At 43.1% G+C, this 71,787-nt stretch overlaps 3 protein-coding genes across 3 annotated transcripts in view; 2 read left to right on the forward strand and 1 right to left on the reverse strand.

The window, feature by feature from the left end:
* Positions 1–5,399: 5,399 nt before the first annotated feature.
* PDCL3 (phosducin like 3) lies at positions 5,400–12,707 on the reverse strand. Its single transcript, XM_054382728.1, has 6 exons — positions 12,309–12,707; positions 10,974–11,103; positions 10,211–10,301; positions 9,483–9,626; positions 7,958–8,166; positions 5,400–5,732 (listed from the first exon to the last, which is right to left on the reverse strand). The coding sequence occupies exons 1-6, from the start codon at positions 12,705–12,707 to the stop codon at positions 5,590–5,592; spliced, it is 1,116 nt and encodes a 371-aa protein (XP_054238703.1). The 3' UTR covers positions 5,400–5,589.
* A 4,028-nt stretch (positions 12,708–16,735) lies between these two features.
* LOC128969342 (histone H2A, sperm-like) lies at positions 16,736–17,155 on the forward strand. The gene has a single exon (XM_054384164.1). The coding sequence runs from the start codon at positions 16,736–16,738 to the stop codon at positions 17,153–17,155; it is 420 nt and encodes a 139-aa protein (XP_054240139.1).
* A 42,353-nt stretch (positions 17,156–59,508) lies between these two features.
* Positions 59,509–71,787, forward strand: part of CHST10 (carbohydrate sulfotransferase 10) — a 19,001-nt gene continuing 6,722 nt past the window's right edge. The window contains exons 1-4 of the mRNA XM_054381897.1: positions 59,509–59,541; positions 65,385–65,519; positions 68,471–68,568; positions 71,264–71,498. Of these exons, the coding sequence (XP_054237872.1) occupies positions 65,420–65,519; positions 68,471–68,568; positions 71,264–71,498 (433 nt within the window). The 5' untranslated portion in view covers positions 59,509–59,541; positions 65,385–65,419. The remainder of the gene's footprint in view (positions 59,542–65,384; positions 65,520–68,470; positions 68,569–71,263; positions 71,499–71,787) is intronic.

Consider the following 71,787-nt stretch of genomic DNA (forward strand, 5'->3'; position numbering starts at 1 on the left):
CCAATTATTATCTCCCATTCTATTGCCTCATTCTGCTATGTATATTAATTGGCTGGCTTGGTTTGCTATTTAACAGCCAACTTGCTTTTAAGCTAAAGCTCAGCCTCCTCTATATGCTTCCATAGTTTCTGCTCTGCCAAAAGGTTAAACAGATCTCATTATCCATTTCCCACAGAGACCTAATTTCTACAAAAGGCCTGAAGCAGGGTGATATTATTGGTAATAAAAAGATTACAAGAAGCTGTTTTCACACTTAGCCAAATACCAAGAAGAGCATATACCCTTTGAAATGATGCTCTGCATGGGTCTCAGCAGCTGGGCAGAACATTTAACCTCTTCTGGTCTGTGATTATTCTTGCATCTGCCACTTCCTCTGAGCCCTGGATAGGTGTGTTACCTTGAGTAAAAAAATCAGGTAGACATGCCAGGATGAGCATGGATGAGCAAGGAGCTTCTGAAGGAAATCTCAGGGAAGAAAGATACAGCTCATGGAACAAAGGACTTGTCACTTGGGAGAACTACAGAGCAGCTGCCAGGGCACGTAGGAAGGCAACAAGGAAGACCAAAGCCCTCTTGGAACTAAAACTGGCAAAGGAAGTTAAAGAGAACAAGAAGGCCTTCTTCAAATATATCACTAGGAAGAGGAAGAACAGGGAAGGTGTGGGCCAAGTGATGAGTAAGGAGGCAGCCCTGATAACTGAGGATACAGAGTAGACAGAGTTGCTGAATGCCTTCTTTGCTTCAGTATTTACTCCTAAGACTGAACTCCCCTATGAATTCCAGACCCTGGATGAAGGAGAAGACTGGAGGAAGGAAGACTCCCCACTAGTCAATGAAGACTGGGTTAGCAATCAGATACATAAATTGAATATTCATAAGTCCATGGGACCTGATGAGATGCACCCGAGAGTATTGAGAGAGCTGCCTGATGTTGTCACTCTACCACTCTCCATCATTTTTGCAAAATCCTGGCAGACAGGAGAGGAAAGCCAATGTCACTGTAGTCTTCAAAAAGGGCAAGAAAGAGGTTCCAGGAAATTACAGACCAGTGAGCCTCACCTCCATCACCTGGAAATGATGGAGTGACTCATTCTGGAAGTCATCTCTAGGCACTTGGAAGAGAAGATCAGGAGCAGTCAGCACGGATTTACCAAGAGGAAATCCTGCTTGACTAATCTGATAGCCTTCTATGATGTCCTAACTGAATGGGTAGATGCAGGGAGACCAGTGGATGTAGTCTACCTTGACCTTAGCAAGGCTTTTGACACTGCCTCCCACACCATCCTTGTGACTAAGCTCAGATGGAAGAGCAGACAGTGAGATGGATTAGGAACTGGTTACAATAGAGTCCAAAGAGCAGTGATCAATGGTTCCAAGTCCAGCTGGAGAGCTGTAACTAGTGGAGTCCCCAGGGATCAGTGCTGGGTCTGGTGCTGTTCAACCTCTTCATCAATGACATTGATGAGGGGACAAAGAGTCTGCTCAGCAAGTTTGCTGATGATACCAAACTGGGAGGCTTGGCTGATACACCTGAAGGCTGTGTGGCCGTTCAGCGAGACCTGGACAGGCTGAGAGCTGGGCAGAGAGGAACCAAATGAGGTTCAACAAGGATAAGTGCAGAGTCCTGCACCTGGGAAGGAATAATAAACTGCACCAGTACAGGCTGGGAGGTGATCTGCTGGAGAGCAGCCCTGTGGAGAAAGACCTGGGAGTCCTGGTGGAGTAGAAGTTATCCACGGGACAGCAATGTGCCCTTGTGGCAGAGAAGGCCAGCGGTATCCTGGGGTGCATTAAGAGGAGTGTGTCCAGCAGATCGAGGGAGGTTCTCCTCCCCCTCTACTCTGCCCTGGTGAGACCTCACTTGGAATATTGCATCCAGTTTTGGGCTCCCCAGTTCAAGAGAGACAGGGATCTACTGGAGAGAGTCCAATGGATGGCTACAAGGATAATTAAGGGACTGGAGCACATGTCCTATGAGGAGAGGCTAAGAGACCTGCAGCTTTTTAGTCTGGAGAAGACTGAGATGGAATTTAATAAATATTTATAAACATCAGAGGGCTGGGTATCAAGAGAGAGGGGACAAGTTCTTCTCCATTGCACCCTGTGATAGGACAAGGGGTAATGGATATAAACTACAGTACAGGAGGTTCGACCTCAACATGAGGAGGAACTTGTTCACTGTGTCACAGAGCACTGGAACAGGTTCCCCAGAGAGGTTGTGGAGTCTCCTCTGGAGCCATCTGGATGTGTTCCTGTGTCACCTGCAACAGATTCTATGGCCCTGCTCTGGCAGGGGGGGTGGACTTGATCTCCTGAGGTCCCTTCCAACCCCTAACATCCTGTTATCCTGTGCCCCTTCCAGCACAGCATCCTCAAATGGCAGCCCTCTAACATGTCAACATTTAAGCAACTCAGAATAAAAGACTACACAAATGAAACTGCCAGCAGTTCTCCAGAATTGTCATAAGTTCCTTAATACCATCTATTAAAATTGCAAGGCAGCTTCTGCTGTAGTCCTGACAGCAAGGACCAGGCCAGAAGAGAAGGCTACCTCCCTGTACATAGTCTCACGGATAAATCCCATCAGCAGGCCTGGTTTGCTTCTTGTAGAAGAGACGTAACAACTACCCAGGTTGTGCCATAAGTGTCATTCTCAGGCACAAGGTATCTGGCTCACCAGAGCTGAGCAGCTTGGAGCAACCAGTAGCTCATACACAATCCCAGTCTTTTTCAGCTCAGTCCCCTTGGTGGTCCCAGAGCTCACAAAACCCATTAGACTATGTATGAAAGGGGAAAGCAACTGCCGTTTTCTTTTAAGACCCTGCTAGGTGAGAAAACTGTGATGAAACAGCCCAAAGTTCCACCTTTCCTTTTTCTCTTTCCAAGGGTTTATCACACCAAGGACATCAGCAATTCAGTTCAGTTCTCACTTCTGCCTGAGGGGCTCAAACTAGCACCAAAGCAGTGCCTCAGTCAGGCCCTTCTGGTGAGAGGACACCATCCCATCTAAGGCAGCTTACTTTGCAGATTGAGGAACAAGAATCACTGTGCCAGGGTGGACAGGAGCAAGCAGGGGGCTTTTTGCAGGGCTTGAGTATCTCCCTGCCAGAAAGGGGTTCAGACTACATACTCTAATCTGGGAGCCGCTGGCTAAATTTTTTGCAAGCTTGTATGTTCCAGTCAGAAGATACACTGTCCATCAACTCTCCCTGTGGATTGGCTCTAGCAGGTCTATGGTTAGCATGCTATGGTTGTCTGGTTTTGAAAGACCAGTTCTCCTGATTGCTTTTCAGAGTGTAATCCAAAGCTTGTTTTTCAGACTCCTCTCTGTTGTTCTGGCTCAAGGTCTTGCTTCCCAGCTGTCCTGTGCAGGATGCCAAGAAGAGAGGGCTGCCCTGGAGGAAATCAAGCACTGGGACAATTTGAAGAGTCTTCACACCTGAACACTTCAAAGATTCCACAGGCTCTCAACAACTTCATGCAAATGCAGTGCTAATCCTGCTTTGAGCTCCACAAACCATTGATTGTCTAGAAGACAGTGAAAGGGCAGCTGCAACATAATTGCTACTCTGCCCTCACAGAGTGGAAGACAATGAGAGAAAGAATAATAGAAGTAAAAAAATATCCAATTAATTGTCTGCTTTAAAAATTAGATTTCAAATTGAAGTTGTCACAGCAATGATACAAAATGGATTGCAGATTCTACCTTCCCTTCCTAGGAGGTCTGATAAACTTTAAATTAAAAACAAGTCAAGAAGAGTACGGCAGCTGTGTCTGCATTGGGAATTCAGACAGCTCAAGTACAGATCTGGAAGAAGAGGCTGGGAATGTGACATCCACTCTACACAGATTTCAGAGGGTCTTATTTCAGGTTAGTTTTAGCCAAGCTCTTTAGACTGACTTTCCATTTGGGGGCTGCTCCTCTAGATAGTTTCCTCCAAAAAGAACCTAATCCATGTGCTCAGACGTCATTTCAAAGCACAGTTAAATGAGGACAAGTGAAAGGTAGCAGAACATGGGCTTCTACAGGGAAAATATTGTTACAATCTAGGAAGAGGACAAGAAGTTGAAGATAAGTACAGAAAAGAATCAGGTTCGACAGTATTTTGGAAATTCCAGTGTCAAGAGAAGTATGGTATGATGTACAACAACAATATTCAGGGCTTACTGACTTGTATTCTGCTGCATTTGGCTCACCTGCACAATGTTTTAGCCATTTTGCCAAAAAAAAAAAAAAAAAACACAAAAGAGAGAAAGAAAGAGACTTGACACACAAACCACGGTTCAGATCTCAAAGAGGAAGTCTCCACCAGGATCGTACAACTTTCTGAAGTTTAAGCAACAGATATTTGTTGCTTGAACTACACACCGATTTGACGAGGAAGACAGTGCAGATAACATGCTTAAAACTCACTATGAACTAATACAAAACTAAAAAAAACCCACAACTGCCACTTATCGAGTGTTGCATTCTGTAACCATCCACCCACAGAATCCATCAGCAATGTAATAAAACGTCCCTGGAGCAGCCTTGTTAGCAAAAGTTCCTGGACGTTGTCAGCCCAAGTCTAGACAAATTCAAAGTGTAGGTGGACGTTAAGCCCAACACAAAATAAGTAAGAAGCTCCAAGTATCAGCAGATCTGTAACTAAGGTGGTATTTCAGTTTACCCTCTTCTGCTGCCTCAATTTTACTGCTGTACCTAGAAGCCTTTCATACAGAAAGATGTCAAGTCTTCAAGCATCATTCTCCTTACCATTTGGCAATGGCAATACTGTAGTAACGCATCAGACATCTGATTTTGTGCAAGAAATCAGCAGTGTCACACTTGAACACCACTCACCATTTTCAGTACTCTTTCCCAATTAGCAGATAAGACGGTACAGGAAGCTCAGCCTCTGCAAAGGACAAAATACTGCTGCTAAATGAAAGGAGATTCAGGACTGAGCAGATCCCAGGAGATGCTGACAGTCGCTAAGGCCTCTCTCAAGATGTCTGGTGTCCCAACTCACAGCCTCGTGCTGGCCAGCCAGCCAGCACACCTCTGCAGAGGACCAACATGCCACCTCCAGGAGCACCCACATCATGGGCCACCTTCCCTAGCGCTGCACAAAGTCCAGGCTGTTAGAACATCTATGTGCAATGGGCTAAGAGAAGGCCCAAATAAGTGCTCCTATAACCTGTTTAATGCCAACTATTTATGTGATTTATACAAGTCAAGCTTGTCGAAAACAGTGCACATAAGGTCACTTCGGATTTTAGATTTAAGTAGTCAACAATTTACTAAGAAAATAATTACAAAAGACCTCTGTTTCTATTAATGTCTGTATTTTAAAGCTTTGAGTAAGACTTACTCAGCCTTCATAATATAAAATGTCTTTCAGGATCTTCAGTGGAGCCACAATAAGTTGATTTTAAAAATACACCAAAAACGAAAAACCAAAACCACCACCAACTTTTTTAGTTTCTGAAAGTTTCTAGGTAATAGCTGTCTTGGGGCTCAGTGAGATCTTGACAAGCATCTCCAGTGCTATAGGTGGGAACACTGGCTACAAGAGTACTGTATCAATCTCAATGCCTTTGCAGGACTTAGTCATCCTCTGAGTCACTCTCCTCCCTGGCTGAGACACACGCCCTGATTGAAGACATGAGCTGATCCTGGATCTGCTTCCTGGGATTCTCCTCCAGGTCTGTCTTGATGGCACCCGACTCTGAAATCTTCCACTCCAATTCTGTGCAGAGCAAAACAAGAGAGCCATGAATACAGGGAAGCAAACTGAAAAAAACCAAAACCCACCCTTGCTTTCTCAGCTGACTTATCATTTCTGTTGCCAGCACCACTGAGAACATGGCCCTGATCTATTCCTCCTCTTTCACCCCCAGGTCTCAGACCCTGCCCTATCTCCTGCACACACTTCAGCCAAGCCCTCCCTTTCATAGTCACTAGTGGTGACACAGGGCTCAGGGTACTGCTCTGCAGCCCACCACTGGCATTTCCAATGCCTCCCTGCTCCCTTTACAACCAGAAGGGCAAAAAAAGAGACTGAAACCCAGCAGCAGCTTTAGAGGCAACTCTCCTGGTGAAAACAAATTCCACCTCCTTCTAACCACGTAAGAGCAGAAAACAAGTTTGCACATCTATTGTCAGTGCAGGAATACTGCTCATGTATTACATCACATACCAAGTTCATCACAATCAGAAGACAGGAATAGATTTGCTGTGGGGCAATAAAGTTGTAACAATTCCATTTACACATCTGAATTATAGGTATTATTCAGGGATGTACCCTGCAAACCCAATTCACCCCTTTCCCACTACATCTCATACCAATTATTAGCTTGTTAGCAAGACAGTAGGAGAGACTCTACCATCAGTAGTGGCCCTATTACTATGCAGGCCCAAACTGGACTGCTTCCCATAACTGAAATCATTTCTCCAGCCCTGCTGGGAAGGCTATCATTAAATCTGATTTCCTTCAGACATTACAGAGTAATGAATGCAACATCACACTTTCTTTAATCTCCAGTGGAAGGCACCTGGGCTTAGGGGACAAGGAAGAAATGAAGTGCAGAAATTCAGTGCTCAGCTTTCTGTGATGACTGAATTAAGTTGGCTCAATTACTTCTGGATCACTCCAAAATCAACTATTTATGTGCTAAAAATGTGAGAAAGGTAATGGGTTCTGCTACCACCTCTCATTTCAGTGCATAATTAGGCAGCCACTGTAGTTAAAGTTAGCTGTTCTCAAATCAGTGATCTCACGGGTGAGCTTTTCCCCTTCTGACAGCTTAAGGCAGGAGAGTGTTCTCTACAGCATAGACTCAAAACATCCTGTAAACTTCAAGGGTTTAGAAAAGAAAAAAAAACAAAAAAAAAACAATAAAACTTGGCATCCTACCCCAGCACAGGCAGCAACATCATTCAGCATGGACCTTGAAATGCTACTTAAACGTGGTTCATTTCAGATACCTTCATTTCATACCCTTTAAATCTGACCTTGAAAAAGCCTGAAAGCATCTGGGCCAATATGCCTACTCAGAAAGCCGGTGAGTAACCTTTTAAGCGACATAAAATCCACTAGGTTACATCCCAGTTGCATCTGCTTTCCAAGAGCCTTTTTCACTGCTGACCTCAGTCTTCAAGCATTGCCAGTAGGATACTGTCTCAAACCAACCACCTCCAAGCAGCAGCTCTTACTGAAGGGCCGATAGCACTCTGCAAGAACCGCATCTCCTGAAGCATATCATGCTGATGATGCTGCACAATCCAACCTGCCTCCAGGCTGCTGAGGTGGTCACAGAGAGAAACTCTAGGGCAAACTGCAACCTCCAGGAAAGGTAACAGCCTTTCCCTGCGGACCCCTGTTCCCCCTGAACCACTGAGGCAGGAGCTTAACATGCTGCCATCTCTGGGGGATGGCAAGAGGAAAAGGAAGCAGCCCAATTTCAGGCTGGCAACCTCATTTAGACAAAGAGACAGGCTTTCTTTAAAGGTTCATGAAGAGTGAAGCCTGCATGTCAAGAAGGTAAACCAGATAAATACATGCCATTGGCTTGAAAATGAAACAACCCTACAGTGGCACAGGAAAGCACTAGTTATCAAGTGCACACATTATCAAGTAACTGAGGGCAAGGTTAGTCATTCAGGTAGAAGAGCCCTGAAGAATGTACTATTTACCCTTTTATATATTGAGGAAAAGTTGTTACACTCAACACAGGGTGTTAATACTTGCACACACTTAAAATTAATATCTGTATGTTGACCTACTCAGCCACTGACTGCTTTTAGGAGATAGCCTTAATGCCATGTTGTTGAGCCATAAGGGTGCACAAAGTAAAAAAAAAACAACCAAACAAATCTGATTTTTAGTACTTCCCTTCTCCTCCTAAGCCTCACTTCATTCTTAACAAAGCAGTTTTGCTTTTCTTTTGCAAGACTAGAGATGCAGACACTCACCGTCCCTTGTCAGGTTCATGCCACCAAACACCAAAGGCCCAATGAACTGAGCTTTGATGTCTCCCTCCAGGTACACGAATATCGTGGGCAGGTTCTTATCAGGATAGTTGGGAATGCAGGTGGTAGAGATTGCTTTGATGAATTTCACATCTCTGAACTTTCTTGCAAGGCTGCTCATATGTTGATTTATTAAGGCACAGAGTGGAATCCTATGAAGAACAGCAAGAGACATGCATAAGGAAGAAATAAAAGGCAAACTAGGCATTAATCTGCTTTTGCAGAAGAGTCAGAAATATCATCTTGATGAGTAGCATTTATGGAAAGACAAATTGTCATGATTTCCTCCCCTTTGGTGGGTTGGGAAGACAGAACTGAGGGAGGCACAGACTGAAGTAAAACTCATGAGGTGAGATAAAAAAGCTTAATAGAACACAAAAAGAAACAACAACATACCTAAGTGATGCACAAGGCAATAGTTCAGCAACTGCTGACTGATGCCCAGCCAGTCCCCAAGCCGCAGCATCCCCAGCCAACGCCCTCCAATTTATATATACTGGGCAGGATATCATATGATACAGAATATCCCTTTAGCTCACCTGGGTCACCTGTCTTCACTGTTTCCCCTCCCAGCTTCTTGTACAGGCCAGCTTCTGCTGGCAGGGCTGTACAAGAAGCCTAAATATCACTGACTTATTGCTAAGCTGTGTTTATACTATCTAAAACATCAGTGTGTTACCAAAAATATTCTCATCCTAAACCCAAAGCACAGCACTCTAACAGTTACTAGGAAGAAAATTAACTCTACTCCAGTTGCTATCAGGACACAAACGTACCAGAACCATTTTCTGAATATGTTTGCTGTCCAGCATTCCAAGGAAATGAGCATCACTGGAGGTTTTGGTGAGTGGTAGATCTTTTTGTTTCAAGGTCAGCAATACAACCTTCCCCCTGTTATACAGAGAAACTGACTAATGATATTTAGAAATTGCATTAGGAAGGGCAAAGCAGGAAGAAAAGCAGCTCCTGTAAGAAAGTATGCAAGTAACAATGAACACCTATGAAGCTGTCAGCTACAGTGAACAAAACCAAGTATTTCCATCCCTTTCCAGAAAATTGTAGCAATTTATCAGACCTTTTGGACAACTTTTTCCATCATGCTGATAGGACTGGAAACCTCGTTCACTCCATTTTATGTTTCTGGAAACCAGGTTAAAGACAAGCAGGGATCCTTCTAACACACAGCCCCTTGCACTTTATCCAGAATCATTTCCAAGGCCTGGGTATTTCTGTGGCAGCAGTTACCTCTATGGCAGCTGCATAGTACAAGTCACACCATGCTGCACAGATGTAAAGCCATTTTAGAGCTAAAGTTCAGCAGTCTTAAGTCAACAGTAATTGAATTACTAATTCATTTATTACAACTCCAGAATCAGTTCTTTAATTTCCACAATAACTACACATTTGTCTAGAGTACTTTCAGCTACTGACAGAGAAAGATTTAAAGGTTAAAACACCAAATTCTTACCCTTGTTTGTAGAGGTGCAGGACTACCCATATACCTTTTCCAGCTTTTGTAACCTCTTGAACATAATCTTTTCCTGAAATCTCCAGAACTTCCCCAAATTTATTCTTCATTTGAGCTGCTTTCATTTCTTTTAGCCGTTGCTGCCTGAAGAGCAAGAAATGGGAAAGAGATCTTGAGAATAAATGCATTTTTGACAGAACAACACTTAAAGGAGCTGCTTGAAACCTAGACTTCAGAGGCACATTACAAACTTCTTTAAAGCTCAAACCAGTGAAAGCAAGTTGACATAGTCAGTAGATTCTCTTATACTTAGATCACAAGTTAAAACAGCCAACATGCAAGAAGTACAACTATGTTTCCCAATATTTTTCTTGTTTCTGCCCTCTGCAGATACTACACTACCAATCTAAATTACAGAAAACATGAGATGGTAGACAAAGAGATAAGGGAAAACCAACACTGTAATTATGTAAAACTGTATCACCTTCAACTCATTCAAGCACAAACTGAGCAATCTTGAAGGTGATTTTCAAAGCTTTCCGAATCCCCAGCTATGCCCTCAGCACACTATGTTTGCAAAATGAGGTTGCAAAGTGTGATGGTTTGAAACTGAGATTAGAAACACAAGCCATTTTTTCTATCATCAGGCCTAACAACATCCTTCCTCTCTTCAGCAATATCTAACAGTATATGAAAGAAAAAAGCCATATCCTGCATGCTGCTCTGACCTGTACATTTCAATAGCTTTCTCATCTTCCTCATTAAATTCATCTTCATTCTCTTCTAGCTCTTCCAGAGTCATGTCCTCATAAGTTTTCACTAGAATGGAAGAAAGATCAGATCAGCAAAAATCCTATTCCAGAATTAAAACTCACAGTTTTTACCAGTCCAAGAGAATTTATTTACTTTAAAGACAGATTAACTATGGGGAAAATGGCTTACCTGAAGTATGTTTGTTACTGGACTTTTAGAAAATATAGATGGAAAGACAATGATGTAGAAGACTGAGCTGAAGCATGCCTAGACTACCAGACAGGTACCTTACACTAGTTTTCAAGTTTGGTGGCTGCAGCAAAGACCTAACGAACACACACACACAAGACAGCCAGGACACCTGAACAGAGGAAGGAGGAAGCAAATGACAGGTAATGTCATGAACTACTTTTACTTGCACACTCACATGTCAGACTCCCTTCACACTGTTTTTATCTCAGTTTTCAAGCATTTACTTCCATAAAAAATGTGGACCTCACAACAAGAACAAAGTTTTTCTGTGCTGTAAGAATGCATGAGTTCAGGAAAGTATCTATTTCAAACTGTTAGTAGATGAACATCCTATATGAGAAGCAGCTTTGGTATCCCTTGCAGGCCTGGAAAAGACATCGTGTCTCAGTATTTAAATATTACTGTTGGCCATTTCCTGGTACAGTCCTCTCCCAGCAGTCATTCTGAGGCTTGTCCTGCTGTTGCATGAGTTGGCTGGTCACTTACCAAGAGACTTCTGAAGGATGGCAAGTTGCTCCTCTTCCTTTGCACGCTCCTGTTCCTCCAAGTTTTCCTTTGGAGGAAGGATACCTTTCTTGCGCAGGATGTCATTCCACTCTGTGTCTTTATTTGGGTCCTAGAACAGAACAAAAAAAAAAAAAAAAAAAAAGATGATGTGTATTCAAGATGTACTTTATCACTTTGAGAACTTAACACATACAAGTTTTTTCCACAATGCACAGCACCTTGATAAACTGCTAACTGACTGGATGGCACCAGAAAGTCACAGTGTGCATCCTCTTGAGGCTTCTTTGCAGCCCTACATCAGTGCCCTGAAGAAAGGCATTGTTTTATTTCACCCCACTTCCACACATATAGGAGGTTCTGGTAGGGTACAAAAGTTTGAAGGACTATAACCATCACTGCAGCTCTCACAAAGTGAAAGGAAGGGAAGAAATCAGCTGGGTGACAAGAAAGCATGCTGGCCACAGCACTCACGTATAAAGCCTCAGCAACAGCAGTCACTGCATTGGAAAGTGCTGGTGAGAAGATGCACAGGCACCAGCCTTGCAGACAACCCTGGATTCTCCTTGTTAAATTCAAGTCTATGAGACTACACAAGTACTTAGCCAGAAGCTAGCACAGACTTTGCCAGACCAGCCCATTGCCACAGAATCACTTCTAAACCTATGTTCCTAAAAGGACATTTTACTGTTAAATAGTCACAATAATCCTGCAAAACAGGAACAAGAGGTACCCATTTATTGTTGAGAAATGCAGTAGAAGTTGTTTCCAAGTGATAACCACTAACAGGCTGAGTTTGGTTCCTTACTATCTTGACTTAAGTTTACTTTGAAAACTGAATACAATGCTTTGCTATGGGTTCTATCTGTGTAGCCTACACTAGGTGTCTTCAATACCGTATCTCTTTCTAGCCCAAAACAGGGCAGGCGGGGTAACAAAATGAAGAAAATAAGGAAAGAAAACAAAGTAACAGAGCAAAAAGCACACTAGAGTTACGGGGCGGGGGGGAGTTGCGTTTTTTACAGTGGTCATTTTCCCCTCAACACAGCACATCAGAGCATATACTGTCGTTTGTCAACGTATTGGTGGAAATGCTCAAAACATCCAACTGTCCATCAGCTTGCTACAACAGTGAAACACCGTGCTTAAAAAAAAACCAACAAACAAAAACAAACAAACAAAGCAAAACCAAACCAGAAACAAGGCATGACACTTAACAACAAGACCGCCACATGACAGACACTGTCGTTCCTAGAAAGAGGAATGAAAACAGCTCCGTGGCTGCCTCGGAGTGCTCCACTGCCGAGGGTGGCTCACGGATGCCTGAGGGGCCCAAGGCCGCCAGGTCGCCCTGGCGGCTGTGACCCGACACGGTGCCCAGCCCCAGCTCTTGTCCCGGGCGGGCTTCCCCCGCAAGACAGACCACACACAAGGTCCCCTCTGCTGCTCACCTGCATCCCGCCGGCAAGGCCGAAGCCTGGTCAAAAGCGGAGCAAAGCGGAGCAAAGCAGGGCTGGGCAAGGCCGGTCCCGGCGTGCGCGGCGCGGACGGAGGAGGCGGCGCTCTCCGGCGGGGCGGGCGCAGCGTTGGGGCGGGCGCAGCACGGCGACTTCTTCTCGTACCGCCTAATAAGGCCGGACCCGGTTGCGCTGGGTGGGTTTGTGGGGGGTTGTCGCCGCTGAGCTGTGGGTCTCGTAGAGCTGCGAGAGGAAGCATCCTATTTGCAAGACAGCGTGTCCGGGGCGTTGCGCCTAACTGGCTTCGCGGGTTTCAGCTCTTGCTGTGGGCTTTTTCTTGCCTCTTTTTCTCCATGACCGTCGGCGTTTCCCATAGCCGCCATAGTGACGGCTTGTTAAAAGGCCCAGGCCGCCGCGCTGCATCTGCGCGGGTCCTGACCCTGCTCCTGACGGGGATGCCGCTTCGTGCCCTGGGCGGGGAGCCCCGGCACGCACACCGTGAAGAGCAGTGCCATGTACAAATTCTCCTTTCTCGCCCGTACAGCCTCCCCCCTGGTAGGGGCTTCGCTGTTCCCTGTCCTTCTGCAGGCAGAAGGGTGTCGCTGCCTCATGGGGCAGCCCGGGACTGACGGACACTGGTCCTTCCAGCAGCCGTGCTGGGCACTCCCTCGCCCCCGGGCCTGCAAACAGCCATCCCTCACGAGTGCTTCTGGAAAGGTTTTGTTCAAAGATTGCTCATGTAAGTCGTGAGTCTGCAGAGCCCCAGCGGGGCTCTGAGCTGTAGCCCTGTAGCTCGCTCCAAAGTCCCTAGTAACAGAGCTTTAACCCAAGTACCATTCATCTGGAAGGCTGCCCTTGCCCTCTCCTCATAACCCTCAAACCTGTATCATTTCAGAAACTATGTAGAATGCAGTTCATGGTGCCTTCCCTGTGGCATAGCTTTGCAGCTGGCACAGTCTAAGAAACCTTTCTTCATAACCATGCTATATCCTTGCCATCACAGCTCAGCCAGGTTTGCAGTACAACTCTGTTCTTGCCACTTTCATCACTCTTTCAGTAGCACAGTGAGGGACACAACATCATGTGCTCTAAAAGTAGCCTGCTAAACACGCTGGAACAGAATTATACACTGGAGAGCAAAATAAGCCGCTTGGTATCAGATTAAAAAACATGAAACATATTCTGAAACTCCTGTTTCAAAAGTTAAAAAGAAATGGTGAGGTACTTCCTAGTACCTTCCAGCAAAGAATGCATTTTCTGTGGGTCAACCCTGCTAAAACGAATTCATGGGCAGCCTGACAGCATGACAGCAGAGCTGTGAGCCCCTCTCATGCTGCCCAGCCCTGGGTAGCTTGTCCTTGTCAGATGGTATGACTGTAGAGCCTGCAGGGGAAGTAGTGTGGCCATGAGTTGTAGGATCCCAACTAGGCAGTGTCCTGAGCTGGGCATGTCCTTGGCTTCTCACACTCACCAGCCAGTGTCCTGAAGCTACCATAAACCTGAACACATAAACCAAACTGTGCACCATCATAGGAACACCCCAAGTAAATTGTCAGCCATAGGAAACAATTCCACAGGAGCATCCAAATACTATTGCTGAGTTCTTAGGCTCTCCTCTGCTGTGGTTTTTCTATTGCCCAAGAAGGGGGAACCCAACTCTGAGTCCCCAGAAAAACACCCCCATACAACTTGCCAGCATGCCCTATATGTCTTTGTTCTGGGCATGCAGAGAAACCACCATGTCTTCGCTCTGACAAAGACCTGAAATGGAAGTCCCCCCCTTATAACACGTTACAACATCATGGACATTCTGTTAACACCCATGTGTCCAGAAATATGGTGGAGCACTTACGCCATGCTAAGTCTGATTTACTAAAAGGAAGGCACAGTCACCTTTTCTGCCTCTAAATTTAAAAAAAAACAAACCAAACCAAACCAAACCAACAAAAAAACCAACAGATAGCCGTACTGTAAGAGGACATCAATCCTTCTGGTGGCTATTTTGATGCACACAAGGTGTCCCATACACATCTCTGAGGGCACTGAGTTGGAGGATGACTCTGACTCACTCAGCTTGGACTAAACACTCATCCTTGAGGAAAAAGTGGCTGACTGACTGATAGGTGGAGCCACAAATACAGACAATATGAGAACTTTAAATCAGAAAATAAAGGGCCATGGAGCTTTCCAGCAGGGCAAAATGTGAGCTAAAGTTTTTAGGATTACAATTCTTGAGTCTTTTGGAGGCAATCCAAAGTTTTGGCTCTGACTCACAGTTAGTACCTGGCATGTAGTACTGAAGGCTTAGCTGTTGGTGCGAGTTTTGCTGTACGAACATTTTGTCAGGGCCTGGGCTTTCCAGAGGACCTGCTGGCTTAATAGTCATCTTCTGTGGCTGAAACACCATTCACACCCATGGATCTTCTACATTGATGGTTGGAACTTTCTTTGAATACCAGAAAACAAATTCAGGAAAAGCATGGGCATAGAGCGTGCACTCATTTTTTAAAAGATGCTAAAAAATATTCATTTGCATGGCATGAGATTTTCACCCAGGTGAACTGAGAGGAACTAGCCAACGATCCTTGGCACCGGAACCTCTACATTTCCACAGTAAACCCTATGCCCCATCTGGGGCAGAGAGTTACCAGAAGAGGGGACAGAAGCCCAAATATTCGTAGCAGCCCCATCACATCACTTGGTGGGACTTGGACAGAAATTGACTAGAAGCATAATTCTCTTTGCTGAGGACATACGTAAAGCGAAACCTAGTTTTCCTCCTCCCATTCAACTAAAACTATATTGTGTATTAAGCACATTTCCCCTATGTACTTTTTAAAATCAGGCTTTCAGCAGGAAAGAAAGGACTGGTTTTTTCACACTGTGTACAGACAGAAATACTCAAACCAGAACTGGTGAGAGCTGATGGTGTCACAGTGAGACTGAAATATAGCTGTGGTTCATCCCTTGGAAACAGCCTGGTTTCTCAGCCCCTGAGGAATCTGCTTCTGGGCATCTATAACATATTTCTTCCTTTTCCCTTAAATCAGGGATTAGAGGTAAAATGAATCACATGTGAGAATGACTCATTAATTGTCCAGGTGAGCCACTGATGAGGAGAAAAAGTTGGTGATAAAAAGGTTCTGCCCCACACCTAAGAGGACCTTGCTTGCCTTTGAATCTATATTACAGCAAAGCACAGAGCGAGCCAAAAAAACAAAGGTAATGGGAAGTATTTTTTTTTTTATTCTGTGATGTTCTTCCTTTTTAATAGGTAGTGAAAGATTTGGGGGTTTTGTGGAGTTTATGCTATTTTGCAAATTAGTTGCCTTTGTAGTACAGTATGTCTGTCATGTGAGTAATCAGAAGATGAAAACTGTCTGATCATAGAGACATAAAGTTAGAGCTTGGTTTACTTGGGCTTTATTATGGTCTGGGATGTTTTTTGCTCCTCTCTCCCAAATCTTGTTCTGGATTTCTTAAATATTTAAATTTTTCTGTAAAAGCAAGCCATATTGATCTAATGATGGATGTTTTCCTGTATTGAAAGCAGCTCTGCTGGAAGCTAACTGTCCTATTTACTTAAGAGACTAGAAAACTTTATTTAAATAAGCATTTTGGTCATTCTACTCATGTGAGCCCTCTAATGGACTGAATTTCCTTAATCTTTGGTAAATAGCATGGGTACTTCTATTCTTCAATAATGTTATCAAAATTAATTCTTCCTTTTCCTGGTGCAAAACACCTCATAGCAGCCAGAGAATTTCCTTTGGGAACTTTATTTGAAAACCTTTTGAGTATTTTATGTATATTCTTTCAATTGTTAGATTTAAAAATGAAAGAAATATTTAACTTGATAATGGAAGAAGTTGGAATACAGATTCTTCTTGAAAGAAGAAGCAGGATTGGCCTTGTTAGCTCTGATGTAACAGTTATAGTATCTAAGAAAATAATGAATAAAACCCACTGTGCCTCAGCCCCAACATGTTCTAAATAGCAAGGGAAATCCAATTTTATTTTGAGCTCTTCACATCTATTTCAACAAGCTTTTCTTAACAGGTTGTCAGACCACTTGGGCTTTACAAAAAGGCCTTCACCTGAAGAGGTAGGCTCTAAAGGGGCAGTAGTAATTAACATTTTAGCTCTGCTATTAATAAAGTGTGGTGTGTGGCTCTCTCTCTTCAAGCCTTTTTCTCTGTTCTTGTTTCCTCTTGCTAAGAGTTAGCTGTAGCCCAAGCACCTGGGTAACTTGAAGATCTCCATTTTTTTGTGTCTCGTCACCCATCAATGTCTGGACTTGGGAAGAAACGCACAGCAGCTGACAAAACTGGAGCTGCAGTAAAGAAAAATGCATCAGCCAGGGCTGGTCTGCAATTCCCAGTGGGTCGTGTCTACAGGTTCCTTAAAAGAGGGAACTATGCTAAAAGGATTAGTCTTGGTGCTGCCATCTACCTGACAGCAGTGCAGGAGTACCTAAGCGCAGAGATCCTGGAGATGGCAGGGAATGCTGCACACGCAAGCAAGAAAGTCAGGATTGCACCCAGGCACATTATGCTGGCTGTGAGAAATGATGATGAGATGAACAAGCTCTTAGCTTGTGTGACCATTGCTCAAGGAGGGGTTATGCCAAACATCCTTGACGAGCTCCTCCCCAAGAGAACTGTCAGAAATGCTACTTTTTCTCAGGAACATGGTGGTAGCCAGTGAAACTTGCTTGTCTATTGTATACACTTATGGATGATGGGACTCACTAGCACTAACTTGTGTATGTTTTCTTCTTTGTCAAGTATTTTCCTGAAAATTTTAATATATTTTTAAAGCTTGTAATAAAATTCCTGGAATGCAACAGTGTTCTTTCTTTTCTCAGGGTTTTTCTGTTCGTAGTGAGCTCTGAGACTTGGTGTTGAACTGGCAACTACAGATCTACTGAAGCAACATTAAGATGTCTGCCACAGGGACATTATCTCACAGAGTTTGTAGCATGTCACACAGGTATGAGCTGGTTAGGAGTAGCTTCCTGAACTGTAGCTGGAGTATGAGCTTTTAATTTGAAAAAATCTCTGAGTTTGACTTAGCTCCTTCACCCCTTCAAGGCACAAAGACGTTGGAGCCTACTGGCCAGGTTTGATGATGCTGAAAGCCATCTGAGTTGTATGCAGCTGAGTTAATGACTCATTCCAAGCTGTGCTTAGACGGAAATGGAAGAGTATCTGACTGAGTGGTCACTGAGATTTTGGCTGGCGTGCAATTAACACAGAGAAGTGAAGGATGCAGTGGCGAGGAGAAGTAAAAATCGTTTTAAGCTTTCTGCATATAGTAGAGATGTGCTATATGTAAATAGCGTTGAGTGCTTACATCTGTAAGTGCTCTCCCCGCTTCACAGACCACACACGGGGGGGACTTCAGCTGCTCACCTGCATGCCGCCGGCAACACCCGGTCGGCACGGCAGTGGCGGCAGCAGCAGCTGGGCTAGGCGGGCGGGGCCGGTGCCGGCGTCCGCTTCCCGTATCGCTTAATAAGGCGTGACCCGGGGGCGTGTACTGGGTTATGTGGGAATTGTACGGCGTAAACTGTGAGGGGAAGTGTCCTGTTTGCAAGCAGTGTGTCCGGGGCGTTGCGCCTAACTGGCTTCGCGGGTTTCAGCTCTTGCTGTGGGCTTTTTCTTGCCTCTTTTTCTCCATGACCGTCGGCGTTTCCCATAGCCGCCATAGTGACGGCTTGTTAAAAGGCCCAGGCCGCCGCGCTGCATCTGCGTGGGTCCTGACCCTGCTCCTGACGGGGATGCCGCTTCGTGCCCTGGGCGGGGAGCCCCGGCACGCACACCGTGAAGAGCAGTGCCATGTACAAATTCTCCTTTCTCGCCCGTACAGCCTCCCCTGGTAGGGGCTTCGCTGTTCCCTGTCCTTCTGCAGGCAGAAGGGTGTCGCTGCCTCATGGGGCAGCCCGGGACTGACGGACACTGGTCCTTCCAGCAGCCGTGCTGGGCACTCCCTCGCCCCCGGGCCTGCAAACAGCCATCCCTCACGAGTGCTTCTGGAAAGGTTTTGTTCAAAGATTGCTCATGTAAGTCGTGAGCCTGCAGAGCCCCAGCGGGGCTCTGAGCTGTAGCCCTGTAGCTCGCTCCAAAGTCCCTAGTAACAGAGCTTTAACCCAAGTACCATTCACCTGGAAGGCTGCCCTTGCCCTCTTCTCATGTCTCTCAAACCTAGTTACCACCAGCTCCAGATCTATTAATCCAGCCAGGTAAAAAGGCTGTTTAGGGAGCTGCCTCAAGACTGACACTCCCAGCCCAAGGTTTTTGAGAGCTTCTCTTTCCTGTATTTGCTCTATAGCAATTTGTATTATGCTGCTTCTTTCTGTAGTATAAATCAACTAGCTTTATGGTTTTCTGGTCTTGTGATAATTGAAACCTTTTAAAGAATGGGCTGCAGAAACCTCATTTCCTTGTATGGGCAGGCTAAGGAATTAAGAAGCCAGCAATGAAGTATTGTGATACTGCAGCCAGAGAAATTTCTGTAAGTGAAACCTCTAGTAGGTATGTAAGCTGCACGCACCTAATAGAGGCTAGTCTATTAGAAGACAAAGGGAGGAGGATTTGTTGGTATCAGGTCAGTCCCTTTATAACCGTCTGCAAGGTTATAAAGGGTGGTGGTGATGAGTGATTTCTAGTGTGGACGGTAGGCAAATGTTTGAGGGCAGCTCTAAGATTAGCCATTGGTATGTTTATAAACATGGAAACCTTTGACTAGAGATCTAAAGGGTGAAATGCTGCTGACGTACCACAAACCAAACCCCCTGCTTTGGAAAGCAACAGTGGCTCCTTGGGGGGTTGCTGGATGTTTTTCTACAGCAGTTTCAATCAACATTACTGTATGAGCTGCACTTGGAAGAAAAATGGTCCCTTGTTCCTCTGTCAGGCTGATGATCGTGTTTCATACTGTGTTGGCTCAGAGGTTTGCTCTTGGTGTCCAAGCCAGCTGCCCACAGCATGGGTGCCCCTACAGCAGCATGGGTTTGTGCAGCTCCTGCCATACTGCACTGCTCCTGCTGCTGCACCAACACAGCTGCTCACAGCATTTACTGTGAACCAGGCTGCTTGGCTCGTGTTACACTTGTTCTTCTTTTCTTGTGCTTTTCAAAGCAAAGGTCCACCCTTCACAGTGGTGTTGGCACAACTTGAAAGTTTCCATGGGGGCAGGAAGAAGAGACTGAGGGTGAGACGGTGGCTGGAGCTGCTGAGGGAGAAGCTGGTTTTGATGCTTCTATGATGTTGGCTGCCACTGTGAAACCCCATGGGATTTCAAAGGTCTCTGGAATGAAGTGGTATCACATGGGGTACATGAGTTGAGGCATGATCCACAAAGGTTTCACCAAGCCCCTGTGCCTATAAAAGTCATTTTAAAAAAAAGAAAAAAGGGAATTAGAAACCTTTCTCCAAGTCTCAGTATTTCTGCAGAGGAATCAAATCATGACCCTGGCTTGTTTAAGGGAATGTCCTGAAGGAGCTGTATGGCCTCTGTTGAGATGAGCTAGCTAAGAGGAGCTGCTGCTGCTCAGGGTACAGGGCTCACCCTGAGAATCAGTCAGAGAGAAAGCAGCCATCAGGGTGTTGCTAGTTGGTCTCTGTTGTCAACCAACCACTTTAATACATCTTACATTAAACTAACCTAGCTTTACCAAAAAGTTTATGTAGGCTTAAGTGTGACTATGGGGTGGCAAACTCAAGGCATCCCATTGCTCCCGAAGCAGCAAGCTTGGGAAGATGTAGTATATCACAGCTGAATGCCCAATAGGTGCACAGTCTGCAGCTCACATATGCTAATCTGCTGCAAGGTGGGGAGAAACACTACCTTCAGCAGTGGCTCACCCTCACTTTTTCTTGGCAAAACTCAGCAGATGAGAAGAAACTGGAGGAGAGGGCACTGACAGGTGCCAGCAGCTATCGTACAGACCTGCCCTGCCTTTAGTAACTGGAGCTTACCTATATGCATACTGATTCCTGAAATATGCCTTGCTGTGGCTTTCCAGTTCTCTGTGCTTATGACTACAGTTTTTCTGTTGCACTTCCAAATGTAGAACAATGTAGTACATTCATTCCTGCCTTTTGTGAAGTCTCAAGACAATTGAAAAGATAATGCCTGATGTTAAGATATTATTTGGGGGGAACTCATTCATTCTCTCTGTTCTGATTTTCTCCTGCAGCTGCAAAGCTTATTTTGTCCCTCTTTTAAAGATATATTATGCATGTTACAGTGGGGTACTTTTAATCTTTGATTTTTAAAAAAAGGTCAATTTTTGGTCTAAATACACATTAAAACATACATTCAGTCTTCTGTCATATTGTCATCCCTGTTCGTTGCCACCCTGCTGCAAATAAATACCTTCATAACACATGAGGCATAGGGTTTGTGAGGGCTGTACTAGCAGCTAGGTTAGACTCTGCTCCTGTTTCCACCACTGTTGCCAGCTTCACTTCTTCCTCAGTCTCTCTTCCTCATCATTCCTTTGTATTACAACTTATGTACTTCCTTGACTTCAGACACCAAATGGCATATTAACTTGCTAATGTTTATTGACTATTTTGAGGCTGTTGGATGTTGGAACTACTGGAAATTATTGTTTTGTTTGTATAAGCAGCTCATTAGTCTCCCAAGTAAGGGGTTATATGAAAATGTGTGCGTGACAACAGCACAACCATTACCAGCATTACAATGAAAAGTGTATTCTTTCCAGCTCCAACTATCCATGTGGCTTTCATTGCAGTGCTGTGCGTAGCATCTGTGACAGTATTTTTGCCAGCAGTGTTGTGGTGGTGTTTCTTAATCATTCTACCCAAAAAAAGATGAGTTAACTTAAACTTAGCTAGTAACCACTTTAACATTTATTATGCCTACAACAGCTTGGGACCTGGGAAGAGGAGTCAGCCCTACTCTTAGAAGTATGTAACCAATGAAGCAGCTGACCCTGCATTATCTCTCTCTTTGATCTCCCTTGAAAGCAGAGGGCATAGTCACTAGACTTAGTTAGATTTTAAATGAATTTGTCAAAGTGGCAGACCCAGAAAAAAGCATTCATCCACTAACTTGCTAGCTGCATCCCTTGTCAGAGTGCAAGATTTCTACTTGCCAAGCCAGGGAAAGTAAACATGTTCGCAGGCATCAGCTGGTCTGGGTGTACCTCTCTTCTTCCTAAGCACCAAAATGTAGGTATCTTTCTACACATACTCCTGGTCTAAGAGGTCTTTATGAAGCTGCCTAAAGCTCAATTTGGCTGCTCTACCTTCTTTTGGACTTGCTGCTGTCAGCCCAAGGCATTAGCAAGCTCTGTGGTTGACAGCTTCCCCTCGAGCCGTGTTATTCCAGTACCTTGCTTTGCTCCACACATTGAAACTATGGCTCTGAACTGCCATCAAAGACTCGTGGTAAGTGAAGGTACCAAGAAGAGCCAGCACCACAACAGAAAGAGGGAGCCTGACTCTGACCCTAGGTGCTTAGGTAAATCAGCAGCGATACTGACTTTTTTCTTTTTTTTAATTTTATGTCTACTACAGATCATGGAACCATGGAATTGTTTTGTGGAAAAAGACCTTTAAGATTGAGTCTATTAACCCAGCACTGCCATGTCACCACTAAACCATGTCATGAGTACACTTCTAGGTATCATGCCATATAGCGATAAAAGGCAGAGTCAATAGGCCAACTTTGTCTAATGCGTAATGCAAGAGAAGTGCAAGTTAATAACCTGAAAATAGGTGTCCTTCATCTAGGTCAGAGGAGAAACTTGGCTCTTTCTTCTTATAGCACTGAATCCAGGATACTGGTTAGGCTGGAATTAATGGCAAAACAGTGAGGGGCTGTGTCAAGCAGTTGCAGCACTTGGACAACTTTTTCTTTTGAAACTCAGATAGTGCTGAATCTCAAACATGCCCAAAAGACAGGGAAGATTGCTGCTTTGAACTAGGAAACAGGTGTTTTAATGAGCGTCTGTATTTATTCAAATATCATGCAGTTGCTTCAAGAGGCCTAAATGATATTTTGCTAGCTGAATACACTGAGGAAGGTGCTTAACTGCTGTAAGGGAACTCAAACATGGCCCATGCATCTGTCAAGGAAACATTAAGCATCTGTCACATATCTCAATCCTTCTCCCCAGGTTTTAACATCCTTACTTTTTTTTTTTTCAGATTTACATTTCTATTATTGGTCTCTTTTATCAGCATCATTGTAACACGTCAGATAACGTGGGACCCAGCTTGTCCAGGATACCACCTACAGGGGCCCTGCTTATTGGGACAACATTCAGTAGTAGACTCAGGAAGCTTGCCTCAGCATGCTTCTTATTTACTAGTCTGGGACATTCTTTCTACATGTTATCAAGAGGGCCCAAATCTCACTATGATTTAGGTTTAAATCTGCTTGGATTGGTGGAGATACACTGACACAGAGATGTGGATCATGGCCTGTTTCTGGATGAGAACTTCCCTTGTGTCCTTCTGATGGGCAGAATGGGTTGCCTTCCACAAGACAAGACAATGTCAGCAATGCTAGATCTCAATAAAATGGTATCTTTTTAAACAACTTAATACTGCAAATTAAAACATTCTTCTGAGAAGTTCAAAGATGTGTGCATTGGAGCTCCTGCTGTCTCTAAGGTATTCCTCTTTGAACATCACTCTCTCTTCAGATAGACCTAATCTTCCTTCCTCTGAAATCATGGCAAAAGATCCAGAAACTGGTGAAGTTGTATCTTCTCTTTTAACATAAATCACAAATTCAGTACTGACCTGTGGTAGAAATGAGTATGCAAGTTATTAAGAACTTTAAAAGTTCTCCTCCTTCTACTTCCTGTAATCCATCTCTTTTCCTCCATGAATCCATAATTTTTAATAGTAATTTTTATAATTAAAAAAAAACTAAAATGATTCTTCCACATCTAGGGAATTTCATGATAGAATTAAGCAAAACAAAGAATATTTCCCTTTGTGGTAGGAATTACTGGGTGCTGTTCTTTCATTTATGCTATAAAGGTTGTCAAGCAAGACAAATGTCAGGGTACTTTCCATCCATTGTGGCTGTGCATTTTTACCTTCTGTCCCATTACCTACTCAGCAAGACCACTGATATTCTCCAGACCTATTCTTCTTTCCACAGCTCTTGTTAAAAGTGAATGCAGCTCATTAAGCTTCGTATCAGCCCTGACAGGGGCCACCAACAGATCAAACATCTGCTGCTGAAAAGCAAACAAACACAGTTACAGTTATGACACTGCACTGCTGCCTTGCAACACATCAGCAGGGAAATGATAGAGAATCAGAAAGCTGATGATAGAACGAGAAAAGGTTTTTTCATTAGAATGGGATGAATGCAGAGCTGGGGTTTGGCACCTGGTTTTACAAGATGCACACTAAGGAGTACTTAAACATTTACTGGAGTAGGACTAATTACCCTGATAAGTAATCAAGCATTTAGAGTAGTAAGATAGCAGCTTTACTTGAGAATAAATTTAAATGTAAGGATAAATTCTCTCATTTGACATATGGTAAATTCTGAACAAATATTACTAGTCTATTGCAGTAATTTATGTCATTATTCTAAGCGTAGGAATTAGGAACAAATTCAGAGAAATATCCAGATCATTAACATTTGGCTTCACTGGAATGCTGGGGTTTTGTCCAGGTTGATTAGTAGACAGTACTGATGATTTTGAAGCTATGTCTGAACAGAAGTGAACTGGGCATAATAGCAAAACTTTGAGGCTAAGTAACAATACCCTTGTTTCATGAAACGGGAAGACAAGGTAGGCAAAAATGTGCCATCGTGGTAGTAAGTTTGCCCAACTTCATACCCACAGGTAAGCCTCAACTCACCAAAGCTCTTGGTAAGCATGGAAATCATGGCCTTAGGTGGTTCACTGAAATGCAGTGATGCATCAAGAGAGACAGAACTAGTGCTCAGATATCCAATTTCACATTTTATGCACTCCCTACTCAGCTGCCTTACTCCCTTCAGTGTCTGGCCTTCCTACTAAGAAAATAAAATTTATAGCAGCACACCGTTTGCTTGATTATCCATCTGTCCTCATCTATTTACATCTGAATCTGCTGAGCAGTTCTAGGCAAATATGATGGAGAGCTGAAACCACAAGCTGATTCCTACCAATCGCATGGAAATAGGTAGCTCTGTAAAAGAAAGCACCAGTGTAAATCCTGAAATAAGAGACGCAGCATGAAATTATACAAATAAAATCGTAGTAAAAACTATCTTTCATTAAATAAAATATAGGACATGCTCCTCAAAGTACAAATCTAATAGAAATAACTTTGCTAGTTCTGTTGATCAACAAAGTGTTCATTTACTCTGGTAAAACAGACATTTGCTGCAGAGTAGTTTTGCACATGACTGGTTCTATCATATCCTATGCTACAGATTTCAGTTTAGGTCTAGTCACCTGTAGCTGAGGCCGGTACATGACCTAGTTGTAAAGCAAAGAAATGAAAAATTTCAAAACACAGCTCCTCTGGCACCTCTTGTTACCAATGCTGCAAAACATGTTTATCTTGATGTAGCGTTACTTTCCTAACTCAGTTGTGGCATGGTGCAATTGTCTGTCAAGGAAAATGGATGTTTTCAATAACACCCATTAGAAAGTGCTTGTACATGGTGCTCCACAATTCAATAGAGCTGTGGGCTGATGGAAGCATGAAGATGAAATGATGCCTGGAAAAGCTCTTTTTCTTTTACCTATCTAGAGGACTGATGTTGCTGACGAATGTCTCAGTTGTGCAGAGTGCTTGGAGTTCACTCTGTGCTGAAATTTGTGTGTTTGTAAGCTTGCCATCTTCTGTCACCTTTGTAAGGAGGGGAAACATCCCAAGTTATGGCCTCCAGGAGCATAAGGTCTGAACTCATTCATTACCTGAGTTAGCAGCAGATCGAGTATAGTGCACCAGTGGCCACTGCACCATAGAGACAGGTAGGGGCTGTAACGGTCTAGCACAAGGGCTAACCTGTGCACTCCCCTAGAACAAAAGGGAGGGGAAGAATAACACACACAACTCAGGGTTGAGATAAAGAGATATGAGTTTAATATAACATAAGAGATCATAATTACCTTAGCTAATAATCTAATTAATCTAATAATACAATGCATGATTACCTTATCTTAGCCCATTTGCAGAAGAAGCAGAGTGAAATACACAGGAAAAAAACACCAGCATAAAACAGAAACCCAAAGCCAGCAGCTAGCTGACTCCCACCTGTTCAATCTCCATGCCTGCCAAAAAGAGCCAACACCCAAGAAGCTGGAACCCAGAAGCAGCAACTGGAACAGGAAGCCTCCCATGTTTCAGTCTGAACTTCAAGCCCTGTAATACTTTGCTTCGGTTAGCACTTTCATTTTTTGAAGCTGTCATGACTGCAGCATGGTATGAATAGCAGCAGGAGGTTCAACTCAATCCATGACACGGGCCCTCTTGCCTCTGCTTTGAGCATTACAGATTTGCTATTGGCTTAGCCCTCTGCTGACTGGTCCCAATACTGCAATGCTAAACATCTTTGTTCTCTTGGAAGTCAAGTGTGTGCTCTATTGCAAGTCACAAGATAGTGACTTCAGGTTATTTTAGATTATACATAATCTGTATACAGCAGTGGAAATTAAGGAAGTATGTGCTATAAGACCTACCAAATTATAATGAAAGGATATTTTTGGTATTTATTTACACATCAGGGTCTCTGCTGTAGCTCCGGGAGGGCCCATGCTGCCCAGCACAGTGGGTGGCTGCGGCATACCCTTTCACTCTGGGACCACCAGAAGAAATGTGAGCTTGGCCCTACACTGAATGAGGCTTCTGGATTTTGCTAATTTTCTGATGGGTCACACATGATTGCTGGTCCTTCATGCTCTAAGGTCGATTCATGTGTGTCCTGCATTTTTGCCTTTTCTGTTGGAAGTTCTAGCCCATATTTAGGTCTTTTGCTAGTTGATGTTTAGATACTATAATCCAGAAGCACCTACTTATGTGCATGGGTCTCCCCATGCAGTAATTCAACAGGTGCTATCTGAACTGCTATGTAGAAATCCCTGGATGCAGATTTGTCATAAAGATATTAAAAATATTTTTCTTTCAAGTTTGCCAAGTATTGTCTTTCACCCTTTCTCTGTTGATCTCTCATCAGGTTTAAGGCTAATAGATAGTGCTTGGTTTACAAGGTTCTTTGCCCCAAAAACAAAATCTCAAAATTTTAGATGGTGAATCATAACCAGCTCTAAGATTGGTCACATTTTTTTTCTGCAGTGTAGGAAAGTAGACTGGAGTTGCAGAAGTGACTGGAGAAGGAGACTCGGTAGATACTTCTAGTTGTTCAATGCAAAAATATATCAGGGTGATAGATCAGGACAATTTATGCAGTCCAACCCAGTCAAACATATACTTTTACCATGTTTAATAAGGCAGAGGGGTGGAAATTGCAATGTGTGAGTAGTTTCAAAAAGATAATTAAGACAAGTCTTCAATCTCCACATAAGCATCTGTCTCAGAGATCCTGTGATCACTGCTTGACTAGCAAAAGAGTTAAACATTTTGTTGCTGTATTCAAAATAATAAGCATATCCATCATGTTGCTGGAGTTCATTCAGCAGCCTCATGTCAACTAGGAAAGCTGGAATGGGATGCTGGCAGCTTTCGGCCAGCCTGTCAAGTGGTTGCCTATCTTCTACCCAACTGGCTATGTTAAGCAAATGGTTTTAAATCTCCAGCATGTACATCTGCAGTTTCTACAGCTACTTCTGTCTCACTACCTGCCAAGAATTGTGAAAGTGAGACAAGCAGTCAGCTGTTGTGTTTTGGGTTCCAAGATGGTATTTCATGTCATGTGGACATGGCATGGCGTTTATCTCACTGGCCACAGGTCAGCCCTCATTACCTCATTATAAAGCCTCTCATTGAATTTTCAAAGGACTCTGTGTGCTGTCTGAGTTTGCAGATCACAAATGGCCCTTTCCGATTTTTATGTAATCCATATGCTTCCTTTTCTGTGCTGGGATGTTTTCTCTCATTTTACCTAAGTGTTCCAAAAGCAATGCCCTTCCCAGATCCACCCTGCACCTCTGGGAGCCAGGTGCTAGTTTTCTCAGCTGTTATTGTGGCAAGTGTTAGCACAAGATAGAAATATGTAAAGTATAACTGCTGGTCTCTTCAATATTGAATCTTCTACTTCTCCAGAAGCAACTTATATCTGAAGTATGCTAGATGTTCAATGAAACAATGGTACTAATCTTTCATTAAATGAAACCTTATTAGGAACAAACATCACACCACAATGTACCACTGGAGAGTGAAAATGCTGCTTGCAGTTAATTCCTAGCTGGGACTTTTGTAACTCACAGCTCAGGTGAGTTGGTCGCCCTAGAGAATTTTTATGACCAAGGAAAGGTAACTTCGCCTATCTGCCAGTTCTTCATTCTCCTGATTGTCAGATTTAATGTGAATCTTTCTTCATTTTAAGCTTACCTCTCCTGCCAACACCTGTCCTTGAGCGTGGTGGATACTGCTAGGAGTGGTGATCTTAAAATGAAGCATTTTTTTCATTTCCCTCCTCAAACTTTCCTTCTTGCAAACCAACCCGCTTCACTGAGGGTGCCAACTTCCCTTGATCTCTGCCTTTCTGCTTATCTTACTCCTGTTGGTCCTCTTTTTTTCTCCAGTGCTATTCTGTACATGAAGTCTTCTCTATAATCAGCAGTACAACACGTCCCATAGTCTCTACAGCTTCTTATTCATTCCACATCATGTTTTTGTATTCTTCCCAACACTGTCATATTTGACTGTTTACAGTTCCCATCCCTTTTGCTGCAAAGCTGTAGTTGATTATTCTTCTATTATTCTGAAGATTTAGTAAGTGTGCGCTTCCCTGAGGGAGCTAAGAATGGAGTGAAGCTGTTCAAGTCACTGGAGCACAAAGGGACCAGAAAGAGTGAAGTAAAGCACCAAGAGAGGTTTCTTCTCATACTTCCTGTGAGGCTGGGCAGCACTCACTCCCTGACCTGTGAGTGCACTTCCAGGTCCCTTACTGTGCGCTCTGCTGAGCGATGCCTTGCTGAGCCCAGCTCAAGCAGGTCAGAGTTTTAATGCAGGAGCCATTGGGCCAGCCAAATTGATTTTCAAGGCAAGTCAGGCAGCTTGAAGGTATGTACTCCTAAACATGCCTGCCTTCCCAAGAGCTGGCAGAGCTGTCTCTCACCACATACTCTACAAGTATGGCAACTAGTTTCAGAAGTTAAGCATTAGGAAGAAAAAACAAATCCCCTTTGCAGCTTAAATGTATTGCTTCTCAGTGTAATTGAGAGCTCTCTTTTATTACAGGAAGATGGATAAGCATCAGATTTCCTCTTCTAAACATGCTCATTACTTTGTATATCTTGTCATGTCCCTCTTAGTCTCTTTTCCTGCTGACAACTGGAACTGAGCTTTCTTTTCATTTTTTTGCAGAAATCTTTCTGTGCTAATTGTTGTTGTCACCTATGTCTATGCTCCTTAGTTTCTGCTGTGGGTTTTGCAGTGAGATGTTCAGAAAGAGTTTCAGACCAGAGACGACCTTTACATTTCAATCTTATTAATCTCTCCTGTTCCACAGGTGGCATTTGTATTGCTCCAGGGAGCAAAGGTTTCCACTAAGTAGTGAACAAGAGCTCTCATGCATTTTACAGAGGAGCCACAACTACTACAGAAATATGGCTGAGGAACCTAAACTAGGCACTCACTTGCCAATTATGACCTATTTATCAGCAGTTTCAAGGCCCAAATAGATGTTATTCTTGAAACCTGTTGTGGGTGGAGGAAGCCACTGATGATCATGGAAGCTTGACACGAGCTGTCTATGATACAATATTCCTGTGGGTTAACCCTGGTAAGCAGCTCAGCCGCATGCACCTACTTGCTCAATCCCCCAGACAAGGTGACAGAATCAGAAGAGTGAAAGTGAGAAAACTTGTGGCTTGCGACAAAGAGAGTTCAATATGTAAAGCAAAGCAGAACAAGGAATTCATCCACTGCTTCCCATCATTCAGTCATCTTCACAAATCAGGGCTCCAGCACACAAAGCCTTACTTGGGAAGACATCCCAAGTCATCACTCTGAACATCTGCCCTTTTTCTTTCTTTCCCCAGCTTTTATTACCAACATCACATGCTATGGGATATCCCTTTGGTCAGTTGAGGTCAGATGTTCTGGCTGTGTCCCATCATAACTTCTTGAGCACCCACAGCCTAGTCTCTGGTGGGGAGAGAAGCAGAAAAGGCCTTGAGCTAAAACATTCCTTTGTTATCAATACTGGTCTGGTTACAGATCCAACATACAGCACCGTACAAGCTGCTATGGAGAAAATTAACTCTATTCCAGCCAAAAGTAGCACAGATATTTACGTGGAACAGGGAAAAACTTGGTACCATTCGGTTTTGGCCTCTGTGATGAAGCAGGCCAGAAGTGCCTTTGCTGTGCTTTTGTATCGTGTCCTATTTCTTTGCATTACCACAGTGCATTCTTACCACTTGCATGTGGCCTGGATGATTGTCCCAGAGAGGCACTCCCACTGGCCCCAAATACTTGAGAAGCCAGAGGAGCTAGCATCCTTTTGGTAGTCTTTTCACAGGGTAATTATTTCCAACAGGTTTCAACAACACCCCAAGCCACCACCACTCTCTGCTCAAGTTGAAGCACAGGAGATACAGTTCAGCTAGGGCTTGACCCTGCTGAAGGCTGAAATACATAGCATGAAATTGTACTCTTGTCACAGAATAAATGAGGCTGGCAGGGACCTCAGGGACATCAAATCTGATCCCAAGCAGGAATTCAGACCAGGTTTTGTCTACTCCGTTTTTGCAAAACTCCAAGGATGGGATGGCATGACCTCTTTGGACAACCCATTGCACTGGCTGCATGTCTCAATCTTACTTGCTTCTAACCCCTACCATTCTGTGATCCCAGTTGCTCAGATACGAGCACCTCATGGGGCAAGTGCATGAGACTCCACCACCTTGGAGGCTCTCCCTGAGCTCCTTCCAGTTTGTTCATGTGTTTCCTGTACTGCAGATCCAAAAACTGAAAAGTCTGCCCTAGATATGGTCTAACAATTGCTAAGTAACTCATTACTTCCCTCTATCTACCAGCCAAACTTCTGCTAATACAGCCCAAGTCAGGAACTTATCCAGTTAAAAAAATCCCTAAACCCCCTTCTACCCCTAGGATTCTCAGGGTTTATTTTTCAAGACAGAGTTCCCAAATCTAGTTCACATGCAGCTACCCAAATACCTCATTCCACTCTATACGGTGCAGCCATAATTGGCTGCACCACAGGTTTAAATGCATGATTTTGGTAAAAAGGGCAGATGTTCAGTGTATCTCTCACAAGTGACTCATCTGTGGTTTATGATCTCCAGTAAAGCAGGACCAAAAAAAAAAATACAGTCACTAATTAATCAGATGTAACAGCAGTACTTGTTCCCCCTCTTTCAAAGGGCTTTGGATTCATTAATTATCACACTCAAGCCTGTAGTTATTAAAAATAAGAATCATTAAAATGCCTATAATGGATTTAATATCTTATCATGCTGTTTGGGATGTATATTATGAAGTGTTAAGGAAAATATATTATCTACTCAAAAGGGCAAGCCTGGAATTCACAGCCCTATTAAAGAAGATGTTATAAACAAATATAAAATGTACTGTTGGATTTGAAAATTTTCAATATTCAGATAATTGATTTTCTTTGAACACAGTTGGAACAAAGCAATGCTACACTATAGCCCGATGAAGTCTAGCACCTGCTCTAGTAAAGAAGGACAAGAAGAATTAATGATTGCAAATTTATTACATGGAACAGGAAATTCCAGACAACCGAGTCACATAATGGACAACCAGTGCAATGAGAAGTGTCTTTTTCATTATGTAAACCAAATCATCAAGCTGGTAAATGGACCCGTGGGCTTCATATTCCGTGGTACTCTGAAAAAAAATCAACAGTATCGTATTTTGAGATATTGATCTGAATATGACTTAGTATTCAGTTCTGTATGTCTGGTCCTTCTTAAAGTTAGAAATTAAATGACTTTACATTCTAGCACCAAAAGATTAAGGTGGATGAAAATTTGAAAATTCAGAAAAATTCTAAGACTTGTTATTTGTACTAAGCCTTTCCTCCTCACACAGTTCTTTGCTCTCCACTGTCCTAATTCTACCATCTTTTTAGATTATGGAGGTATGGTGTGCATCTTGTAGCCAGGTTGGCTCACGGAGCTGAGCTGTGGATAAAACTTAACTGCTGTTCATAAGGCTAGGGCATGGCCTATGCTGTATATAAGGCTAGGCATAGCAGCTTCTACACCAGGACTTCAATGAGAGGTGTTTGATGGCCCAGCAATTCTGCTAATATTGGAGTACTCTGCATAGAATACTTTCATGCAAGTGTATTCTGATTGCTTTGTCCAGAATCTATATGGACTCTCCACCTGTATTGCTTATTTTAGTGGTTGTCAGGTCCTGCTTCCAGTTACACTAAACAGATCTAGGCAGTACTATCTGCCCCTCTGGGTTTCAGATCTATGAAACATTTCCCCACACGTGGGCTGAACAACACAGGAACAGCTGCACTGGTTCAAACCAGAGATCCATGTAGCTCTTTATCTCTTCCTTTCATCCATGACAAGTAACCCAGGCCAGTGCCCAAGATCAGAGCAAGCATCAATGCAGCTCTACAAACACTCCCAAGTCTTTGGTTCCTTTCTTTATGAAATGGTTTAATCCTGAATATACAGCAAAGGTATTTGTTACTTGTGTTTTCTTTGCAGCTTCTTTCCTGTCCTTCTGTCCAGTTCTTGCAAAAAACCAACAACAACCCAACACTTTCAGCTAACAGCTGGAAGTAATTCTTACATTAAACAGACAATGGTCATCTCTTACTGTGGGGTAGAAGATTGGAAGAAGAGGGGGCACATCTTCATTGTCTGTCTTGTCTATTAACCATTAAAGCTCACTAAGACCTGTAATATATACATTCAAAGATGGATATGCAAGTGCTAAATGATATTATTAGATCTCATTGTCTTCCGTTTTTGGGTAAACATTAACTAGAAAGAGCAGGGGTGGGGAGGTGAGGATCTAAAAAAGGGTCCTAATACTTATGTGAGGATGTCTTCCAGCTTTATGTACAGATCTGTGCTAGTGGGCTTTCATGTAGGATTAGGTGACTGAAGGTCTCGAAACAGAGAGCAATTTAGCTTTTGTGACCCCGAGTATGATTTACACAGGTTTTAAACTTTATAATTTCTGCATCATTTCTAGCATTTTGCAGGGAATGAAAGCTCCTCCTTATTGAACCTTAAAGAGAGAAGAAAACAATCCTTTTGTCAAGTATGAAAAAAATGCATTTCTGCCCAGACATCCCCTAGTGACATTATGAAACACCCACATGAGTATCTAGGTTTGTAATATTTCTCAGCAACTCCTTCTGTCACAAGAATCATTAAAAAAAAAAAAAACAAAACCAAAACAAACAAACAAACAAAAAAACAAACCCAAACAACCACAAAACACAACCCAGAACAAATTTTTATCACTTTTAGATGCCTACTTACCACTGCTTTCAATAGTTCTTCCATTTCGAGGCTGAAAAACATAATAATTAGATGGCTGTGCAGAAGTAGTAGATGCCAGATTTATAAGCCCACCAAAATACATCTCCCACTATGCAGATAAAATACATGAGAGCTGCAGTAAGATATCCTTTAAAGGGAAAACATGTCCAATACCAGGGGATCCCAGCAGGGTGTGGTTTGCCTTTGAATCTGAGAAATATTCATTCAGCCTCTGTCCAAACAGCTAAACAGTCTGGCTTTAATTATTCTCATTAAGGGTCCTGGTCCCAGTTCACTGGAGTGCTATATATAGATGCCTAAGAAAGAGCATATAAATACCAATACTGAAAGTACCTGGCCAGACACGTGAAGTGAGCTAAAATGAAAATGACAGCTGAACTGGAACTTTGGTTACCTGTCATGACCTACTTCACAGCATTTTGAAGATATTCCTACAAACTAGTTTGGTGTTAGAGTATATAAACCAGCACATTCTGCATTAGACCATGCCAAAGCTCAGCAAGCCAGTAAGTGAAAAACGTGAAGGAAATGATGTCACCCATAATTTTGCTTGGGGTTGTCGCTGTTGCGCAGTGTGGCTTACTGGCCAGGTCTTTCCAACCAAGTGGACATTCAGCTCACATGTTTTATCAAACAAATCAGTCTCAGAGATAAAAGCCACATACTGCTTCTGTCTCCAGACGATTTGGCCCAAGATAACACTTGCAGAGTCACTCATTCAAATTAAAAAAAAAAAAAAGTATTTAATCTATTATTACCCCAGATCTCGTTATCTTGTGATCTTTTAGTTGAATCTGAGCTTTTTTGACAAATAGCTCCTTAGGCTTTCAAGCAAGGGAAGTTTGGCCTTTACTTAAAACGGACTAGATAACCTTCGGAGATCACTTCCAACCCAGACCATTCTATGATTCTAAGTGTTAGTAAATATACACAACACTGTTTGTGATTCAGAATCTTTTTAAAGTAAGAGATTCAGATACCCTGAAAAGGAAAAAAGGTCGTCCCATAGTCTCATGACTATCCTGTAAAATAAAACACAAACCATTAACAAAATACTTTAAACTCAGTTCCATAGATCTGTCGACAAGTTTCAGTGTCATTCCACCAGAATATCAGTAATTCAAGGCCTTTTTCAGCAGCATACAAACGAGATGCTGATAGTCCCCAATGCCCATTCATCTGTAACACTGATTAAAAATTAATACCCAAAGGGCATTGTCAAGAACTCTCCATTCTGTATAGTGTAAATAATATATTCAATTACCATAATTAAAGACTCAAAGGCTTTAGAAGATTTATAAAAGAAAGCTTTACACATGGTGGATTGCTTTGTAGAAGCAGGGTCAGCACAGCTGTCTTCCCAACTTAAGAAAAGCAGTAAAAGAAACAGGGAAAAGGCAGCACTTCCCTGTCCGTTGCTGCTTGCTTGTCCTCACGCTTACATACCTTCTTTGTAAACTTTGCAGCAGCAATCTCTGATTCCTGCAAATGGACAATGTAAGTTAATCAAGATGCTGTCGTTTCTTTGATTTGTTACATTAATTCTGTCACTGATGAGGTTGCTGCAACCCATGTGAGAAGACAGGTAATCTTACACTTATCACAGACAAATACAGTAACAGCAGCAAACACATCTTATTAAAGACTGATTTTAAACCTTGCCTTAACCAGGGTTACCCCGTTTGTTACCTTTTGCCTTTCTAACATACCCTGAGTGAGGAGCTGAGTGAATTTTATGGGAAAGGCTCTTAATAAACAGGTGACAATAAAATAGTTACACAAAGCAGAACTGACATTGAGCTAAGTCCTAATACAACTGCAGCAACAAGGAAGAGCTATTCTCAATATCTCTGTCTTTTGGATCTGAGTCAGAAACACAAAAAACTAAGCTCAAACAAGTATTAAAATCAGTAAAGCAACTCATACGCCTCCATGTTCAGCATGATATCAAGTATGCTGTTGATTTAATATTATGTACGTTTTTAGCCTATCTAACTCCATATTGTTCAAAAGCGAGGGTCGGGTTAAAAATACTGATCCCAGCTCTAAGCAGATGTTTTGGGTCTTGAGCTGCAAATTGGTGAAAACCAGTAATTTCACATGCAATGTAATGGAGTTAACAATTGCATGTGAATTACTAAGGAGAAGAAATACTTCCATATACTCTCCTACATCTGATAAGCCATGACGATATTAGATTATACATTGTTTGGAGAGAAATGTCCTAAACTTGGTTTTGGAAGGGTTGCTCTAAGTTTAAGGAGAAGGTGCTCAGAAATGAAAGCAGCAATTACACCTTACCTCATTTGTATGCATGCGGTTGAACATGGAATAACAGAGATCCAAAACAGTGCTGGAGATCTGCAAAACCAAACTGTACTTTAATACATTTACCAAGAGGATGTGGTGTGCATGGTTTGATAGAAAGGAGGTTTGATTCTGTACAATGCAGAATGAACACAGTTCCACTAAAATAACTCAAGTCAGTCAGAGACCTACTGACACTGCTATGAGCTGAAAAGCTAGTACTTTGAAGAGTATACACACAATACCAATAATGTTGTCAACAACAGACTTTGTATTATAAAGAGATCTAAATCATACTCTTATATTTAAAATATTTTCCTATGACAAGTGCTCTAGAAATAGTTTTGGGGTTGGGCATATTTAATCTACAGTAATTTTCATCTACAAGCATTCAGTCAATCAGTGATACAATCTTTGACCATGTATTGAAATACAATGTCCCATACTCACTGCCACAGGACAGGGATTTGCTGATGCGTGCAATCATGTTAGATGAGAAATAACTACAGCTACAAACTAAGTAAAATGTAAGACATCCAACCAACTGGCTGTAGGAACTGTTTTTCACAAGGCTTGGTTTATAAAACTGAAATATTTCATAAAGAAAACAAATCAGCACAAAATGTTCAAAGTCTCCAGATAATTCCTGATCCTGCAAAGATTTTTCTCTCTCCTTTGAAAATGATCCTTGGAGTCAGTATCAAATACAGTGGGGCCCGAGGTTTTTTAAGCTGTTTGCAAGCTCTGGGCCAGGTGCACCACATGCACAGAAACATGCTGTGAAAACTTCTTGCTCCCCTCTCCTCTGAGCACCCCAGAGAAAACCCATCCACCCACCACCAAGGCAGGACCATCCAGGACCCTGTTTCTGACTCCTACAGCACTGAATTACACCTCTTGCTTCCATGCTAGCTACTACTGTGATGAGCAGAAATGCATGTTTTTCTCTTTGTCCAAGTCTAAGTTAACTCTGCAAGGAGATTATACACACCGGAAAACTCATTCTGCTCTCCAGAGCCATGGCTTCTCCATTGGAGGCTCTGCCACCTGCAGACCTAGATGGTCAGGTTACACAGGGCAATTAACATGTCTGGAAGAGAGTGTCCCTACAGGTCAGACGTATTACCAAAGTCAGTTTACCTGGGGTTGATCAGACAGTTCCATCCACTGACTGAAACACAGTGCCAGTTGCTTTAGAAAGTAAGGATCAGACGTTAGCAGTGCATCTGTCATACCTTGGGATCTGCATTTTAGCTCAGTTGGGAGTGGTAATCATCCTGCTCGACTTTTGCTGACCCAGATATCCCCCAGGTATCCTATTCTGCACCCGGCTGTGCATCATATCCCTGCCCATCTACCTCCCCAGACAGCAAAGGGCTTTAGTCTCCCTCCTCTCTTTGCCACCCACTCCAAGGATTTCCTCATGTATCTCCAGGCTATTGCAAACATCCCACTTTCTTTCCTCGCCACGGGCAAGTCTCATTTCCCACCTCCCTTGGGCTGCACCAGCTCTGCTCTACACCTGCACTGCACACCACTTTCAGACGGGCTGGCGGGGAAGGCAGAGACAAACCTACCTGGCTTTTGGGCAGGTTCACGCCGTCCCTGTAGCGTGAGAAAGGCTGGGGGAACCCTGCGGGGACAAGAGAGTGAACACGGCTGAGCAGGGATGCCGCGAACCACAGCACCGACGGCTGCCCTCGAGGGGAAACGACCCTTTCCAAAGCTTAGGGGCTCCGTTTTGCTCCGTGCAACCCACACGTCTTCCCGTGTTGTGGGTGCCACGTACCTGAGCCCCGAGGGAGGGCGCAGAGGCAGCAGACGGCGAGAAGCCAGGGCAGGGCAGGCTGCAGAACCATGGCAGGGCAGGAGCGGGCAGCGGGCGGGTAAGCGGGCGGGCAGCCTTTATGGGGCCGCACTGCGCCCGGGACGCCGCCGCCGAGCCAATGGGCGCCGGGGCTGCCCCACGCACCGCTCCCGGATACAGACCACCCTCCTACCGCCCCCCCAGCCCCGCTCGCTGCGACCCGGCGTGACCGAGAAACCCCCGCCCGCGGGAGGCTGCTGTGGTGCTGCGGGAGGCACCCGTCCTTTGGAAACTGCCGTCGGCGCTGGTTGTCGAGGTGAGAGAAAGAAAAGAGGGAGGGAAGGGGAGGAAAGAAGGGGCCGCGCCAGGAGCAGCGAGGGAGATGCTGGGGTTTTAACTTTAAACAGAAAGTGCAGTTTTGTAGCAGTGCTTACTGAGTCTTGGGGAAATATTTCTCCTCGTGGGAGCTTGGGAAATAAAGTTTGCCTTCTAATTAGAAAGGATGTGAATTTCATATATATAGAAGAGGTCCTGGCGTGTCATATTATATTTACCTTCTTGGGAAATAAGGAAAGCCATCTTCCTGTTACTTCAGTTTTTTATCAGGAAAGATTGTAGACAAGGCATAGATCTCGTAACGGAAAGGTGATTCTCTGTTCTTCCTCATTTAAGCACTGAGTTTGATTTTGGAAAATGCTTCCTGGTTTTCTCTGTTCTAAGGGCAGTAATTCCTAATCAGGTCTGAGACTGGGAAAAGGCTAAGCCTTCCCAATCTTTTTTTTTCATCAACTTTGGGACCACTGAAGCAAATACATAGCCAGTTGTCTAACTTCTAACAATATGTAGTGAAGATACTTGGGAGGCATTGGCTCTGTGGGATGTAGGACATGAAAAGCTGCAGAAGGTATTGGCACAGCAGCCCAGCTCATCTCCTAATGTCCCTCAATGGCCGCACTGTGCACTAAAAGGATGACTGCAAGACTGTTCCTGGTGGGAGCATCTCAGAGCAGTCAGAGAGGAGATGCACCTGCTTTCTCACAGGGAAGAAAAGGGGATCCAGACTTCATGTGACTTTGTCAGCTCCACAGCCGTGTATCCTGAGTACTTAAAGAGGCACAGGAGCAGCTAAGTGACCCCAGCACCATTAGCAGACCCTTTGTTCCTTCTCCTGGGAGAGGCAGTCATCAGTCTCATCACAGCCCTTTGGGTGCAATAATCTGAGTGGGGAGCTGTCAGGAGAGGTCAGATGTTGCTATAGCAGACACTCCACTGTCAGCTTCTCACCTGTCTTGACTGGAAATGACAGTTTCAAGACAGGATAGTATTGAAAGAGATTATTCCTTCTGACTGTATAATTTTCACTCTTTGCAGAATCTAAAGCAGATTGTACTGAATTTTGTCATGATGGTTTCTCATAGCAAATACTCCTGGGCTTTCAGTAACAAGAAGGTGCAGGGTTTCAGGATGCCTTGACTCCTGTTCCACAGTGACCATGTGGTGGTCCACACCTATTTGGTGTGGTTTAACCCTAGGTGACAACAAAGCACTGCACAGCTGCTTGCTCACTCCTTTCCAACTTCTACATGAAAAAGTGAGAAAATCTGTGGGTTGAAATAAAGATAGTTTAATAAGTAAAGCAAAAGCATGTGCACAAGCAAACTACGGCAAGGAATTCATTCACTGGTTTCCCATCAGCAGGCATGTTTTCACCCATCTTCTGGAAAGCAAGCTCCATCACACTTAATGGTTACTTGAGAAGACAAATGCTGTAACTCCCAACGTCCTCTCCCCTTCCATCTTCTTCCTTGAGCTTTATATGTTGAGCATGACATCATATAGTATGGAATGCCCCTTTGGTCAACTGAGATTAACAGTCCCCGCTGTGTCCTCTCCCAACTTCTTGTGCACCCTCAGCTTACTCACTAGTGGGGTGGTGTGAGAAGCAGAGGATTTGACTGTGCAAGCACTGCTTAGCAATAAGTAAAACATCCCTGTGTTACCAACCACTGTTTTCAGCTAAAATCCAAAACACAGCCCCATACTAGCTACTGTGAAGGAAATTAACTCTATTCCAGCCAAAACCAGCACACTGTCCAAGCCCATGCAATCCCGGAGTGAAAGGACTCACTGTGTTTGCTTAATTTTCTTAGAAAAGGAGGATGGCATTTTGTTTTTGATGGCAGCAAGAAGCAGGTTCCTGTCTGGTATAATCTAATTTAAGCCAACATGGTCACAGAAATGCTAAAGCAGAGCCCCACTGGTGTGAGCTGGGCAGTCAGAATTAAACAGTAAAATGACAGAAGGTAAAGAAACTCTGAAGGATTGCACAATATTATATATTTTTCCTGTCTTTTGACACTTTAACCAAACTGAAAATTATTGTTCACCAAGAGTGTTTCTGTTGCCATGCTTATTTCAGATTTTGCACCCAAATCACTCCCATGCTTCTGAAACATGGGATCTCAGCTAGCCATTCTACTATCTTTTTTGGCATATTAGATACTAATAGTCTTACATCCTAATTATTTGCTACATTTTTGAGTAGAATAGTATTAAATGTTTATCAAGATGCTAGCGATTATTCACTGTAGTTCTCTGGCTTTCCCTGTCTGGTAAGAAAGGCAGAGTCTGCTCCTTTCTTTCTCAGGCTACTTATTACCTATCTAAATTCCCACTTCTGTCTCACACAGCCTGTTAGGTAACAGCCTCGTTCAATGTATTTAATTATGTCTGAGATTATGAGTGGGAATTTTTTGCAATAGCCTAGGGAAGGGGGTGATCCTGTTGGGGGAGTAAATTCTACCCTTCTCTGATGTATAATACTAAATGCTACCTGAATTTTCCCATCCTCTTTCTCTTGCACAATAATGGTTCTGGGCTTAATTTCACCCCTTCCCAGTGAGTACCCTAAACATACTTTGTGCTTTCCTTCAGGAAATTTTGCCTACATGTTGGTCTGGCAAATCCTGCGGAGTTACTAATTTGCTTCAAGGGAGGCTTTGTAACTCAAGGCTGACATAAAAATTAAGTCATACAACTTCCATTAAAAAAAATCAGTACAACTTATTACCAATCTGGAAATAGTATTTTATCAGTGACTTAGCAGTATGGGGAAAAGCATTTAAAACTAAAGTTTCAAATAGATGAATGTGTCATATTGTCAACATACTTTCCTTAGATCGGAACTTTCTTTGCTGCTGTACATTTTATTTCATAGGTGACAGCTAAGGTGTGGCCTCACCAATTAATATATATCAGCACCAAGCTTCTAATGCGCAAAACTGATTCCTTTCCTGCTTTAAGGTCCTGGGCTTCCTGCATGCAGAGAGAGAAATAGGTTATAAGAGTTTCAGCACCCACAGTGATTCACAAATGAGTCAGAAATGAAGCTTCAGTGGTGGGTCAGTGAGAAACAAGAGGATTTTTTATGGTGAGTCAGGAGCCTTGGCATATATTTAGCAACAGCGATATCATGGCACCCATAATTTTAGAATAAATCATGCTGTGATCGATAAATGAAGAATAAGAAGAAATTTTGGCTGCAACAGGTGTAAGGATGATGGGCTAGCTTCCTTTTTTGTAAATGATCTCTGCAGTGAAATTAATGCATTATCTCAGGCAGTGAGGGTAGAGTCAGCAAAATGTCACCACCATCATGTATTTCCCACGTGCAGCCCAACTGGCTGCATTTGCTTGTGCATGCCTCTCACCCTCTGCAGCATGGCAGTTCTTGGTATAAAACCTTATCCTGCTCTGGGGGGCTTTCTGTTCCTAACCCGTGACCTGTTTGGAAAGATGAAAAAAGCTGTAGAATACTGATTAAGCACACCTGCCATAAAACCTGAAGACATCTCCCAGAACTTGTCCTCTAATAAGTATTACAGTGCCAGTACTGTGTCCAGCTCTGGGGCCACCAACACAGGAAGGAGGATATGGACTTGGTGGAGTGGGTCCAGAGGAGGGCCACAAAAATTATCAGAGAGCTGGAGCACCTCTCCTACAAAGGCAGGCTGAGAAAGTTTGGGCTGTTTAGCCTGGAGAAGAGAAAGCTCCAGGGAGACCTTAAAAGTGGCCTTCCAGTACCTGAAAGGGGCCTGAAGGAAGCTGGGGAGGGACTGCTCACAAAGGCACACAGCAATTGGACAAGGGACAGTGGTTTTGAACTAGAGAATGGTAGATTCAGATTGGACATTAGGAGGAAGTTCTTTACTATGAGGGTGGTGGAACACTGGAACAGATTGTCCAGGGAGGTGATGAAGGCCCCATCCCTGCACACATTCAAGGTCAGGTTTAATGGGGCTCTGAGCAATCTGATCTCGTTAAACGTGTCCCTACTTACCACAGGTAACCTTTAAAGGCCCCTTCCAATCCAATGCATTCTATGATTTATGCTACAGAAGGCTGTGTTTAATGTGGTTTTGGTTAACATTCATTTGCCTTTACAGCACAGAGAAGTGGTCCAAGCAGTGAGAGATCATCTAATTTTTGCTGGAGGTTTTGGGTTTGTGGATTTTGGGGTTTTTGGCTGTAGGCCCAAACTTTGCTTTAGCATCACACATCACGCTTTTGTAAAATTGACATCTAAAGTACTGCTTCGGTTGTCAGAATGGCAAATATGTACAAAGTAGTTAATTTTATGGATTTGTTTGTAGCTGCATTGCTATACTTTACAGCTCAAATGGCATGGTCTTGAAGTTCAGTAGGTCAACAAGTAAATATTTCAAGGGGATCAGTAAAAGGCTGCCCTATAAGCTAGGAGTTTAAAGACAAGAAACTAACCAAGAGTGTCCAAATGGAGGACATCATGGGGAAGGTAGGGAACTAGATGAATATTACAGTATCACAGTAAATCAGAGGTTGGAAGGGACCTCAAGAGATCATCAGGTCCAACACCCTGCCAGAGCAGGATCACTTAGGGTAGTCCACACAGGAATGCATCCAAGTGGGATTTGAAAGTTTCCAGAGAAGGAGACTCCACAACCCCCCTGGGCAGCCTGTTCCAGTGCTCTGTCACCCTTACTGTAAAGAAGTTTCTCCTCATGTTGAAGTGAAATCTTCTCTGCTCAAGCTTGAACCAGTTGTTCCTTGCCTTATCACTGTGAACCACTGAAAAGAGCCTGCCCCCCTCCACTTGACACCCACCCCTCAGATATTTATAGACATTAATCAGATCCACTCTCAGTCTTCTCTTCTCCAGACTAAATAGCCCCAGGGATCTCAGTCTCTCTTCATAATCATCCTTGTGGCTCTCCGTTGTATTCTCTCCAGCAGAGAGAATATTGCATTCTTTTAAATAGCTTCTTGGCTAATTTCTTGGATAAATATGATTTTGTCTACTATGTCTAGCCAAAGAATTGGCAATTCCTCTGAAATTAAACAATTTGCACCTACCAGGTTGTGCTGTATGGAAACAGTACATATTGAGCTACAGTAGGCTGAAAGTTCATTATAATTAGTACACTTTGAGGTATTTTAAAAGATATTCAATATGGAACTTTTAGTTGTCTTATTTTTATTTGGTAATTCCTCAGGTGGACAGTGAAGCAATAAGCTGTTCTGCTTAGGCAACTGGTGAGATAACTTAATTATTATCTGTGGTTGAGCTTTCCTCAAGGATTTGTGTAGAACGATTTGTTCTGGGATAGCTTGTGCTCTGCCAGAAATTTCCAGGTGGTCTTCCAGTCAAATGCTGGAGTGACTGACACATACTTACAGCATCACCAGCTGAGGAGATCTGATTTTAATAGCTGAATTATAATGCTGACACTGATTCATCCATGACTCCTAAATCTGAATTCATGTAGGTTTAATTTTCTTTGGATATAGTTATATGTAAGTGATAATTTTGTGTTTGTAAAGGGATTACCACAGTGTGTGGTAATGGATACCTCACAGTGATTGCTAGAGTAAAGGATATAGGATACATCTCAGATTTCTGGCAAATAGCCAAATCCTAAATCTCTATTAGTATATGTGAAGAGACTACATTAAAATAAATGTTTGTCTCACCAAGGGCCTGCTACAGGGAGAAGCAATCACAGACCATTTTTACTACCCACCAAAGTTTCCTCAAACACCACCCACTCTAAACCCACCAGCCAGAGTGAAGAAACCACGAAACTTCATTAATCTATTTTGGTATCATATAACCCACCAACCCATGTTGCTAATACTGTTCATTATATGCCTGACTTGAAGGCCATACACACACACAAAAATAAAAACATCTGGGAAGCTCAGGTGCCCAGACACTCCAAGTTTGCCATCTAACCTAGAAGGAAGCAAGGAGTTTAACCCAAAGCTTTGTGCCCCTTAGCCATATTTAGCAGCACATACTCCTGTCAGTTGAGTGCCATTCAAAATGAGTAAGTACTCAAACACTGTCACATACAATTATTGCTGAAGATACCTGTTTTTTCTTGTAAGTAATTTGACTCATTTAACATGAAAGCAATCAATTTTCTTATTCTGTTTGAGGTCAAATGTATTTACACAGAATTTTACAGGCATTGAAAATAAACTGGTTGCTTCCCTGACGCATTACACTTCATTTATATGAACTCTTGTGTGCCTTCTGACTCTCGACAGCTTTAAGACTTGAGTTAGCTTTTATTCTGCTCTTTGGCTGAAGCAGTTATGTCTGGAGACATAAGTATTTTGTCTGGAGACTTGAGTATTTTCTTATCTCATTAGATTATATCACTCCTCAAAATCTTTATTGTAGCAAAAAAACAAACCAAAACAAAACAAATGCTTTTCAGCTTTTAAAACATTTTTCTGGCCTGAAAATATTGGAACTGTAAGGGTCATGGAAATGGCTACTCCTTAGTTTAATGATCAGACCACGCTGGTGAACAACAATAAAGAGCCATGAATAATAAGTCTGTTTATACTCTTTGTGTCTGTCAGGAGTGATGCCTCCCCTACAGGCTCTACTGAGAAGTGCATCTCATGACCAATAGTTTCTCTCAGGTTTCTCTGAGACCTGAGTCTCAGAGCCCTTCATGCACAGAGCATGTATGTCTCTTCTCTAATGCAAATTGCAAAAGATCTGCCCGGTCTGTCTGTAAGCAGCTGGCCAGAAGAGTCACCAGGAAACAAAAGGCAGGCTTTCTTTGGAGGACTTTATCTCACAGCTGAATGTCTCTTTAAAGTTTTTTTTATCATCTCCTCCAATAAATTTGAATGCAGTTTTAAAATTTTGTTCTTTCCTAAAGGTCTGTGTGGGGAAGCACAGTGGCTTTTGTTATAGGCATACAATTCAGGACTCTGTCTTACAGAATCTGGCTCCATTAACATTGTATTTACAGATTATCTCTTGAGTTTAGTTGTTTCATGTAGGTCAAACCTTGAGTTGAGAGGGCTTTTCCTCCTTGATCTCTTCTCTGGGGACTACATGTTGCTGAGCCTGACAGGGACTAAAATTTCCAGTCAATGATCCAGACCTAGTGTTAGACATTAATGTCTAGAGATCCCCTAACATGATGCAGCAGCCAAAGACAAACGAGGGAGAACAATAATGCAGTGACAGGAATACAGGCATTTTGTATCTCCTATTCCCCCATCTGCATTTACTTTCTCTTCTTTATAAGTATTTCTTGCCAGCAAAATGTTGTGTGTGGGATAGCTCTTGTGGACCACCCTTGGCAAAATGGCCTGATAAGAGAGAAACTTGAGTGCCAACAGCACACATGAACAAGGCACCAGAAATTGTTTAAGAGGATGTTTGCCTGAACTGATGCTGCTAAAGAGGAAGGTGACCATCAGCAGATTTCACAGTAACAAGGGAACTAGAGTAATTTGAAACGCAGTGAACTTGAAGTACAAAATATGCATCAACATTTGTAACAGAGGGTAATACCCGGGCAGTGGGAACAAAGCAGAGTTTGGGAGTGCCAAGGGGTGGCCCTGCAACACCACAGCCCCTGCCCAGCACCAAGGATATGGAACAGGGAACACAGCCAGCACCCAGTCAGGGTAAACCAGTGGGTGCAGTACAGTCCCAGTGGCTCAGTGGGACTTCCTCAGTGACATGGGGGGCTCCCTTAGCAGTGGAGGGCCACAAACAGCCAGAGCAGATACTCCGAAAGAAATGGGCAAAGCGGGGAGCCCCACACCTAGGGGAGGGGAGTGGGCACTTGTCACTCCCTATTTGGAACTTTTGGGGATTAATTATAAAAGGATGTTCAACATTTTGTAGTTCAGTGATAGTTTGTGAGTGTCTAGTGTTGTGATTTATCAGTTAGTATTGATCTTAAATGTATTACTCACCGATTGCTGATTACTTATGCGCTGTTAATAAATAAATCTCCTCAACCTGGATTTAATTTAAACTATGTGCAGCTTTTCCCTGTGATAGTTATGCACCCGAATGCCCCTCAATGCTAGCAACACTGCATGATATGCAAGAAGGTGAGCTTTCTTTTCCCTCCTGTAGTAACACATCTTGAGAAAGCATCTCAACTCTCTTAAATGGCAATTGCACCTTCTTTTGGCTCTGAAGTCTCCAAAATAAAGAAGCAAAGCCAAAAAGGAGAAAAAAGTTCAAGAGAGAATTAGGATGGCTTGAGGGAAATGATGACAAAGAATGAAGCAAAGACCTGAGTCTCTCACAGTGACTAATCACAGAGAAAGCTAAGTTCTGATTCAGCAGAGGAGCTGCTGTATCACTCATATTCTGTCAAACACAGTACTTGCCTGTCTCAGCTCCACTGCCAAGGGCTGGAGCTTCTCTAGCATTTTTGCCTTCCTGTAAGTGGAGATTACAGACTTTCCCCCCCCCCACAGTAGAGTTTGCTGTAAGACAACAGATTTAAAGAAGTGAGTACTTAGGGGTTTTACCTGGAAATACTTAAATGCTAAGAATGGAGGAAAAGCCAAAACTTGGAAACAAAACAGGCAACCCCATCACTGGTTATGTCAGCCACCTTCTCCTCAGTATATCTCACCAGGGAGAGGTTTTAGTAGAGATGACACAATGTGACTGCATCACATCACTTGTGATGCAATAAAAAGATATGGTGTATCCAGTTTGGTTTAACACTGCTAACCTCAGAGATTTGAGATGGCTAGAGGTCTGTGACTCTCACAGTCATATGAAACTGGAGATCATGTTACAATTACTTAGTTGGATGAATAGTCCTGAGACAGGAGAATTAATTGCATGCAATTCAAATTTTCTTTTTCTTTCTGTTGACAAAGGTGTCATATTCCTGGCCAGCAATACAGTGTTTAATGGAAGAGTGAAGAGAGATATAAAATTAAAACCCAATTAATCTGTGGTGTAATGCATAAGCACAAGATTAAAGAAGACAGAAAAGATTATATTAAAGCTCATGATGCAAAATAAAATTTCAAACCCAAATTCTAGAGAGTATATTGGATACATTTCCAAAATCCAAGCTATCAGTTGAAAAATATTTTAAAATGTCCTCTGTTCTACTCAAGAAACATATGTGTGTATACAATTTCAGCTGGTTTTACATTAAAAAAAAAAATTGCACATTCACTTCACAGTATAGCCTGACAGGTTCTGGTCATATGCAGAGTTTTTGGCGCATCATAATGATGCTACTATGTTTCTTGATTTTCCCTGCAACTCTAAAAGGCAGTACTAAAGTAACTTCAGGATCAACCAACCATTAACAAGCATTTATAAAATCAGCTTTATTTTCACCACAGAATCAGTAATGCACTTCACTTATTCAGTTGTAAAATCCTAGTGAACAAAAGGGGATTTTTCCTGAGGGAGGAGGGAGTTGGATAAGATGAAACCTGTGTGCAGTGACTTAAGTTTAACCTCATACTGATGACAGTGTGGCAATAAAACAAAGAAGAAAAGAAGCAGTGCTCCTCACCTTCTGTTCAGAGAAAGCACAGCCAAAATGAATTTTCTCTATTCTAAAACCAGCCAATATCACTGAGAGAACAGCAGAACTTGATATGACCCAGTAATTTCTGTAACAGGAACCCATTTACACAACAACAGTGCTAGGCACAATCTAGCACCATGAGTTATCCAAGAGAATGAGGCCCAGTGTGTTGCTGTTGTTATTGCTCCTGGAGAACAAAATAATCCACCCTGTTTGCATTGGTTGGATAGGAGACACTGCCCAGTGACAGGGTTTCCTTAATCAAGTGAGTGCTCAAGGAAACTGCATGTAAATTAGGAAATAAGGATGTCACAACTAAGCACACACCGACTGCTCTGGTGCTTTTTTCAAACCAAGAAAAGCCTACCAGTCGAATGATGTCAGAAACAAAGGGACAGAAAGTCCAGAGGACTGGGTGGATGGATGGCAGCCTCCTTCTTTTCTGGGGATACAAATTAAAGACAGCATTGCTAGGGAAGCATGACTAAAGGGTGCAATGCTTTGAAGTGCAGGGCTGGGGTGTCCTGTATGCTAAAAAAAACCCCAACAAATAGTTGTGATTCTGTAAGATTCTTGTAGGCCTGAAGATCAACAGAGGACCTAGTATCCTGCAGCAAAAGCTGACAGCCTAAGAACGGGAAAACTTTGGTTCTGCATGGTCAAAAAAATTGTATTAAATAAGAATTCATGATGTTAGATTGCAAGAGGAAGAATACTTAATACAGCTGACCTGGGCTACCCACAATATTTATAAAGGATCTGAGAACAGAACCATGTCAGTAGGATGTGTGTTCCAAGATGAAATCCTGAACCATTAAAATAAATCCATTTTTTGGTGGTAATACTTAGTTCACATTTGAAAACCACATCTTTGCTTAGTTTCATTTAATTTCATCATTTTAAGCTCATATTTATATTTCAAAATTTAGAGCAACATCAGCTGATAAACATCCTGATACTTTCTTTTGAACACTACAGTGATGGATATAAGCATAGTCTAATACATTGAAGAAAAATGATTTTTTACTTTGTTTGAAGTATAAAACTATTACCTTCAATATTTTTGTTTATCAAATGTCAATTGGAATAGTAATGGTGATGTCTTCACACTTGTAAGTGATTGTAGGTGAACACAGATTTTATCTCATTAACCCTTTTTCGTTTAAGTTGAATACATAGCAAAAAGATGTAAAGTCATTCTCTCTCTTTTCAGATGAAGAAATTCCTGAGGATAAGCCATGATGCTTCTCAAGCCTGATCTATCATGGCTGGTTCCAACAAAAGGTTTGATGAATGGGTTGGTGGTCAAGCAGTTTCAAAACATCAACTGCTCTCAGGCTGAGCTGAGTAAATGGAGAAGTCGGTGGATGACTGTGAGTTATACTTGAGGAGATGTCAAATTTATACTGTATGTTGAAATAAACTTATACTCTCAAGTCTTTTACCTTGTAGTGAGGCTAAAAGCTGTGTCATACAATTTTCTGTATTTACCCAACCTCTCATCTTTTCAGGGCTATCCTTGGTGGTGGTTGCCAAAACTGGTTAAAGTACACCCATTTTAAAAATGGACCTTTCAGATAGACAATCTCCCATGTGTTCTCACCTTGGTGAGAACAACATTTTGTTGTTGCAGCCCAAGACCACCTGTGCACTAATATCTTGGGAAACATTAAGCTGTAGAGACCTGCACATGGGGAAGAATAACCCCAAACACCAGTACAGGTTAGGGGTTGTCCTGCTGGATGGCAGCTCCACAGAGAAGGACCTAAGAGTCCTGGTGGACAACAAGTTAACAACGACCCAGCAATGTGCTCTTGTGGCCAAGGCCAATGATATCCTGGGGTTCAATAGGAAGAGTATAACCAGCAGATTGAGGGAGGTTCTTCTCCCGCTCTACTCTGCCCTAGTAAGGCCACATCTGGACTCCTTGTCTCCCTAGTCTCCCAATTCAAGAGAGACAGGGATGTGGTGGTTTTAGGCTATGCCTTTAAAATTTTTTCACAGATCTCGAGCAGAAAGTAGTAAAATGTAAATAAATCACTATTGTGTGTAAAAAGAAAAATAATGATAATTGTAAACAATCCCATTGGAGAGATACCTACCATCAGATTTAGTTCCCAAAACAATCTCTCTCTCTTCTTGCTTCCTCAGGCTGGGAGAGACTAACTTTGTGCTTCTGCTGGCTTCTGCTTGACCTTGGCTGCATTATTTTGTCTAAGTCTAATGTCTCTCTGCTCGTTTCCCTTGTCCCTTTTGTGTAGAGGGATAAAGGGGAGGCAGGGAGGGAGAAACTGTTGCAGCTCCCCTGGTCTTTGGCTAGGGGGGTCTTTGTGCTGTTCATTAATTGTAAATATCTGTAAATATTGTATATTTGTACAAATTCATTGTATTTCATTGCAGATTGTAGTTTTGCTTGTAAATACAGCCCTCATTTGCTTCCAGCTGAGCTGGTCTGGCAAAGTTAATGTTGGGGGGGAATTTTCAACCCACCCACTCTTCTGGAAAGAGTCCAACGGAAGGCAGATGATTAGCAGATAGGAGCATCTCCCTTATGAGGAAAGGCTGAGAGTCCTAGGGTTGTTTAGCCTGTAGAAGAGAAGACTGGGAGGGGATCTTATCAACCCTTAGATATATATAAAGGGCAGGTGTCAAGAGGATGGGACTAGGCTCTTTCCATTAGTGACCAGTGATAGAACAATGGGCAACAGGCGCAAACTATAACACAGGACGTTCCACCTAAACATAAGGAAAACTTTTACTGTGAGGGTGAAGGAGCACTGGAACAGCCTTTGTCCAAAGAGGTTGTGGAGTCTCTTCTCTGGAGACTTCCAAAACCCACCTAAATATGTTCCTGTGCAACCCACTCTAGGCAAACCTGTTTTAGTGGGGGAGTGTGGACTAGACAATCCCCAGAGGTCCCTTCCAATCCTTAGCATTCTGTGAAGGAAATAAAAATTTGCCACAGAAAATCAAGGTAAAGAAATTATTGTGGGCCTGATGTCTCTGTTCTTCTAGGGCAAGGAAGTTCGATGTGTTTTAGCAGCCAAAGGACCCAGTTGACGTCTAGGTTACCACCTGCTGCATCCACCAAGTGACAAATTAGTTCCAGGCTGTTTCCAGATGACAAAAGTTGCTGCAGCACTGCAGATAACAGTGCTCACCATTGCATGTGCATGTGCTGCCATGCTCTGCCTTGCCAGGAGCTGCAAGATCGGCAGTTCACAGACAGATCTGGGCACAGACAAGAAGCAAGGCCTGTTTTTAAAGGGTTTTTTTTGTTTGTTGTTTCTCGAAAGGGAGTACGGGGTGGAAGCAGCTGTGCTACTCTGAGCTAATACTTTACCTTGCCAGTGCCTGAGATTACACTCTGAAGTGTTCAAGAAACACATAAAGATGGCACCCTACCAGAAAACTGATCATTTTGAGGGCAAGCAGAAAGACCTGAAGGAAGACTGAGGGGTCATAGGAGTGTGAGGGAGGGAAAAAAAAAAAAAAAGAGGGGTGTAGAGAGGCACAGAACCTGGGTCCCATTTACTAATGTGTATAAGATCAGAATTCCACTTACATTAAATGGAAGAGCTCTCACAGGGACACTGAGTGCTTCAAATAATTTATGACTTGCTGTTTGGAGCTGGCTCTTGGGAGGTGGCAGATGTGGTATCTATCATTTGTTTCCCATATCCCAGTAGCCCAATAATTAACTAGGAACAACACCAGTCTTTTGAAGGCAGGTAAAAATAAAAATGTTCATGCTAGAAGTTCTAGGTGATATAAGCCTAGCAGGTGATAGCTATTATTTCTGATTTTTGTTTAAAGAATTGACTTGGCTTTGCTACATTGGTGTGATAATTTGCTTCTTGGCTGTATTCATTTTATGACCTATATAATTGATTTTGAATCACTGGGTTCAATTTGAGTTGGCATTGATTTGATAATTAAATGTAGTTCTTAGCTACTCTATCCCAATCCTGGCATCATGTTGAGCTTATTGCTCTTAATAAACCCCATAGAGCTGTTTTCCCTTTCAAACTACCATCTCATACTAAGTGTCTTAAGAATGTAAGGTAAAGTAGATGATTTAACTAATGACCTACTTACCTCCATCTAAAGTTCTTGGGTCCTACTCAGAAGGCAATCAAATGGTGTAATGGTATATAAAGATTTAACAGTTTCCAAGGAACTTACCAGGAGATAAAACTTGCTTCTACCCTGAAATAAAAAGCGAACTTAAAGTTCAAATGACAACAAGTCTTACTTGCTGTTTACAGACCTGATCTTGCCTCCACTACAGCCAGTCTGATTTTGCTGCAGATATCAGCCCTAAGCCCGCCAAGTCCCTCCACACAGCTCACTCTTTCCTATACACCAGCTATTTTAGATATACCTCCTATAGCTCACTCCTTGCTAAAGCTATTGTGCATTAAAAATAATTCAGGAAACATATATTAATTTATGTATTATATTTAGATCATGAAGATCATGTTCTAATAAATGTATTACATGCCAGAGGTGCCATATCTGCAAGGTACTTGTGTAGAAGAGACCTCCTTTGGTGACAGTTATGCCTCAGAAATGCAGCCATGAAGATCAGTGATTTCACTGGTAATGGCACTGCCCTAGGAAAAGCATGTGTTCCTGCCAATTTAAATAGGATTTATCCTTCCTGAGTACTTGATGCTGAACAGGTGACTTGTCTTAAGGTCACCTCTTACAGAGGCAAAGCATGACTAAAAGGGCTACCAAGATTAATCCTCGTAATTGGCATTGGATTAAAACCTGAAATAACTGCAAAGAGCCAAAAATAAACATAAATTCAACCATACGGGTAAGCCTATGCTTCTGCTGAATAGGATGAGATAGGAAGGTCAAGGAAAATGAGGGTATTTTCAGTGTGATTAGGCTGGATGTATTCCTATGCAAACTGCAGTATGGATGATTACTTATCTTGTCTGAGACAGGCTCATTTAAACACTTCAATATGCTTAAACTCTATTTAGAATTAACTCATACAGCCTGCCACTGACAGATAATAGTTCCTTAAAATGCTGGAATGTCCTCTTGCAGCTCAGGTATCCAGTGCCATTCCAGGTCCTCAGAATCACAGAATTAACCAGGTTGGAAAAGACCTTCGAGGTCATCAAGTCCAACCTATCACCCAACACCTTCAATTAAACCATGGCACTAAGTGCCACATCCAGTCTTATTTTAAACACTTCCAGGGACAGTGACTCCACCACCTCCCTGGGCAGCCCATTCCAATGGCCATTGGCCAATGGCCAATTCTTTCTGTGAAGAATTTCTTCCTAACATCCAGCTTAAACCTCTCCTGGTGCAGCTTGAGACCGTGTCCTCTTGTTCTGTTGCTGGTTGCCTGGGAGAAGAGACCAACCCCCACCTGGTTACAGCCTCCCTGTCATTGTTAATGCTGGGTCGTTGTTAACTCGTTGTCCACCAGGACTCTTAGGTCCTTCTCTGTGGAGCTGCCATCCAGCAGGACAACCCCTAACCTGTACTGGTGTTTGGGGTTATTCTTCCCCATGTGCAGGTCTCTACAGCTTAATGTTTCCCAAGATATTAGTGCACAGGTGGTCTTGGGCTGCAACAACAAAATGTTGTTCTCACCAAGGTGAGAACACATGGGAGATTGTCTATCTGAAAGGTCCATTTTTAAAATGGGTGTACTTTAACCAGTTTTGGCAACCACCACCAAGGATAGCCCTGAAAAGATGAGAGGTTGGGTAAATACAGAAAATTGTATGACACAGCTTTTAGCCTCACTACAAGGTAAAAGACTTGAGAGTATAAGGTCTCCCCTGAGCCTCCTAATGGCTAAACAACCCCAGCTCCCTCAGCTACTCCTCACAGGGCTTATGGTCCAGACCCCTCACCAGCTTTGTTGCCCTTCTCTGGTCATGTTCAAGCAACTCAACATCTTTCTTAAACTGAGGGGCCCAGATCTGGACACAGTACTCAAGGTGTGGCCTAACCAGTGCTGTGTACAGGGGCACAATGACTTCCCTGCTCCTGCTGGCCACATTATTCCTGATACAGGCCAGGATGCCATTGGCCTTCCTGGCCACCTGGGCACACTGCTGGCTCATGTTCAGCCTACTGTCAACCAGTACCCCCAGGTCCCTTTCTGTCTGGCTGCTCTCCAGCCACTCTGACCCCAGCCTGTAGCACAGCATGGGGTTGTTGTGGCCAATGTGTAGAATCCAGCACTTAGCCTTGTTAAATCTCATGCCGTTGGACTCTGCCCATCTGTCCAGCCTGTCAGGATCCCTCTGCAGAGTCCTCTTACCCTCTAACAGATCAACACCTGCTCCCAGCTTGGTGTCATCTGCAAACTTACTGATGATGGACTCAATTCCGTTGTCCAGATCATCAGTAAAGGTATTGAACAAGATAGGGCCCAACACTGATCCCTGAGGGACACCACTAGTGACAGGCTGCCAGCTGGCAGTGGCACCATTCACCACCACTCTCTGGGCACAGCCCTCCAGCCAGTTCTTAACTCTGCGTAGAGTGCACCTGTTGAGGCTATGGGCTGACAGCTTGGCCAGGAGTTTGCTGTGGGGGACAGTGTCAAAGGCCTTGCTGAAGTCCAGGTAGACTACGTCCACAGCCTGCCCCACATCCACCAGGCAGGTCACCTGGTCATAGAAGGAGATCAGGTTGGTCAGGCAGGACCTGCTCCTCCTAAATCCATGCTGGCTGGGCCTGATCCCTTGGCCATCCTATAGATGCTGTGTGATTGCACTCGAGATGATCTGTTCCATAGTCTTGCCTGGCACTGAGGCCTGTAATTCCCTGGCTCCTCATTCCGGCCTTTCTTTTGGATGGGCATCACATTGGCCAGCTTCCAGTCATCTGGAACCTCAACAGTTGAAAAATGATGGAGTGCGGCTTGGTGACCTCGTCTGCCAGTTCCCTCATTACCTTAGGATGGATTCCCTTCTGGTCCCATTGACTTGTGGGGATCCAAGTGGCTCAGCAGATCTCTGATTGCTTCCTCCTGGATTACAGCAGAACTATACTGCTCCCAGTCCTCCTGACTGGCCAAGATGCACATGTAGATCTTTTTCAAGACTCTTTGGGAAGAAATGTCAAATCTGGAATAAAGATAGACATGTTATTAGGACATAAAACCCCCACTTCTGTAATGGCATAAAAATAGTATATACTATAAAGATGAAATTTTCCAATTTAGGCCCATGTCCATAGAGAAAAATGGGTGTGTCATTTCCATGGGATTCAGCAGCATATCTCTGAGGAAGCCATGGTCTCTCTAGAGAGTCTCAGAGACAGGAGAGTAAAATTGTCCTTTATTGCTTTGGCAGTGTAAAAATTCTCTATTATTAAAACTCACCCAAACTCAAACACTGATTTTGCTGCCTATTACACACTAAGCCCCAGTACAGTTTAGCATTAGTAGTAGCAAGAATCCTGTTGGCCTGAACTAGCAACTGTATAATCCAAATGTACAGTTGCCTATGCAACACATTCTTCATCTTCATCAGACACTTTCAGGCCCAATTACTGACAACAAAGCTTATTAACTGTGCTTAGTTTGGAAAATTTGTTCCATTTATACTGGATTAATTATTATACAAGTCAGTAACAACATACTTGAAAGGTTAAAATACTTGGGCTGAGCATGATAATCTGGCAGAAATTGGTTCCACAGCTGGAGACTGCTTATTAACAAATCTCTGCATGGCTGCAATTGTAGTCATTGCTCTGAAGCCTGAAGAAAGACGAAACTTTCTAGCCTATGCAAGACTCGAACTAGTAACAGCCACAGACTTCCAGCATATTTTGCCAACAAGGTAACTATCACTATCACCATTTCTGCTTCACAAGTAGAAGAAGGGAAGCACAAAGATGAGGTGTCCCGAAGTACAAACATAGAGTCAAGCAGAGAACTTGGGTTTCTGACTACTGGGTTTGGGCCACTGGTTCTCAGTGAGACCTATGTCTCTGCTCTTCACTGTTGACTAGCAGTTGCACAGTTGTTTGTGTATAATGTAGGCTGACCACAGCATCCATATCAATGACCGCATCCCTTGGACTTCCTTAGCTAGAATAGTGCACCATGGTAGTCACATCTGGAAAGGCACGAATCAGAGGGAATCTAACAGGGAAGGGAGCTGCTGCTTGGTCATTCAATGAGATATCTAATGTACCACATAGAGTCCTACTGCCTGCTACTCAAAATTGGAAAGTGTACAAGTTACATGTGTGTCTGTGTCAGCAAGTGTCAAACTCAAGCTCTGTACAGTGACACAGACTATAAAATGAGAGGCTGGGAAGTACATGAGGTGAATATTTAAGTTAAAGTTGCCTGTTCTATGTTCTTCCTTGCTCTAGAAGAGGCACTATATTAAGGTTGCTTTTATCAGTTTTGATTTGGACTCTAATAAATTTACAATATATTTTTTAGTTGTGAAAGTATTTTAAACTCTGCTTCCATTGGATTACTTTCATTAATTGGTAACCAAACCACAGAGACAAACAGAAACTGCTACTACAATTCTGTCTCCCCTGAATTTGTCCTGCTTTGAACTGTTGGCTCTAATCCTGCAGCAAGCTCCCCTGTGCTTTTCACAGACTGTATTAGTGTTCAGGCCATGATTTTGGTAGGGTTCAAGTCTTCTATGGTAAATCAGTTTCAAAAGACTGGATGTGGTTTAGGTATTAGGTATTCACACAATCCCACAACTGGCAGTTTTGCCTTATGTTTTCCACACAGGATCTCATAGAAAAGCCAGGGTGAAGTGCACGAACTGCAACAGTCTACTGCAGAGAAGGGCCCAACCCTGCATAGCATAGACATCACACCACCTGGCCTGGGATTCAGGGATCATTCCCTAAAGCCTCAAATTACACTTAGATTTCTCAGTCATGTCTTCTTCCTTGTGCGGATTTTGAGACTTCCACCTCTCCCTTTACTTGGTTCAAACTTATCCTGTTTGCGTGGGTCTTTACAAAGACAGGACATACTTGGTAAGAAGATGCAGACATGGAAGAAGAGATGAAGCTGGAAGCAAGGGCTTCTGCTTCTCATGCAGCATCCCTGTATGATTAGTTTGGGTTATCCACAAGACTGCCTGTAGGATGCTGTTTACTCTGACTCTTTGCCTGAAAGATGGGATTTCCGTGTGCCTCCCACTCAGTTTACCAGTTTCCAGTGTGCAAATAAATTCTGGTGGCCAGACACAACAGGACATACCACAGGACAGTTTTTGTGCTGGGTCAGGAAACAGGAGCACATTTTTTGGGGTCAGGTGATAAAACCCATCCTTTGTGTTGCATCATCAAATGTCACACTGGAGAACAGGTCCCCAGTACCTCAGTGTTCAGTTTAAAAGTTTTAAAATGGGGTGGTTTTGTTCTAATGTTGCACTGTCCTCCAGGCAGTCAAAAGGGCCCAGCCCCACCATTTGAGCTCCATTTCTGCAGAGCTGTCATGACCCAGCCTCAGAAGAAGGGTTTCCAGAAGGTTCTTTACAGATACTTAAAGAGCAATGTAAGGCAAACTGACACCAAAATGGCCAGGATGATTACAGATCTATTAATTACACATTTGTGCAGATCACTTGGGTCAGACAGTGACTCTAAAAGCAGGCAAGGTGATTACCTAGTAAGTACCAGTGAGAGAGAGAAAGAGAGGACTAGAGGTAAGAGGAAAAAAGTATCACCACTCCAAGTTCCAGCGGTGTTCTGTGTGGTCCATGTCTTCTCCATGGTGGATGCAGACCAACAGTTCATGGTGCTGCCTTTCATTCCTAAAATCCCCTTCATTCCCTGCCTAGGGGTGGTTGGTAGAGGTGGCCCCATAGCAGGGTGGATCACACACCACTCATTGGGCAGGGACATTGGGACCCCACTTTGGGTGAGTCATTTTTGGGGCACCTGTGCATGGTGTTATGGTGAGCTAGCACTCTCAGTATTTTTGGGTGGCTGCTGCCTCACCTTTGCACACTCAGTTGTGAAGGTGGTAGCAATGCCTTTAGTTTGCACAGGTGAAGGCACCCAAGCAGTGTCTGAGCTGCAACTCACTGTTCTGGGAGTAGACTGTCATGGTTGCTTAAATACAAAGAAAGGGGAGCAGAGAAGCAGTCTGTTGGAGCTGGCAGATGAGCTGGCCAAGCCACTCTCCATCATTTATCAGTAGTCCTGGCTCACAGGTGAGGTCCCTGATGACTGGAGGCTGGCCAATGTGATGCCCATCCACATAAAGGGCCTGAAAGAGGAACCAGGAAATTACAGACCTGTCAGCCTGACCTTGGTGCCAGGCAAGGTTATGGAACAGGTCATCCTGAGTACAATCACACAGAACCTACAAGATGGTCAGGGGATCAGGCCCAGCCAGCATGGATTCAGGAGGGGCAGGTCCTGCCTGACCAACCTGATCTGCTTTTATGATCAGGTTACCTGTCTGGCGAATGCGGGGCAGGCTGTGGATGTAGTCTACCTGGACTTCAGCAGAGCCTTTGACACTGTCTGCCACAAGAAGCTCCTGGCAAAGCTGGCAGCTCGTGGTTTGGACAAATTCACTCTGAAATGGGTCAAGAACTGGCTGGAGGGCTGGGCCCAGAGAGTGGTGAACGGTGCCACATCCAGTTGGCAGCCTGTCACTAGTGGTGTCCCCCAGGGATCAGTGCTGGGCCCCATCCTGTTCAGTATCTTTATTGATGATCTGGACAAGGAAATTGAGTCCATCATCAGTAAGTTTGCAGATGACACCAAGTTAGGAGCAGGTGTTGATCTGTTGGAGGGTAGAAGGGTGCTGCAGAGGGACCTGGACAGGCTCAATGGGTAGGCAGAGGCCAATGGGATAAGATTTAACAAGACTAAGTGCAGGATTCTGCACTTTGGCCACAACAACCCCGTGCAGTGCTACAGGCTCAGGACAGAGTGGCTGGAGAGCAGCCAGGCAGAAAGGGACCTGGGGGTGCTGGTCGATAGTAGGCTGAACATGAGCCAGCAGTGTGCCCAGGCGGCCCGGAAGGCCAATGGCATCCTGGCCTGTATCAAGAATAGTGCAGCCAGCAGGACAAGGGAGGTTATTCTTCCCCTGTACTCAGCTCTGGTCAGGCCACACCTTGAGTACTGTGTCCAGTTCTGGGCTCCTCAGTTCAAGAGAGATGTTGAGGTACTGGAACATGACCAGAGAAGGGCAAGCTGGTGAGAGGCCTGGAACACAAACCCTATGAGGAGAGGCTGAGGGAGCTGGGGTTGTTTAGCCTGGTGAAGAGGACGCTCAGGGGTGACCTTATTGCTGTCTACAACTACCTGAAGGGAGGTTGTAGGCAGGTGGGGGTTGGTCTCTTCTCCCAGGCAACCAGCAGCAGAACAAGAGGACACAGTCTCAAGTTGTGCCAGTGGAGGTATAGGCTAGATATTAGGAGGAAGTTCTTCACAGAGAGGGTGATTGCCCATTGGAATGGGCTGCCCAGGGAGGTGGTGGAGTCGCCATCACTGGAGACGTTCAAGAGGAGACTGGATGAGGCACTTAGTGCCATGGTCTAGTTGATTGCTTAGAGCTGGGTGATTGGTTGGACTGGATGATCTTGGAGGTCTCTTCCAACCTGGTTGATTCTATGATTCTATGAATCTTCTGTGGTAACACAGGTTCCATGAGTTTAGGATACCCCACTTTGGCACCATTAACACATCCCTGCAGCCATGCACTGCAATACATACTCAAAAGGAGTTATTTAAATAGCTCTTAAAAATAGACCAGCGCCCTGTTTTCATGGGATTTGTGGGTGTTGGAGTCCTGCAGTTGCATAAAAGCTACATTTTCAGCCTTCTTTTCTTCAAATACAGGCATTAGGAACCTATTAACGATACTTCTAACAGTAAAAATACAACCCCACAACGAAACACTCGTATACAGGAGCAGATACATGAGTCCAGCGGGGCGCTGGCGCTGGGCCCCTCCGAGAAACACCAGCTGCCATGCGGAAAATGGAAGACATCGGGGGACGACAGGCGCTGAGGTCTGCCGCCGGACTGGGGTACAACACCCGAGCCGACCACGACCAGATCTAGCACCGCCCTCCACGCCGGGGCGAGGCGGGGCAAGGAGAGCAGCCCTCCTCCCGCTTTCGGGCGGCAGGGCTCAGCTTTGCGTCTGCTCGGAACCGAGCCGACTCGACTCGGTTCGGCTTCGAGGTGGCCTTCACCTTCCTCTCTTTCCTTAGCGGCGGGGCTGGCGGCGCAGCCGAGGCCTGCCTGCGGCGGGAGGAAATGGAGGTGACGGCGGCAGGGCCGGGTGATGATGGCAGCGGCAGCAGCAGGGACTGAGCGGGGGTGGGGAAGCACCGCCGTTGCTGCCGCCGCCCGCAGCCGGGCGGTGGGGGATGCAGCACGAGCAGCTGGGGCCGCCGGAGCGGGCCAGCCGCGCCGCCGAGTGAATCGGGTCCTCGGCGGGAGCAGCGCTGGAGGGCCGGTAAGCCGGGGAGGCGGCGCTGCGGGGAGGCCCGGTACCCCGGGGTGGGGCCTTGGCCGGGACCGGTGGGGGAGGCCCAGCGGCCGAGAGGCCGGTCGGCGAGGAAGCCAACGTTGCAGGCGTCTGTTGTCAGTACCTGCCGAGGGTGAGGGGAAGCACGCCCTGCATCAGCCTCCAGAACGGGAAAAGTTTGACGTTTGTTCAGCCCAGATCCATGCATTCGGAGCCCGGCTTGTGGGATAGGGGTGGGCTTTGCCTCGGCTTATCGCCAGCTGCTCAGACCACGGCCGTGTCCCCTCTTCATGGCCAAGACACCCTCCCTCTCCCCCCTCCCCCGCCCACCTTGGACAGTGAATGGAGCCCCCGATGCTGGGAAAAGGGGAGCCGCTGCCGTTGCGAGCTGTGAAGTGCGTGGAGGTAACCCTGTGGAGATGGAGCTGGTGCCTGTCATACAGGGCATAGGTGTGCTGGGTAGGGAGGTGGGGTCCTGTTTCTGGTCTGGGGACTGCGGAGCTGGCACAGACTGAGCGTGCCCCGGGCTAAGGTGGGTTACGCAACAATCACAGGGACTTCCTCCGGTCGTTCGTTTTCTTCCCGCTGACGGGTGAATTGTGCGTGCTCGGGGAGGATCCCGCTCTCCAGTGGTGGCTGGAAGAGCAGAGGAGGTAGGTCTGTGCATGCCATCAGGGTGGCAGAAAGCCTTAGGAAAGAACCGCCTTTCAGAAATGCCTGTTATAATGTACCTTGTTTGTTAGCACCACACAACTTACCAAAGGAAAGTAGGATAGACATTAGTCCTTTAAAAAAAAAAAAAAAAAAAAAAAAAAAGCACAGTAAGTTGCCCATATCTCAACTTCTCAACTTCAAGATAACACAAAGGAATCCTTGATCGAAATGCGTTACGTATCCCAACTGGCTGTTGTTTGGCCTTCATTACAAGTTCCATTTCAAATTGAATCGTTATTTTTCTGCTGATGGGCAAGCAGGTGGTAGTTCAAGACTACCAGCACGCTGCTGTCATTCACAATGCATGCAAGGACTGACCTGCCAAGGAGCCCCTATCCAAACAGCATAAGCTGCAGAGCAGAGGCTGTGCACTGAGTTTTAATTTTGTTTTAATCTTCTGTGCTTTGTGCCATCATTCACATGAAGATAGTGGTCTTCTTCAGAGTGCAAGTTTTTTTTTCACGTAGCAGATTACTTGCTGGCCAGGGGTCAAGTATGCCACATTTTGTGTTCGTCTTTGGTTCATGTTTGTGCATGTGTTTGCAGTCCCGTTTTTACCTCATGCAAAAGTGGCATCTGGCTGATACGAGGGTTAGTTGATTGTTTGGCTTTGGGGAAGTAGCACAGGAAGGGAAGTACAGAGCAATGGGTGGAGAGAGGGGTTTTGAGGATCTTGTGCCTCCAAAAAGTGTAAAATTGCAATAAGAAGGAGGATTATCCTGAAAAATCCCTCTGTATATTATTAAGAAAACCTTCAACAGTTTGTTGTTTTTTCTTCTTCTAAAGAAAAAATGGTTTAGACAAGCAAAAGACACATTTGACAGCTGAAGGAAACTACTAAAGATTAAAAGGAAGATAGTGTATGTCTTCACTAGAAAATATGTAACAGGAGAGGCAACAGAAATGTAGTAAGATCGGAGATATAGGGAGAAGTGCAAGTACCCTGTGTGAAAATGGTCAGAGTATTAGAGAAGCTAGAGAAAGAAACAATGTAAACATGTTATTTTAAAAATGTTGCTAGCCATTGCATTTAAGTGAGTATAATGTTTGAGTTACACCTGTATATGATTTTGAACAGTCCCGTAGAGTTAGATAATGGTTGGACTTGATGATATTAAATATCTTTTCCAACCATAGTGATTCTGAGATGCTGATATAGCTGTAGTTTTGTTTAGGGTGGTAGAAGTCAGTTGACAGTGCCAGACATGGCAATTACGTTGTGGCAGATCCTCTGACAAGACTGTTCTATTCAGGAGTGTGTTTGCAGATTTGCTGTGCTTTTAAAATAGGAGTAGGCAAAACTGCATTGGAGGGTAATAGCAGTAGTTATTAAGGATGCGACTGCAATGCTGTCTGCTTTCTGGTCTCTGAGTCCAGTCCTTGAGGTAAGTAGTGTGCTGCTTGTAGGTATCTTTGGCTGAAATGTTGTTCTATCTCTAGTGCACAGGATCTGGCAGCAGGGTCCTGTGTGTGCTAACCGCTTTACAGGTTGGAGCATGTGGAAACTGCTTTCCTGTGTAATTTAACACAACTTCTTAGAAATCAAATACATAAATTACATAAGGGGAAGCAGATCAATAATCCTTACTAAATGGTGTGAATCCATTACCAGTATAAAAGCAGGCAGACTAGCAGGGATGCTCTCTGTGTTGGAGGCCATTTCTACCCAGATGTACTGGGTTAAACAGAAGGGTCTAGCCCAGACCACTCATTTTATGTCTGAGAAGCCTGCAGTTGATGGCTAGAGGGAGGTTTTCCTCCTGCAGAGTGTTCCCTGAAAGTTTTTGTTAGTCTTCTGCCTTGAAGACAGGTTTGATTGCATTTTGACTATTGGATGGTCCTCATGGTTTTAGCAAAGCCACCCAAAAAGTGAAAATATCATTGGTACATTTTTGTTTTCTGACATCTATTTTGGATTTCTCTCACCTGTAACAGTTCGAAAAAAATCCAATTTATCATGATGTCTGAAAGCAAAGGAGATAAATTTCAGCATTCTAAATAGGAGATGGGAGATGTTGTGGCAGGCTGAAAAACAAGGGCCTTTGCCTGGTGGTTTTCAGCATGAATCTTAGGGCAAGTTTTGCATTAGCTCAATGGTAGGATGAGAATAACTTTTTAACTACTTGGAAAGAGCGCAGTGCTCTGGAATTCATGCCATATTATTTGCCCTTCCTGGCCAGCAGTCTTCAATGCTGAAGAATGAGGTGTCTTATACATTGCATGTTCAGTTGGCAGCTAGGGAATTGCAGCAGAAAAAGGGAGATGACAGGCATTGTGTTCATGGAGATCACAGCATCTGTAACTGTCCAAATGACAGCTGAAGCACCTTTTTACCTAAATATAGTGGTTTTAGGAGAGGTACTTAAAAAAGAAATCATAAAAGAAGGAAAGAAAAAAGATCTCTTAGAAGCCAAACTGAAAAATATTGGACTGAGAAAATAAAAATATGCCTGAACGCTGACATCCCAGATAAAATGATTATTTTTTTTAAACTTGAGTTATTTTGTTCTTTTCCTCCTCTCACCCATTCCGCATACATCCCTAGGGTCCTAAATCTGTTTTGAACTGTTTGCCTGCCTGCAGAAGTCTTCAACTTACCTCAAAGACATTTTGCTTCTGTCAGATGCAGTGAGAACCTTTCCTGGAGACATTTGATTTGCTGGAAGGGAAAAGCTTACCTGGAAAAATGATCAGCACCTGTAGCAGCAGTACTGGTGTTGCAGGTGCGCATACTGAAACAGCATCTAAACCAGGCTCACTTATTTAAGCTTTGTGGAAATGAAGAAGGTGGAATACTGGTGTATGACTGGAACATGTAATATATTTGCTTAGAAATATTAAGTAACATGATTTTAAAATCTTTGCTGGGAAAGAGGGCATCTCTTTTACTCCCTGGCAATTCACTCAAGTGGCTGTATAGAAAGTGTGATCATAAACCACACAGATGTGACTCTAATTGAAGTTGTGTGTGGTTACTTTGGGGCTGAATTTCATCCTATGGCTAGTTACATGGATGCTTTCATTTTTTTATTCTTGCTGAGGCTACAAGCCCAAATGTCACAAGATTTTTGAGAAGATCTTATTGTTTGAGATTTTTGTGTTAGACCCTCTTTGGTTAAGTGTTCTGAAATTGTGTTGTGTATATCCTCAAAAGGAAGCATTCACTTGCATTTGGACTTTCCAGCACCTGAGTGCAAGCCTTTGAGTGCCTTGTCTCTCCAGCAACATCTGAGACAATGGTGCTGTATTTTTTGCAGGATATTCAAATCTGAGGTGTCTCAGGCTTTGGTAGGCAGGCAGTGATGTTTGCTCTTAGGTTTTTGTTGTTCTTTTTTAAAGTTACAGAAGCTTAAATTTTGCAGTGGAGCTTTCACAGATACTCAGTGTCAGAACCAATGATTCCCAGGGTGCATTGCTCATCGGGAATTGGAAATTGAGCAAAAGATGTAGCTTAAAATTTTACATTTCTTTTAGTGGTTGAGGATTTAAATGTTATTTTTTTTTTTTGTAATTGGTTTTCTTGAATTGCATCTTAACCATAAATATATATATATATATATATATATATTTTTTAGGATTACAGCAAATATATAGATTGCAGAATAGGGCCAACACTGTGTGTTTGTAATACTGTGCTGTATCCTCATCCTCTCTTTACTTGGATTCAATCAGTACCTGTCTGCAATCTCAACTGTTTGGATAACCTTTCCTGTAATAAAAATGTATATTTTTATATATTTTATAATTAATATTTTCTGGTGGTGGTATCTTGAAACACCACCATGACTTATTTACAAAATGTATTCACAGGTTCAATTATTCGGTTGTGGGTTTTACACTGCCCATAAAAAGACAGTTAAATGATTTAAGCACAGATCTAACATTTCCAAAACAGCAATTCAAATTGGATATGCAGGTGCTGTGATCTGTGGTTTCCCACAAATGGAATTCTGTGGCAGACTGGCCAGGTACTCATGACTTGCTCCTCTGTCTGGTATCTTCCCAGATGCTGTGGCTATGATTCGAGCAGTCCTTGGCTCGGAGAGGGCTAAGGAGCCTCTCTCTTGTCATGCCCAGTCACAGTCTGGAGCTTGTCCTTGGCTCAGAGAGGGCTAGGGGTCCTCTCACTTGTGTGCTTCGTTGCTGGGCTGTAGCCTCTTCTGGGATTCAGTTCCCTTGGAGCTTTTTCCCTTTCTGTCTTGGTTCAGGTGCAAGGCCTGGGTGAAGTTGTCAGTCTGCTTAGACCAGGTTCTTCAACTGCTACTCAAGCAGCATTTGGCTCTTGTGTCTTTGTGGTAAGCAGGCCCTCAGTTGCTACTCAGGCAGCATTTGGCTCTAGTTGCTGTCTGGGTGAGAACAAGGCAAGCTGCCTGACTTCTTGGCTGGTTTAAATACTGTCCCAAGACAATTATTGCCCTTTGGTAACACAGAACCCTGATAACTGGACTGGATAGTGCTTACCAATGGAAATGAAAAAAAAAAAAATTTCAGAAGCTATGTTGGATAGTTCACTAGCAATAAAAGTGACAAGATTAGAAAAAGATATTAATGTATTTGAATTTGTGTGTGTGTGTGTGTTAAGTTTAGTGCTCTGGCTTAGTAGCTTCCAGCCATTCATGTAGTCTGGGCAGGGGAGAAGTCCATGCTACATGTTAGGAGTTGACTTGGGACAGCTAAGAATATTGTTAATGTTACAGCTTGTTTGATCTGCTGTTTAGCTACCACTGAGAGCAGAGCTTCCTTCATTCTCCTTCCTTTCATGCAATGACCTGTCTTGCAAAATTAAATATAAAATAAACTGAACTTTTAAAGAAGGTTTTGCTGGTATGTGTCCCTGAGCTGTCAGACAGTGCCACTGGTAACACAATGAGGGGTGTGGGATTGCGTACCTGGAGGTGAAGGAGTGGAGCCTTCCTTTGATAGTAGCCAGCAATTATGTTGCCTCAGCCTTAACCTTGGTTAAAAACCTATCCAAGAGGACAAAAAGTAACAAGTGAAATCTACTGCTCTGTTTATGGCACACATGCATATTAGGGTTTTGTCAGTTTGATTATGGAAAGTATTTTTTGAAATAGAACAAAAATAATTAACATGTCAGTCTTTCCTCTTTCAAACAGGAAGCAACAACTTTATATGGCTCAAGTCTGACAACATGCACCACCAGTGGCTGCTACTAGCTGCATGCTTTTGGGTGATATTCATGTTCATGGTTGCTAGCAAGTTTATCACGTTGACTTTTAAAGACCCGGATGGTAAGTTCAACTTTGATGTGAAACAGGAGATTAATAATGCTTTACGCAAATACACTTTCTGTGCAAAGTAGTTCTTGGCACGTTGCCACTTCCTCAGTAGGACTGAGAACAGAATAACTAACTTTCTAGAAGTGACAGTGCTGATACTCAGTTTCTGCTTTGCTTGGTTGAACCCTGCAAAGCTAACATGTCTTTTTTTCTGGCAGTTAAGAACAGAGGGGGGGATGACTTGGCAGTACTGTCTTGTGAGGTCTGCTTTTTCAAATTTACTCAGTTTTAGTATCTGGATCTACTAGAAGCCACGTGCAAAACAACAGAACAGTTACCTGTTTAGAGACAAAGGAGACGGACAAGAAATTAAAAGAGTGCATTTCACATGGTACTAGTTTCTGTCCGTTTGTGACTGCTTGTCCTGTGACTGCAGTATTATGTAAAATGTGTGAAAAGTTTAATTTCATTTTCAATGCACTTAGCCTAGCCACCTCTGCTCTGCTTCTTGCATTCAGATTTATCCTCTGCTGTTTGACTGACAAACAGCTTACAGGCTTTGGCTTAGCTTAAGTAGCCCAGATGGTATTAAGCTGATGAGGAATTCAAGCCATTTGATGACACCACACAGTATGTTACAGTTTTCTGTCTGCTGAGGAGCTACTGTTACAAAGCCATCCTACAGAGAGTTTAGGGTGAAGGTGATAACATGACTTAAAATCCTAAGAAATCCATATTTATGCATCTTCTGCTTGTGTAACTTTTGAAGCACTGATACCACTAGTGTCATTTGTTTCAATCACTTGATAGTGAATTAATATATTAGATGTACCTTTTCAAATGGCATACCTCTGTGTGGAGGTTTATTAAGTAAGTCTTACAGAGAACTGTGGGCTAACTTAGCTTTCCTTGGTCCTAGCTGATTTTGAGACTCAGTACATCTGCAAATAAGCTAGTCTTACATTAGGTAAAGTTGTGCAGTATTTCCTTCTAACCAACTTTTGTTTCCCAGCTCAGCTGTTCTTCGAAAGATTCTTTCAATCAGATTTTGTCAGGATTAAAATGTAGTTGAAAAAATCCTACTAGAGTACACCTTTGACATTTACTTGCTTTTTATTATCTTGGCTTGCCAATCATTTTTTCTTTCCCTTTTTTAGTTTGGATGTCAGTGCTGAATCTTCCTTTACCTTTGAATAGTTCTCTGAGCAGAAGGTGGTATAGTTTTTTAAACTCAGTCCTGCAAAGGCATGACTGTGTTGAAGCGTATGTATGTGTTGAAGATACCAGTCTTTGTACTAAATTAATAAAGGGAAGTAACTTTAATATACTAACAGAATTTTGGAGAAAGTCTTAAGAGGATGGCCATCCCTGAAGGAACTCTTCTAAGCTTCATAAAATATGCCTTGTCAGATTTTTTTCTTATTTTGACCTGTCTACTTAGCAGCTAGAACAAAACCAACAGCTGCTTAATGAATCAGTGTTCTGTTGTTTAAGCCTTTTGGTGATGTCTTGGGTAAGTGAGCAATAGAAACTTCTTAAGAAGGAGCAAGCTTCTGTCCATTATCTAGTAGCACCTGCAGGTGTACTTTTACTTAGTTATAGTGAAAGGTATTTTAACTGCTCTTTCACTGAATCAGATTATTTTGATTTTACAAAAGGATACTGTGAAGTAAGTCTGTGCACAACACTTACTGTATCTGATAATTCACATGCTTACATTGTTTTCAGTTTTACTTTGCTTTTCCATGCATGCTCTTGGTTAAAATCCAACGTAGGCAGAGCCTTTTTAAGAAAAAAAAGGCATAGGCAGTTTGCACATTTTCTTGACCATCAAACAGTAAGCCACTATGGATGCAGCTGGAAAAAGATTATTCATAGAAGAAACTGTATGAAGGGAAAAGTAGTCCAATGTGGATGGAAATAGATTTTGAGGGAGAAATCATATTATTTCTCCTTTTTGGTTAGGGAAAGCTGCTTCAAATTATTTTCCATCTTTCTGGAACATGGCAAGTAAAACTACAGCCTTGTGTTATTTTCAGATTTCCAGTAGCATACCAATTGTGAAAGATGTAAAAGGTTCTTCCCTTGCATACTTAAATTTGGTCTCAAACTACTAGCTGCCTTCGAGTCATTAAAAAAGAAGGAATATCAACTGAGTTTGTTCTTGTGGCAGTCTTTAAGGAAGGTCATCTGTCCAGAAGCAGAATCATAGAATGGTAGGGGATAGAAGGGACCTCTGAAGATAGAGTCTAACCCCTCTGCCAAATCAGGGTCACCCAGGGCAGGTCACACAGGAATGTATTCAGATAGGTCTTGAAAGTCTCTAGAGAAGAGACTCCACAACCTCTCTGGGCAGCCTGTTGCAGTGCTGCTTCACCCTTATAATCAAGTTTTTCCATATGTTGGGGTGGAACTTCCTGTGTTCTAGCATACATCCGTTGCTCGTTAGAGATGTTTGCTCAGAGCACCAAAGCAATAAAAGGTGGTTCTTAATGACACTGGTAATGGCCAAGAATTTACAGAGGAAAGCTGTCTTGAGGGGAAGGAGAAACCTGATAGATTGAGTTTTTTCTATGGACATGCTTTGGGAAGGTTATTGAAAAACAAAGATCTCTTACCGTCAAGTCCCTATAGGTACATTCAATTTTCTACCAGTTGTGACATTTGGGTTTATGATTTCCCTGTCTTTTTGCACAGTTCGTTTAAAAAAGACCAAAATAAAAGATAATGAATGTGTTTCTGTGGTAAAACTCAACTGAAATTGCATCCAGAATTCCCATAGAGTACATCCTTTGAAATATTCCTAGCCTGTCTCGTGTCTTGTCTAGCACCTTCCCTTTTGAAAACAAATCCTAGTGTTTTGTAAGCTTAATACAGAAAGTGATGTTCAGTTGTATTAGTTGTAAAGCAGAAATAGTTACCTTCCCTTCACCTTCTGTAATGCTCTTATCTTTCTTCTTTAGGCTATGGTGCCAAGCAAGAGCCATTGATACTGACAGCTGTGACAGAAGTGGAGGAAGTACATGTGCCAGCGGGAAAACATTGGCCGAAAGATTTTCAGGTACATACTATTGAGATAAGGGTTATGTGTATTAAAGAGTGGAAAAAGAAATAAAGGATTAAGAAAGGGCTTCCTGTTGTTAAAAGGAATTGCTAGACAGGCATTATTTATTCAGACTGTTCTATTTAGATAGAGCCAGCAGAATTCATTTTAGCTTCACAAAGCTAGTTTGTTATGGTAACTTGCTGTCTTGTTTCATCTGAATGATTCAACTTGAATGTGTTTCCATTTCTAGAAGAAAATCATTACAATACTTCTTTAACAAATCAGGACAGGCATTTTTGCTGGCCTTTTTTATATAATGGCCCGATTTTGGATTGCTTGTATTCTGCCTTGCCGTAGTCATCAGGGATGTGGTTCCTGAGGGCAAGCCTGTGTATTGTCTGTTCTTTTAGTTCTCTGTCCAATCTCTCAGATTCTTTTTATCAGGTCTTCTTTTCTTTTTCATGTTTTGTGCTCTCTGTGCTTCACATCTCAGTGTGTTTTCCAAAGTAGAATATGAACACAATAGTATTCAATAGCAGTTGATCCTTTAGATGCATAGTTCTGTGCTTTCAGCAATAAAGCAGAACAAATGTGGTAGTTGCTAATTTACAGAGAAGTTCTGTATGCAAATGTAACTTTGAAGCTAGTTGCACAGTGGGGTGAAGGCAAATTATTTTTTTTTCCATTGCTTACATAAGTCATCCTATGTTTAAAGTATTTTTGTGAAGCAATATGGAAGGAAGCTTCTCGTATAAACATAACACTTTCTGGTTTTGTGTGTAAAAACTCTGAAATTGAAGTTATCCTCAAAATACTTGGGAGCAACACTTTGTTCAGTGAAAGGCTGGCAGATCTGTGTAGTGAATTTTAATACCTTCCTTTTCCTGTATTGAAGAGAATCATAAGGTTTCTGGATCAAAATCTGTTCCCTCTGACTTCCTGACAGCATGAAATGCAGAACAATAATATTAATCCTGATTACATGCAAAAGGAATTGTTTTGACAGATAAACAACCTGTCAGGCTGTTGAAATTGCATTCTGGCCAGGGGATATTGGAGAAGAGTAACAAACAGAAAAAGCAGAATGAGATTTTTTTTTTTTTTCTTTATGGAGGATTGGAGGAAGATCATTCCTTTTTCATGTGTAGCATGGACGCTGTGCCTATAATTATAGGATCACCGAATGGGTTGGGAGGGACCTTTGAAGATACCTTGCTCAACCCCTCTGACATGGACAGGAACATCTTTCATTAGATCAGGTTGCTCAAAGCCCCTCCTCCAACCTGACCTGAACACCTTCAATGAGAGGACATCCACAGCTTCTCTGCACAACCTCTTCCAGTGTCTCACCACCCTCACAGGACAAAATTTTTTCTTAATGGGTAATCTAGATCTACCGTCTTTCACTTTAAAACCATTAGCCCTTGTCCTGTCACTACAGGCCCTGGTAAAAACTCTCTCTCTCATTCTTGTAAGCTCTTTGTAAGCCTTGAAAGGCTGCAATAAGATCTTCTTGGAGCCTTCTCTTCTCCAGACTGGACAACCCAAACTCTTTCAGCTCTTCTTCATAGGAGAGATATTCTCAGGGCTGGAACATTTTCATGGCTTTTATCTGGACTTGTTCCAGTATGTTTATATCTTTCCTGTGCTGAGGCCACCTGAGTTGGATGCAGTACTCCAGGTGGGATCTCACCAGGGCAGAGTAGAGAAGCAAAATCACCTCCCTTGACCTGGTGGCTATACTTCTTTTTCATGCAGGCCAGGATATGGTTGGCTTTCTGGCTGCACTGCACACTGCCAGCTCATATTCAATTTTTCATTCATCAGTACCCTGAAGTCCTTTTCTACAGGGTTGCTCTCAGTCATTACATCCCATAGTATTGGTATTAGGGATTGCCAACCATGTAAATCAATTAGTGGAAGGGGAAAATTTGTCGACAGATATTTAAAATTTCCTGTCACCTGTAGATCACACAAGCTCCTTTCTCCTCTCTCCACACTAATCATGAGACAGAGGTGGGTTTGGTTCCTGTCTTACTCTCAGAAAAAGAAGACATATCATGCACTTAATTTTTAGGGAGAGGAATTCTGCCTGCTGTTCTTGTTTGCCACAGTATGCACTGAAGCTCATTGTGTGAATTTTTGTCCATTTCATTTTGTGGCATGATGGATATATGGAAACACTGAATACCTACAGGTGCTAGAAAACAACACAGAACTTCTATTGTAGTTTCTTATTTTCTATCCAGATGGGTCAGCATGCCTAAGCCCTGTCTTCTCAGAAATGAAAGCTTAATTTCAGTTGAAATTCCTATACCAAACCCCTCAGAAGTTTTCTTACTGGTTGTTCAAGCTTTGTGGTAGTTTCAATATTTGGTCAAGGCATGTTTTATCCACACATATAAGACTCTGATCCTCTATGCTGGACTTAAATTGTTGTATCGAAAAGTTCTCACTACTGTCTACTGCCAAATAATGACTTAAGAGTCAAACCAATGTGTACAGTAGCAGCACAGGAAGGAAGTTGTGTGCTAGTCCATTAATACATAGCAATGTTTTAATTGTGAATCTGTGAGTTATTGGGATAAACAGTTTGGGGATTTCTATACTTTAGAATTCGATCTGAAAACTAAATTCTTGCACTTTTTTGTGTTTGTGGTTTTTTGTTGTTTTGTTTTTTTTTTTTCTTTCCCCTCTGCATTTCCTAAAGTCAACTGGAAAAGCTTTTTCTGGAAATCTGATCCGCCAGCCCCTGGTTCATATGGAGAGACTTGAGCTTCTCAGGAATGTCTGCGGAGACACTGCACTGAAAAATCTCTCTCACACTTCAGTTTCCAAATTCGTCTTGGACCGCATATTTGTGTGTGACAAGCACAAGATCCTGTTTTGTCAGACTCCAAAAGTGGGCAACACTCAGTGGAAAAAAGTCTTGATCGTTTTAAATGGTATCTACCCTGCTGTGGATGTGCGGGTTTCTCTGAGGAAGGAACACTAATGGTCCAACTCAGACAACACAAAAATGGATTCTTTCTCTTTTCTGCACACTGATAATTAATTTCAACCTCTCATTCTTCCCAATTGCTTCTAGTCCTCTCAAAACATCTCTTTTAACGCAAATATACCTGTTATTTCTGTGAAAATAAAGATTCTTATTACTTGGCTCAAAAGTATTTTGAGTCATGGAAGAGTACATGTGGTAGGTAGCATGTGGTAGGTAGATATGTTCTCTTGGAA

Source organism: Indicator indicator, chromosome 1 (genome assembly GCF_027791375.1).
Source record: "Indicator indicator isolate 239-I01 chromosome 1, UM_Iind_1.1, whole genome shotgun sequence".
NCBI classification, from domain to species: Eukaryota; Metazoa; Chordata; class Aves; order Piciformes; family Indicatoridae; genus Indicator; species Indicator indicator.

Bases quoted from the DNA above. Each gene is read 5' to 3' on its own strand.
- PDCL3 (XM_054382728.1), bottom strand. From the start codon at position 12,707: ATGCTTCCTCTCGCAGCTCTACGAGACCCACAGCTCAGCGGCGACAAC. The intron at 9,627-10,210 runs GTCAGAGCAGCA...CTTGCTCTTCAG, and splicing joins AAAGCTATTGAAATGTACAG to GCAGCAACGGCTAAAAGAAA. The intron at 5,733-7,957 runs GTGAGTGTCTGC...TGCTCTGCACAG, and splicing joins CATGAACCTGACAAGGGACG to AATTGGAGTGGAAGATTTCA.
- LOC128969342 (XM_054384164.1), top strand. From the start codon at position 16,736: ATGTCTGGACTTGGGAAGAAACGCACAGCAGCTGACAAAACTGGAGCT.